At 39.9% G+C, this 72089-nt stretch overlaps 1 protein-coding gene across 1 annotated transcript; it reads left to right on the top strand.

The window, feature by feature from the left end:
* Positions 1 to 61021: 61021 nt before the first annotated feature.
* NDP (norrin cystine knot growth factor NDP) lies at positions 61022 to 70021 on the top strand (the record flags this gene model as incomplete). The annotated part of the gene is made up of 2 exons (XM_084259175.1): positions 61022 to 61195; positions 69794 to 70021. The coding sequence occupies 2 exons, from the start codon at positions 61022 to 61024 to the stop codon at positions 70019 to 70021; spliced, it is 402 nt and encodes a 133-aa protein (XP_084115301.1).
* Positions 70022 to 72089: the final 2068 nt, after the last annotated feature.

Below are 72089 nucleotides of genomic sequence, written 5' to 3'. Positions count from 1 at the left end.
GAACCTTTCTCTCTCAAGCGCTCAGTGGCTACTCAAGAGCTTATCATCCCAATGACCTAGGACACAGGAGGCATGCAGACAGGGTGTCTGTGTTATGTGCATAAGTTGGTGTTAGAAAATGTCTATTCTCATTTGCATTTCAGAAGAACACTATTTTCTTGAATTAGCAAATATTTTGTACTATTTACAATACTTCCCTCTTTTGTAATTTTGGACATTTTATGAGGATGTGCAAAGATACTAGAAAGAACATTGGAATTGTGGTTGTGATAACTGTTGCAATAGTGGCCCTGAACAAACCTTGCTCTGTATAGTTCCTTTCACATTGACACAGGCTTCAGCATATAACTTGCTTTGGCCAATAAAAAATCGCCAAGATTGACAAAAAGAGACTTGGTAAACATTAATGCTTTTCTGCTTGAAAACTCACTCTAAGAGTCATTCGATCACACCATGTAAGGTACTATGGCTGTGTTAAACAGCATAACAGCCCCTGAAGATGCTCACAACCTAGTCCTTGGAATCTGAAATATGCTATATTGTATGTAATATTACATGTCATGTATACATTAACTTTGCACAGCATTTTCACTGGTCCAGTTAGAATAACAACATATATAAGTGTATATATATAATACATATAGAACAAGTTGAAAAAACATGAGTAACATAGGTGATTTCATATCTGAGTTACCCTTCTATGTGCATTGAAAACTGGTATTGCCCAGTAAAAAATAAATGGTAAAATTCATACTAATAATTCAATCTTTTTCATTTTACTAACAGCTTTTTATTGCAAGTAATAGAAACTTAGACGAGCTAAGTTCAAAACAAAAATGTACAGGGAGGATTTATCAAAATAAATGAGAAGTGATTCAGAAAATGAAGGTAAAATACAGGAGGGCCTTGAACTAGGACCTGAAAAGTCATCAGAATCACAGCAAGGATTCTCGTCCCTCCAGGGCTACCTACCTGCTCTGTTCTGTTCATTCATATGCTCGCTCACTCTCTCTCTCTCTTTCTCTCTCCCGCCCCCTCCCCGCCCATGATGTCCTCAGCTTCTTAACAAATTCCTAATTAAAAAGAATATTCTTAGCCCAACCTTTCCTTCCTTAGAACTCTAAGCTGTCAGTACACTCACCAGTACCTCTGAGCCTCAATTCTATTGATAAATTCCCTGGAGAAAGAAAAATGATCTAGATGGGATGGCGCTGGAAGGGATCATGCTCAGCGAAATAAGCCAAAAAGAAAAAGAAAAATACCGGATGGTCTCACTCATAGCAGGAATCTAGAAAACTTAAATAAGGGACCGGGAAAATGAATAACTATAAGAAAGTGAAAATCAAAATCAACAAAAAACTATGAACCAAAGACACTTTTTGGGGGGTGGGGGCCGGGAGGGGAGGGATTGGGGTCAGAATGGGGCATGTGCAGTTGTATGGGGGAATATAAAAATAAAATTTATTATTTAAAAAATAAATAAATAAAAAATAAATAGAAAAATAATTTAAAAAAAGAAATAAAGGTAGTCTTATTTAAAAAAAAAATTATGCAACCCTAATTCAATCAACAGTGACCAGGAGGGCAGGGTCAGCTAGTCAATCAACAGACCGTGTGCGTGCATATGGGTGTGTTTGTGTGTGTATGAGGGGGGGAGAAGGAGGGGGAGGAGAGAGAGAGAGAGCACTTGTGCGGATGTGAGCACATGCATGAGCATGAGGGCATTTTGAGACAGGCAAACGCACTAAAGATGCTCTTACAACCCAGCTCATCAAGACAATAGTAATCTATTTAGTCCTGGTGCTATGCCTTTGAGGAAAGGCAGAAGCACAGAGCAGGTGGGTTCAGATGCCAAAGGCAGGAATTCTGGGAATACAGAGCCAGATGCTTTTCCAGGAAAAACTGAGTCGGAGCATGAGCTCCTGAGAGGGGCTTCCCGGAACTCTCATGCCACACCCACCCACACATGGATCGGGGAAGTCCAGACTAATAGGACATTAGGAGCATGGGCACTGAGGAAGCTGAATGTGTGGCTTGGTCGGTGAAGAAATAAAATGCCTCTACGTGTTTAATCTGTCTGTAGACATTAACCTTTTTTATGTTCGTCCACCTTTCCTAACTTAGGTCTCCATTTGAGGAATTGTAACTCCTACACCCTCTTAAGTTGCACCCTAAAGTGAATTAATAGTCACCCTAAAGTGACTAAAATAAAATCTGCGATTATAAAATTGATAATTCATTTTTAAATACATCATTTTTTTCACTTTTTTTAAATTTAAATTTTATTTTCATATTCCCCATACAATTTCAACTCCCTTATTTTGACCCCAAGCCCTCCTTTCCCCACCCCCACCCCCCATAGAGTGTCTCTGGTTCATAGTTGTTTATTGATTTTGATATTTTCTTTCTTATGGTTATTCTTTTTCCTGGTCCCTTATTTAAGTTTTCTAGATTCCTGCTATGAGTGAGACCATCCGGTATTTTTCTTTTTCTTTCTGGCTTATTTCGCTGAGCATGATCCCTTCCAGCGCCATCCATGTTGCTGCAAATTGCATGTGTTTATCTTTTTTGATTGCTGAGTAATATTCCATGGTGTATATGGACCACATCTTCTTGATCCAGTCATCTATTTTTGGGCATTTGGGTTGTTTCCAAAGCTTAGCTATTGTAAATAGTGCTGCTATAAACACAGGGGTGCAGGTGCTCTTTGGAATTGATGTTTCTGTGTCCTTTGGGTAAATACCTAGGAGTGGAATTGCTGGATCATATGGAAGCTCTATGTTTAGTAGGTCAAGAAATCTCCACACAGTTCTCCATAGTGGTTGGACCAGTTTGCACTCCCACCAACAGTGCAGAAGAGTTCCTTTTTCTCCACAACCTCACCAACATTTGTTGTTGCTAGTTTTTTTAATACGTGCCATTCTCACTGGTGTTAGATGGTATCTCATGGTAGTTTTGATTTGCATTTCCCTGATTACAGTGATGCTGAACATTTTTTCATATGCCTGTTGGCCATTTGCATTTCCTCTTCTGAGAAGTTTCTTTTTCGCTCTTCTGCCCATTTTTGGACTGGATTATTTTCTTTGTTGTTGTTGAGTCTCATCAGCTCTTTATAGATTTTTGTGATCAGTCCTTTACCATTAGTGTTGTGTGCAAAAATGTTCTCCCAGTCGGTGGGGTTTCTCTTTGTGTTTGCTACTGTCTCTTTTGCTGTGCAGAAGCTCTTCAATTTGATGTAGTTCCAGCTCTTTATCTTTGCCTTCACTATCACTGCTTTGGGTGATGTGTCTGTAAAGATGTCTTTGATGTGCATATTATGTAGTGTTTCGCCTATATTTCCTTCTACGTATTTTATGGTTTCAGGTCTTATATCTAGTTCTTTAATCCATTTTGAGTTGGGTTTGTGCATGGTGTTATGTAGTAGTCAAGCTTCATTGTTTTGCATGTAGCAACCCAGTTTTCCCAGCACCATTTATTGAACAAACTTTCTTTGCTCCAATACATATTCTTTGCTCCTTTGTCAAAGATTAGTTGACCATAAATCCGTGGATATATTTCTGGATTTTCTATTCAATTCCATTGGTCTGTGTGTCTCTTCTTGTTCCAATACCATGCAGTTTTGATGATTATGGCTTTGTAGTATAGTTTGAGGTCTGGGAGTGTGATGCCTCCATTCCCTTCTTTTTTTTTCAGGAGAGCTTCGGCTATTCGGGGTTTTTGGTGATTCCATATGAATTTCATCAATAATTGTTCTATTTCTTTGAAGAATGACATTGAAATTTTTATTGGAATAGCATTCAATCTGTGTATTGCTTTTGGTAGGATGGCCATTTTAATAATGTTTATTCTTCCAATCCATGAGCAGGGGATGTCTTTCCATTTCTTTGTGTCTTCATCTATTTCTTTTAACAGTGTTTTATAGTTTTCTTTGTATAGGTCCTTTACCTCTCTTGTTAGATTTATTCCCAAGTGTTTGATTTTTTTTTGTTTCGATAATAAAAGGGATTTTTTTTTATTTCCTCTTCTTCAGATTTATTGTTTGTGTATAGGAAGGCTACTGATTTTTGTGTGTTGATTTTGTATCCTGCCACTTTACTGAACTGATTGATGAGTTGAATTAGTTTTTCTGTGGAGTTTTTGGGGTTCTTTATGTATATTATCATATCATCTGCAAATAGTAATAGTTTGACTTCTTCTTTTCCTATTTGGATTCCTTGTATGTCTTTCTCTTGTCTTATTACTCTGGCTAGGACTTCCAGTATTATATTGAAAAGCAGTGGTGAGAGTGGACATCCTTGTCTTGTTCCAGATCTTAATGGGAATGCTTTCAGCTTTTTGCCATTGAGAATGATACTGGTTGTTGGCTTGTCATATATGGCCTTTATGATGTTGAGGTATGTTCCTTGTATCCCAAGAATTTCAAGGGCTTTTATCATGAATGGGTGTTGCACTTTGTCGAAAGCTTTCTCGGCATCTATTAATATTATCATATGGTTTTTATATTTCTTTTTGTTGATGTGTTGGATAACGATGATTGATTTTTGGATGTTGTACCATCCTTGTGTTCCTGGCATGCATCCTACTTGGTCGTGGTGAATTATCTTATGGATACATTGTTGGATTCTGATAGCTAAAATTTTATTGAGGATTTTTGCATCAGTGTTCATTAGGGACATTGGCCTCCCTAGTTTTCTTTTTTTGTGTTGTCCTTGTTCGTTTTTGGTATTAGTGTAATGTTCGCTTCATAGAACGTATTTGGTATTATCCCTTCCTTCTCAATTTTTGGAAGAGTTTGTGAAGGATAGACACTAATTCGTTTCTGAATGTTTGGTAGAATTCATTTGTAAATCCATCTGGTCCTGGGCTTTTGTTTTTGGGGAGGATTTTGATTACCATTTCAATTTTGCTGCTTGTAATTGGTCTGTTTAGGTGTTCTATTTCTTCTTTATCTAGCTTTGGGTGATTGTAGAGTTGTAGGAATTTGTCCATCTCCTCTAGATTGTTGAACTTGTTTCCATATAACTGTTCGTAGTAGTTTCTGATTATTCTTTTGATTTCTGCTGTGTCCGTTGTGATTTCTCCTCTTTCATTTGTGATCCTGTTTGTTTGTGCTTTCTCCCTTTTGTCCTTTGTTAGCCTGGCTAGGGGTTTATCTATTTTATTTATTTTTTCAAAGAACCAGCTCTTGGTTTCATTGATCTTTTGGATTGTTTTTTTAGTTTCAATTTCATTTATTTCTGCTTTGGTTTTTATTATTTCTTTTCTTCTACTGGTTTTGGTTTTTTTTGTTGTTCTTTTTCTAGATCTTTGAGCTTCGAGATTAGGTTGTTTCTTTGTGTTCTTTCTTGTTTCTTGATGTGAGCCTCTATTGCTATATATTTTCCTCTTATTACTGTTTTTGCTGCATCCCATACATTTAGGAAATTGGCGTCCTACTTGTCATTCAATTCAAAGAATTTTTTAATATCTTCTTTATATCCTCATTAGTCCAGTGGTCTTCCAGTAGTGTGGGTTTCAATCTCCATGAGGTAGGAGAGTTCCTTGCCTTCTTTTTATGGTTTATTTCTAGTTTGATGCCTTCATGGTCAGAAAAGATGGTTGGTATGATTTCAATCTTGGTGTATCTGTTGATGTTTGCTTGGGTCCCAGGATGTGATCGATCCTGGAGAATGATCCGTGTGCGCTTGAGAAAAATGTGTACTCAGATTTTTTTTTTTAGTGTTCTATAGATGTCTGTTAAGCCCAAGCGCTCTAGATCCTTATTTAGAACTTTAGTGTCTTTACTTATTTTTTGTCTCATTGATCTATCCATTGTTGATAGTGGTGTGTTGAAGTCTCCCACTACATATGTGTTTTCTCTGATGTCTGTTTTCAAAGATGATAATAGTTGTCTGATATATTTTTGTGCTCCTTTGTTTGGTGAATATGTTAATGAGTATCATTTCTTCTTGAAGTATTATCCCCTTGATCATAATGTAGTGACCATTGGGGTCTCTTTTTACTTTTTTGAGTTTGAAATCTGATTTGTCTAATATAAGTATAGCTGTTCCTGCTTTCTTTTTTCGTCCATTTGCTTGTAGGATTATTTTCCATCCTTTAACTTTGAGTCTATTTTTATCTTTTGTAGCTAAATGTGTTTCCTGGAGACAGCAAAAGGTTGGGTTTTGTTTCTTAATCCAGCCTGCGACTCTGTGTCTTTTTATTGAAGAGTTTAGTCCATTTACATTTAGAGTTAATATTGATATGTTAGCATCTGTATTGGCCATTGTGTTTGTCTTTCCTTTGATTTTATTTATTTATTCTTTTAATGACTTTTTTTTTATTTGGTCTTCTTTCGTTGTTATTCGTCCCTCTGAGGTTCTGGCTTTAGGACTCCTTTTAGTATTTTTCAGAGTGGGGGTTTAGTCTTAATGAAATTCCAGAGTTTCTGTTTGTCTGGGAAGGTCCTTATTTTTTCTTCATAGAGGAAGGAGAGCTTTGCGGGATAGAGTATTCTTGGTTGGCATCTGTTTTCTTGGAATCTGTTGACTATGTCCCTCAACTCTCTCCTTGCCCGTAGTGTTTCTTCGGAGAAGTCTGATGTCAATCTGATTGGTTTTCCTTTGAATGTTATCTGTTTCTTTCCTCTTGTCAGCTTCATTATTTTTTCCTTGTCCTGGATTCTTCGGAGCTTTACTATTATGTGTCTTGCTGTATTTTTCCTTTTGTCATGGAAGTTTGATGTTCTTCTTGCTTCTTGTATATCAATTTTCAGCTTCTTCTTCATGTTTGGGTAGTTCTCTTCAATTATTTCCTTGAATATTTTCTCTGTTCCTACATCTCTCTCCTCTCCTTCTTGGATTCCTATAGCTCTTATATTTCCTTTCCTCATGGAGTCAGATAGTTCCTGAAGTCTTTCTTTGGTCTTTTTCCTTCATACTTCTCTTTCTTTTTCTGTTTTGGTTCTTTTTATTTCTGTGTCTTCAAGAGTACTTATTCGTTCTTCCATTTCATCTATTCTGCTTTCATTGCTTTTCCCAGAGTTCTTTAGTGCCTCCATTAATTCTTTGATCTCCTGCATTTCTTTTACTTCCCTCTTTAGGGACTCAATTTCATTCTTCTGAGCGTTGTTTTCCTTAATGACTTCCATCAGTTTTTTCATCACGGCAATTTTAAATTCTTTTTCTGGAAGGCTCAGAAGTTCTTCCAAGTCACTGTAGTTGCAAGCTAGTGGGTGGGTTTTTTTTTTTTTTTTTTGTGGTGTGTCTTTTTTTCTGAGGCATTGCTACTTTGCTTGTAGTTTTTCTTTTCCCTGCTGCCTGTCTTCTCATTTGCCTTATGCATTGGGACACTGTGCCACTGGTACTGGCTGGCATCTTTTTGGTGTGTTCTTTCAGAAGTTTCAGAAACTGGCAATCCAAATGAGTCAAAAACTGTTATGCCAGAAGTCTAGTGCGGCAGTGGTACTTTGAGTATGTTAATGGCTACTGTCACAGAATCTCTCCTCCTTCTGTGTTTAGTTACAAATGTGCATCTTGAAGTCCCACAGACTTCCCTGGAGGTGGGGCAGCTGGATTGCACTCTGAGTTCCAAATCTCTGGATCCTCCTCTGGGCTCTGACTTCCTGCCAGGTGGGACCGGGCTTGTGGGAGCCTTCAGCTCACCTCTGACTCCGAAGGGAACCTTTTCTCTCTGGCTCCACAGGGAGCCTTCTGCCAGATTCAAGCAGTCTTTATTGAAGAAAGGTCCCTGTTCTAAAATGGTGCTTTGGAGACAGGTACACTCTTCCACGCGCCCGGTCTGCCCCAGCCATGGGTGCCTGCTCCCCCTCTGGGTTCGGACTGCTGGCCTGAAGGGGCCTGGCATGGGGAAACTTCCCAGCTTACCTCTGGCTCCTCCGGGAGCCTTCTGCCGGTTTCAAGCAGTCTTTACTGAAGAAAGGTCCCTATTCTAAAATGGAAATTCGGATACAGGCACACTCTTCTGCACACCCGGTCTGCCCCGGCCCTGGGTGCCCACTCCCCCTGTGGGTTCAGACTGCTGGCCAGAAGGGGCCTGGCCTGGGCGAACTTCCCAGCTCACCTCTGGCTCCTCCAGGAGCCTTCTGCCGGTTTCAAGCAGTCTTTATTGAAGAAAGGTCCCTGTTCTAAAAAGGCAATGCAGGTACACACTTCCCTGCATGCCCAGTCTGCCCTGGCCTTGGGTGCCCGCTCCCCCTCTGGGCTCGGACTGCTGGCCCGAAGGGGCCTGGCTTGGGCAAACTTCCCAGCTCATCTCTGGCTTCTCTGGGAGCCTTCTGCTGGTTTCAAGCAGTCTTTATTGAAGAATGGTCCCTATTCTAAAATGGCGATTCAGAGACAGGCACACTCTTCCGCGCGGCCGGACTGACCCAGCCGTGGGTGCCCCCTCCCCCTCTGGGCTTGGACTGCTGGTCAGAAGGGGCCTGGCTTGGGCAAACTTCCCAGCTCACCTCTGACTCCTCTGGGAGCCTTCTGCCGGTTTCAAGCAGTCTTTACTGAAGAAAGGTACCTATTCTATGGGGTGTTGGTGATTTTTTTTCTGGTCACTAGGTGGCGCCGGAGATCTCTCCTAGTGTCCTTGGGGAGATGTTTTTTTTACCCCGTGGGACAGGGGAACAGAGTGGGAGTGGTGGGGAAAGCCTCAACGGTTTTGGGGTGCTGTGTCTGCCTTGTGCTCCACTGTCTTGGGGATCCCACGCCCCAAATATCGTGCCCCGGGTCTAAGTTCCAAAGCCCTCAGGTCCAGGACGCGGGCTGTAGCCCAGTTCAGTGTCCGCAGAAATGATGCCTTTTGCACCCCACTCTCATGTCCAGGCGCCTAGTTTCTGATTACTCAGTGAGGGACATTCACCTCAGTGAGGTCCCCCGCGCTTCTCCCCGCAAGACTAGGTCGCAGGCGCGGGGACCTGGGCAGCCGCTCAGCGTTTGCTTTTCAAGCACACCGCTTTTCCGCACAAGCTTACCGGCTGGCCTGGGGCTGTGTGTAGGTCTCCTGGAGTCTTTGTTTTTCTCTAATGGCACCTGGAGCCATTCGCTCACCTCCACGGCGAATCCTACAGGGTTCTCCACAGCTCCAGTTCACGGGGTGTGGTGGCTGAACTAGTTCCTTTCCACTCACAGTCCTGCTTGATGCGTAGATTGTTCTTGTTGGTTGTTTTGGTTTTTTTGTTTTCTCCTCCTTTCTGTTGGTCGGAGAGTGCCGACTTTGTGGGTGGGGGAGGGTAGCAGGGTTCTGAGCTTTCCTCCCTTCTGGTCCTCTTTTATGTCAACTTTCTTCTTCGGGCAGTTTGCTGGAGTCGCCCATTTATCTTCCGTGTCCCAGTTCTCACTGGGACCTGCCACTTTTCCTCCCTATTAACTTTTTTTGAATGGGAGATCTTACTCGCAGCGTTTCCTCGCTGCCATGTTGATCCACCCCTCCAAATACATCATTTTCAATACATTTCTGATACATCTTTCTGGGAGAAGGAAGTAATCCTTTTCCTCCCCCACACCAATTGCTTCCCACCCCTTGTTGAGAATAACTGATCTCAATCTTACAACTGTCAATTCCATTCCAAAAATATTCTAATTGGTGGTAATTATTATTAAATTGACTCTTTTGGAATCTATGAAATGGTCTTATAGTGAACATTCATGCGTGTGCAATTGTTAGGGGGAAAGGATGTTCTGAGCTAATCCCATACAGGCTCTGTGAACTCCACCCCCACTCCAGACCAAAGCCATCAGGACATTGGGAAAGACAAATCCTGTCACCACCAAAGGGAAGGTGGCTGGGACCTGAGGGTGGAGTTAAGCAGCCAAGGTTGGTATAAAAAACCAAACACGTGGGCCTTGGAGGGCTCGCTCTCTCACTGGCCTCCTGGCTTCACGGCTCCTGGCTGGCGGCCAGCTCTCAGAGTAACCATTTGGGATTCCAGATCAGCAGATCAGGTAGGACGCATTTAAAACTTTGTCTCCCACTTTTCTCCCTGAGTTGTACGTTTCCTCATTTGCCCTTCCCTTGTAAATAAACCTTTTATTAAACTTTTGCGTGTGCCTGCAGTAGAGTATTGATAAGTCCTTCTAAGCAAGCGGGTGAGGACCCACAGTCAGGCACCCCGTTTTGTATCGGGGCTGCCCTATAACACATTTACTTACAATAAAAAAAAAACCTTGGGTCATTTTGTTTTATTAAATGGCCATTGCATTGGACATTTTTATATCTGCTATTTAAAAGTAAGCTATTTCTGAAGTATATATAAAATGCAGCTTGTGCAAATGAATAAGACCCCCAACTCTATGGCTAGTTGATCTATACATAGTTGGGATCATAAATTTTCCTGCTCTGGCACTCTCACCTACAAACCAAAGGGTAGTCAAAATCACTGTGATGTCTTGATTACTGTAATATTCATCATTCATCTAGAACTGATTTTTTTTAAGATTTATTTATTTATTTATACAAGCACTGGGTACAGTCAGAAGTGCAGGAGGGTGAGAGAATTCACCAGAGCCAGAGCGGGGAACAGAACAGGCAGACTGACAAAATACACTGCTGAGAGGAGCAGTGGGCGCGGCAGGAGAGGTCTGCGTGCCATGTGGGACCCTCGCCGGTGGCCGAGGATCGAACTGGCACTTCAGAGGCCGCGGACAGCTTCGCAGCTCAGTGCTCAACCGCTGTGCCACCAGGAGAGGCCCTAGAACTGGGTTTATTAAGGCCACCTATTGTCTTGTGCATTCTCAAAAGACCTCTTCAGAAATCATGGTATTTTTACTTAAAGGGAAGATCAATTGTTTTCTACAAATATTGAGTACAGGTTGTTATGTTAAAATCATTTTTTCCTAAGATGGGTTATGGTTTTCTTTTCTCAGAAAGGTCTAAATCAGTATTCCCAAAATGCATAATATGCAATGTTATCAGATATGATGCAGAGACTGGAGGATGAGGGTCTTTGCACAACTTAAAGAGTTTTACTCCAGGGCCACTCAGTAATTAGGAGAGAAGGTATAGCCATTAGAGGACACTTGTACACTGTTTCAAAACAAATGGGATCACAGAAGTCCATTTTTTAGAAAAATGTTGCAAGCCTCTAAATTCCATGGAATGTAATTTTGAAGAACTTCATCTATTAAATATGGCTTTTCTAAAAATTAGGGTGAAATTTGCACAACATGAACTATTTTAATGTGAACAATTCAGGAACATTAAGTATATTCACATTGTTGTACAACCACTGCCACTATCTAGTCCCAAAATATTTTCATTACCTCAAGCAAAATCCCATACCTACTTTCTGTTCCTGTATTCCCCAAGACTCTTAAAAACACCAGTCTGCTTTCTGTGTGGATTTAGTATGTTGGCTTTTTAAAAATAGACATTTTTTAAAGCACCTTTATATGAACAGCAAAACTGAGCAAAAGGTGCAGAGTTCACATGCATTCCTGGCCCTCACACATGCACAACCCCCCCCATTATCAACACCTTGTATCAGAGTAGTCCATTATTAACAATCCTATCTTGGCTTTTTAATGGGGCATTTTTAAAGGCTTGTTAAAGGTTTGTTTTCATAAACATATAGCTATGTAAGCAGATAGCTATGGCAAATTTCTTTAGAACTGTTCTATAGTCTGCTACTTACTTCTTTTTATCACTTTTTATTGCAGTAACATTGGTTTACAGCATTGTATGTCATTTAAGGGAATAAGTTCACAACTCTTCAAGTATGTGACCACCCTACCCCACCACCAAAGCACCAACAATTATCCCCCACAGCCTGCTGGGGCCCCTCACCTCTTTGTCCCCTACCCTCACCCTCCCCATCTGGTAGCTTTATTTCTGCAGTCATATTTCTAGGCTTTGCTTTGGTTTAGTTTTGTCTGTTGCTTTGTTTTGTTTCTTTTTAAAAAAATTATTTATTTAAGCATATAAGAGCTGGGGTGCAGGCCAGAGGTGTGGGGGGGCAGTGAGAGGAGTCACCAGAGACAGAGTGGGGAGCAGAACAGGCAAATTGACTGAAATACACTGCAGAGGGGAGCCTCAGGCAAGTCAGGAGAGGTCTGCTACACCATGTGGGTAGCTCCCTGGCGGGGGATCAAACTTGTGCTGCGGATAGTTTCACAGTGCTGCATCTTAACCCCCTGCACCACCAGGAAGACCCCATATTTTGTTTCTTTATATCCACAATTTGTCTTTCTCCTTCTGACTTATTTCACTTAGCATAATCCCCTCCATTTACATCCATGCTGTTGAAAACGGCAATATTTCATCCATTTTTTTTTAATAGCTGAGTAGCATTCCATTATGTAGACATGCCACATCTCTTTATCCACTCATTTCTCCTTGAACACTTAGGTTGTTTCTGAAATTAGCTATTGTAAATACTGATGCAATGAACATTGGAATAATGTTGCACTGACTACCCCTTCAAATTATCATTTTGGCATTATTGGGAGTAGAATTGCTAGATCATGTGGCAAAACTGTTTTTAATATTTTGAGAAACCTCCATACTATTCTCCATAAGGGCTGGGCCCATCTACATTTGCACAGTGTCTGAGAGTTCCTTTTTCTCTACACCCTCACCAACACTTGTGATTTCTGGACTTTTATATATGGGCCATCATCATGGTGCAGGTGGTGTCTCATTGTGATTTTGATTTGCATTTTCCCCACGGTGAGTGATGAGCAATTTTTTCACATGCCTGTTAGTCATCTGTATGTCTTCTTTGGAGAAGTGTCTAGCTTTGTTTTATTGTATGAGTTCTTTTAAATTTTGGATATTAGCCCTTGTTGGATGTATGATGTAAAAATATTTTCTTGCACTCAGTCGGGTGTTTGTTCATTCACTGATAGATTCCCTATGCAGAAGCTTCTAGTTGATGTAGTCCCATTTGTTTAATTTTGCTTTTGATTCAAAGACATCCCTGAAGCCAATGTCATATTGTGTTTTGCCTGTGTTTTCTTTGATTAATTTTATGGTTTTAGGACCCACATCCAAGGCTTTAATCTATTATGAGTTGATTTTTGTGTATGGTGTGAGAGAGGTCTACTTCCATTTTTCTGTAAGAGCCTATCCATTTTTCCCAGCACCATTCTGCTTCATGATGATGAACTGCAAGTTGGGGGGTGGGGGAGTGTTGACTCAAGTTTGTGGCAATGCCAATATCCCTTCTCAGCAGTCTGTACCCTCTCAATGCACCTCACTGCAGTTGCGGGTATGGGAAAAAGGAAGTGTAGACAAGAGCACCTGCTCTGCTGTTGTCTTTACCATGGATCCAACACACGTGGTGCTCCTTTGCATGATTTTCCTTTTATTCAAGAGTGATTGCCTCTGTTACCCTGTCTCCAGGGGCCCTGATTGAGCCAGCAATTCTACTGTCTGAGCTCACCATCCCAGAAGAAAGCCTCCAGGGTCCTCTCTCTATCCACATCCTGTTTGTGAAACATGAATCTCCTCAAAGCCCCCTTTATTGAAGTCTGCACTGATTACTGTGTCCAAAGGGTGCCCAAGTTCTGCTCTTAGCTGCTGCAGGACTTTCTTGGTGCAGTGTCCCATCAATTAAGTGTTAGTTGGCACTCTTGGTAGCCAAGCCAGGAACCTCTTCTAGCACCACTTCTGGTCCACTTAGCTGTTCTAAGAGCTGTAACAAGGGGACCAGGCACTGCCGACACCTCTGTGTCTCTGCTGCTTCTGCTCCATCACCTCTGTGGACCAGGCATTGCTAACCTAACCTCTGCACCACCACCTTTGCAGATCAGCAGCTGCCATTACCACATCTGCATCACATCTGCCTCTAATTTTACTTTTAACCCTGCTGTCCTTTATCTCCAAATGATGTCTTTTTTTCCCAACTATTTTGTATCATACCATTCTTCTTCATGGCTGTGCTGATGAGCTGAAAAGACATTTAAGCTTCTGCTAACCCTTTGGAATTGGGTCCACTCATTTCTGTGTGGTTGGTGTTATGATTTCCATGAAAGTAGAACTAAGCATTCATTACCTCTGCTCACTTCCCTGGAAGCAAGAAGTCTGTTTCTTGAACAGAATAATAAACGAGTGAGAGAAAAAAAAAAGAGGGAGAAAATAAAAGAGGGAGAAAACCTAACATTTAAATATGTTTAAATATAGACCTAATGTCTCAATCTTTGTATGAAATGCAAAACTTCAGGCCATTTGCTACTTTAATCTTAAAATATTTGCTAATTTCAAATTAATTAATTGATTGTTTAGTCATTCAATTATTATTTGTCAGATACCTATTGATCTAGATGCTTTGGAGGAAAATTAAAAATATAAAGAAAGAAAAAGATATTGGTCTTCATGGGGAAGATGATGCATGGTAGCAGGTAAATTTCCTTAGGCTTAAACCCAGGTACTCCAAACATGCAATTTGTATTGATTTTCTGCAATGGTTTTCCAAAACTCTCTTCTATAACTGTTTATCTCTAGCTTCCATCTACTTGGTTAAAGAAACATAACTGTAGTTAGTCAATCCATGGTTTTCTTGGGTCAGTTGAAATCTTTTCCATTCCACCTTTCCATCCTTGTCTCTCTGGGTGGAAGCCAAGGAGCGGCTGCTTATCTCCAGCAGGCTCGGTATGGGGCAAGTTTTGGGGAAAGAGCTTCAGCAGAGGAGTCAGTATAGACCTGCTCTCAATGGTCCATGCACAAAATTGACATTGTGGTCCCTTGCACCTCCCCAGATATTGCCATCTAGTCAACAGTCCCTGCCAGTCACTCATATCAGCCTTGTGTGAACTCAGTATACTCAAGTTCTACAAATGTTCTCTCAGTTATATCTTTGCTTGGGAAGGCCTGGACTGTTTCTTCTGCCATAGTGGGCTACATGGGGGCCCCCAAGTCTCCTTAGGTCCATTTTGGATATCTCCAACCCTCAGGAACTATTGTCACTCATCTGTTCTCAGTCCACAGAGGAAGCATGGGAAGCTGGCTTGCAGTAGTTTACTTCCCATGGAAAGGGGATATAGGTTTCCCCACTGCCTGAAAAAACTCCCCACCTTCACCCCACTCTGGCTATCTTTGCCTTTACCCACCCCAGGTCATATTTATTTCCTCCCAAGCCACCCCTACAAGCCATGCTCTTTGTTTAGCAAAGAATTTTTACCAAATCTCCTTGGCTTTTAATACACTTGCAAAGCAAATCTTTTGCTCTCAAACTACTGTTTCTGCCTCAAGTTTTAAAAGCCTATTTTTAAATTCAAGTGCCAAAAGTGAGCACATGTTTCCCTTTAGCATTTTTCTAACAATTTTTCTTTCCTGAGTTGATAATGCTTGTGACTGGACAGGAACAAGGACAATGCATACAAGAAGACGAGTAAGGGTCCTGAGGTCATAGCTCAAATTATTAACTTCTCTCTTTCCCACTCTATCTATCTCTCAGAATTAACTAAAATATAAGGCTACATTATGAGTGATGTCATGATCACATTGGTAATGGACCTAAGGTGTCAAATACTATACAATCCGTGGCAGGTCAGGCAAATATGGAGTGATATCAGGAATTTTCAAAGAGGAGGAAGGAATTGACATGTTTGTAACATATAAATACATAGAAAGAAACAGCTAGCATTTCCTCTTTGGAGAAGTTCCTTTTTAGCTCTTCTGCCCATTTTTTGACTGGATTATTTACTTTGTTTTTGTTGAGTCTCATCAGCTATTTGTAGATTTTTGTGATCAGTCCTTTATCATTAGTGTTGTGTGCGAAAATTTTCTCCCAGTTGGTGGGGTTTCTCTTTCTTTTGGTTATTGTCTCTTTTGCTGTACAGAAGCGCTTCAGTTTGATGTAGTCCCAGCTCTTTATCTTTGCCTTCGCTATCACTGCTTTGGGTGATGAGTCTTTAAAGATGTTACTGAGGTTTATGTCATGTAGTGTTTCGCCAATATTTCCTTCTATATATTTTATGGTTTCGGGTCTTATGTCTAGTTCTTTAATCCATTTTGAGTTGGTTTTTGTGCATGGTGTGAGGTAGTAGTCAAGCTTCATTCTTTTGCATGTAGCGACCCAGTTTTCCCAGCATCATTTATTGAACAAATTTTCTTTGTTCCATTGCATATTCTTTGCTCCTTTGTCAAAGATATGAAAAAATGTTCAGCATCACTTGCAATCAGGGAAATGCAAATCAAAACTACAATGACCTACCATCTTACACCAGTGAGAATGGCACATATTAAAAAAACTAGCAACAACAATTGTTGGCAAGGATGCCGAGAAAACGGAATTCTCCTGCACTGTTGGTGGGAGTGCAAACTGGTCCAACCACTATGGAAAGCTGTGTGGAGATTCTTTGACCTGCTAAAGATCGAGCTTCCATATGATCCAGCAATTCCACTCCTAGGTATTTACCCAAAGGACACAAAATCATTAATTCAAAAGGGCACCTGCACCCCTGTGTTTATAGCAGCACCATTTACAATAACTAAGCTATGGAAACAACCCAAATGCCCAAAAATAGATGACTAGATCAAGAAGATGTGGTACATATACACAATGGAATATTACTCAGCTATCAAAAAAAACTCATGCAATTTGCTGCAACATGGATGGAGCTAGAAGGGATCATGCTCAGCAAAATAAGCCAGAAAGAAAAAGGAAAAAAAAAAACAGATGGTCTCACTCATAGCAGGAATTTAGAAAACCTAAATAAGGGACCAGGAGAAAGATTAATTATAATAAAGTAAAAATCAAAATCAACAAACAACTATAAGCCAGAGACATATTATGGGGGGAAAGGAGGGCATATGGTCAAAATAAGTGGGGTGGGAATTGCAAGGGGACTATAACCAAGATGAAAAAGCATACATTGTGCAAAAATGCAAAATGATGTAAAAATATATAAAATAATATGTATATATATATATATATGAAAGAAACACCTAGTGTATTGCACATTAAACCACAGTGATGGTCCTATAAGGCTTGGCCATGGAGGAAATGCTCATAGTTGTGGAAGGAATGCTATAGTAATGTGCTATTACAGTAGCTGAAGGAGAAGAGGATTTCAAGCAGGAAATGGTCAACCTCTTTAAAAGCTTTAGGGAAGTAAAATTAAATCCCTATTGAGAAAAGTTTATTGTGTTAGTTTGGAAAGTCCCCATGTGTGGGTGATAGGGAGGCATCCAGTAACACCCTGATATTTCAAAAGTATTGACTTCTCAGCAGTCTGACATATCGAACAATAGAGATTGTAGGAGAGCACAAAAAAATAATAAAACAAGTTGCATTCATGTTGGAAAATGATTACTGACCCAGAAAGTAGCCAGAAGATGTTTCCAGCTCCTATGGTTAATGGTCCCTAGAACTCTGTACCCATAACCACCTACCTGGAAGTAGGGGTTGCTTGGATTTTAGTAAGCATGCAAGTGAAAAGTAAGGAGTAAGAATACTAGCATTCTATCACAAACTGGTAAGGGCAGTAGCAGTATATTAAACACCCAGTCTTACTTTAACCTTTGCTTATAACTGGAATGTCTATCAGCTGTGTCCAACCATTATTTTTTTATTAGTATTTTAGGTAGGTCCTGAAAGCCACATGTCTATAGTAGACATACACAAAAAGATTAGCAGAGAATCAAGCTGCAGTATTAAATTTTAAATTGCATAACATATGCGTAATATTCTTGGATCTCTTTTATTTTTACAGATACCTTTCTGTTCAACTTATTTGAAAAGAAAAATCACTTCCACTAGATTATAAAAAATGAACTTCAGCTTTGCTAGAATGAATGCCTTGAAGCCACTTTAATCTCATATTTATACTGTATATAAAGTGAATACAGTGTTCTGCTCAAAACCACAAGTTAAAAAAATCTGTAGCTTTAAAGCTACATTTTCAGTATATTTTTTACTCTTACCAATCTATTTTAATTTATTTACTGAATGTTTGATATGTGATCAAATCTCAAATAACATAAATTTTGAAGTAATTAGATGGTGGACATTTTCTGCTAAGCAAATAAACATTTTGGGGAATTGATGGCAAGAGTAAAATCGTGCTGTACGACAGAAGAGCTGAACTAAGTGTCTTCCTGCCCAAGGGCTGGTTAGCAATTCCATGTGGTGATTTGATGGGAAGTTAATCCTTATAACAAAAGAAGGTGGAGAGTCCTCAGTGACAGAAAGAGGGCAGGTAATTGAATGAGTGGACTCAGATGATTGATGGGTGAGTGTGAGGGCAGGAAGAAAATGAAATTTATTTAGAGAAGCTCCCAGGTACAAGCCTCCATCCACACACGACTATGGGGCAGCAATCTCTCTGCTAATTGTCCTGACTTAGGTGTTGCCACTCCCAGTCTTTTGCCAAGACTGGGCAGTGAAATAGAAGTTTTAAAGGCACCATGAAACTTTAGGAAGGGGAGAAGAATTTGAAAAGTATAGAGGATGGCTATCATATCATGGAGCATACCCTTACCATTACTAAGAAAGAATTCTGAGAGGGGCCTCCCTGGTGGCGCAAGGGGTTAAGACCCAACCTATGAAGCTATCTGCAGCCTCTGCAGCATGAGCTTGATCCCCAGCCAGGGAGCTACACACACGGCACAGAAGAACTCTGCTGACTTGCCCGCTGATCCCCTCAGCAGTGTATTTCAGTCAATCTGCCTGTTCTGTTCCCCACTCTGTCTCTGGTGAATCATCTCACCCCCCCGCACCTCTGGCTTGTACCCCAGTTCTTGTATGCATAAATAAATAAATCTTTAAAAAAAAACAATTCTGAGAGGCTTTACTTACTTTCATCACAAGACTTTCCAGATTTGTGTGTCTGTAATCAGAGACATTTTTGAACGTGGGGACTCAATCAAGCAGTCTTAGAATATTACTCAGCTATCAAAAAGGACAAACTCAGGCCATTTGCAGCAATATGGATGGAGCTGGAAGGGATTATGTTAGCCGAAGTAAGTCAGAAGCAAAAAGATAAATATCAAATGGGCTCACTTATATGTGGAATATAGAGAAATCAAATAAAAGGTCAAGAGAAAGACAAAACTTACAAATGACCATAGATGTGAGGCATACAGCAAGGGAGGGAGAGGGGTCAAAATAGGGAATGGAAGAGCACAAGGGAATATGGTGATGGTTCACGGGTGATACAGTGGTGAGGGAACTATGGGGACTACAACAATGTAAGAAAATAAACAAAATTAAAAAGGATGTAAGAAAATAAACAAAATTAAAAAGAAATTGAGTTAGTATAAATGACAGGGCCACACTGGGTAAGGAGGATGAATTACATTTCACCACACCTGCTTGAACACAAGTGTCTACCTGTTGCCAGTCCCTCTGTCTAGGACATGTTCAACCTCGTTTGATTCCTGGATTCTGAGACCAGTTCAATTCTTCTCTGCACCTGACCTACATCCTCTGTACTTGGGATGCTTCCCCCATTTGCAAGCCACTTCCTTTTCATCCTGTAGGTTATATAGCTTAAATAGTGCTTCCCCACAGTACTCTTTCCTGCCTACTCCAGCTGGATGGTCCACAGACAGAAATTATATATTTGTTTGCTCTTTATTGGACCCTTGATGGCAGGTATATTCATTTGCTACAACTGCCATTACAAAGTGCCACAGAGCAGATAACTTAAGCAACAGATATGTACTATCTCACAGTTCTGGAAGCTGCAAGTTCCAGATCAAGGTCGCAGCAGGGTTGATTCCTTATGACAGCTGTGTGGGAGGGTCTGTTTCAGGCCTCCTTATTTGGTTTATACCTGTGTCTCCTCACATTGTCTTCCCTCTATTGGTGTCTGTGTTCACATTTCCCCTTTTGATAAGAACACAAGTGTATTGCATGTGGGCCCATATTAAGGATTCTCTTTTAACCTGATCATTTCTGTAAAGGCCATATCTCCAAATAATCACATTCTGAGGTACTAGCGGTTAGGATTTCAACATTTCAATTTGGGGGAAGGAACACAATTCAGCCCCTGACAGCAGGAATTTTGCCATTTTCCCATCATCCCTTGTATGACTGCTCAGCTACTAGACCAGTATCTGGCATATAATAGACCTTCAACTAATGTTAGTTGAGTGAATGGATGATCTAGTTTTCCAGTTGCTTAAAGAATGAACTCTTCCAGGCCTAGCACTGATCCTCTTCCTGCTATACTCCATGGATCTGCATTCTAGAAAATTCTCTATTGCTTCAGGGACATTCGTGGGTATATGTGTTATTTTGCACAGATACTCTGTCTTTCCTGGACAGACTTAAGCGCACTTAATCATAATACACCAAACACAAGAGGACCAGACCCCTAAGAGGAACAACTTCATGTCACCTAGATTTTTAACCCTTGTCTCCAAGCTTCTCCTTTCATGGTTCATATGGTCCATCTGATACAAACAAGTCAACAGTTCAGGAAGAAACAGCTAACATTGACTGGTTATTGGGGTCAACAATAACAAGAATTTCTCTTGGGTGTCCCCCCTGGATAGGGCTTTGATATCATGATGAAAACATTTTCTGTAAGACATACCAAACATGTTCATAAAACCATTTATTTCTCTCTTTTTGACCATCTAGAAGTCAACTAATTGTATTTATAATTTCTGATTATAAAACTGTACCTATTCTATGGAGAAAATATGAAACTTACAGCTAAGCAGAAAAATATATAAATAATATAAAATCCCATCTCCTAGGAAAAATCCATTGCTAACATTCTGGTGTATGTTTTTTCCATCTTACATATGTACAAGTATTATTTTTAACAAAAGTTTCAAAATGCATATTAATTTTCAATTTGCTATAATTTAACTATACATCATACATATTTCCTCATATCATTAAATATTCTTTTAAAATATTTTAATAAATTTCTTTTATTTTAATATGTCACTTTATTTTAAAATATTTTAATAGCTTCTATGTATTTCACTAAATAATGTATTTCATTTATTTATTGAGCTAATTCTTTATCATTGAATAGTTTATTTCCAAAATTAGTTAGTATAAGAAATGGCGCCACAGACACTCAGAGCTAAATCATTACAAAAATTTTAAATAGTTTTCTTAGAAAAATTCTCCAAAGGCCAATGGTCAAAATTTCAAAGCTGTTTATGGAATGACCACTTTTCAGAATGGAATGTTACAATTTACCCTCTGGCCAACTGTGATTGAAGGTAGCAGCTGCTTACACAGTTACCAAAACTTTGGGTAACATTTTATTTAATTCTTGTCAGATTGATACACAAAAAGCAGTGTATCCTCAAGTTATTACTAATAATCTAAACTCCTCTTAAAAATAAAATGATTGACCCTGCAATTTTGTGAATTACAAAATTCATGGCCTTTGCCAAATTCAATTTTATTATTTTTATGATTTGTGAAAATTCCTTATTGTATATATTTGTTTCTGCTTCATATGTTGAGATTATATTTTCCAATTTTTTTTGTGCTCTTCCAATGGAAAACCACAATATGAATAAGTTTTTTTTTTTTCAAGATTTTTTTAGGTATAAAGGAACTGGGGTACAGGCCAGAGATTTGAGGGGTGAGAGGATTCACCAAAGACAGAGTGGGGAACAGAACAGGCAGGCTGACAAAATACACTACTGAGGGGAGCAGCCAGCGAGACAGGAGAGGTCTGCTGCACCATGTGGGTAGCTCCGTGGCTGGCCAGGGATCTAACTCATGCTGCAGAGGCTGTGGATTGGTTCATAATGCTGTGCCCAACCCCCTGCACCACCAGGGAAGCCCTAAAGATTTTATTTATTTATACAAGCACTGGGGTACAGGCCGGAGGCGTGCGAGGGTGAGAGAATTCACCAGAGACTTTGCAGGGAGCAGAACAGGCAGAAGGACTGAAATAAACTGCTGAGGGGAGCAGCGGGTGAGGGGAGCAGTGGGCGTGACAGGAGAGGTCTGCCACGCCATGTGGGAATCTCCCTGGCTGGCCAGGAATTGAACTGGCACTGCAGAGGCTGCAGACAGCTTCACAGTGCTGCGCTCAACCCGCTGAGCCACCAGGGAGGTCCTGTGTAAGTTTTTAATATATACTGTTTTTTCTTTTATATACAGGAGAAATAGCATTTTTATATAGTCAAATGCACTAGTCTTTTTTTATGATGTTGCTTTCTTCTATGTCATGACTAAAAATGTTTACCCCACTCCCACTTGCATCATTGTGTATCTGTATTCTCTTTTGGACTCTTCACGTTTTTCCCTTAAATATCTGCATTTTAGCCAAGCCAAAATGTACTCTAGAATACATTGAAATTAATGTTTCCATTATGTATTATGTCTTTAGTGAAGCTACATAATAAATGTTACTTTAAATCACACAGTTATCAATGTTAAATTCTTAAACACTCCTACATCTGTCTTTCTATTTTTGTTTTTAATTTATATTATTATTTTTTTCTTACATCATTGTTAATTTTTAGACAGTATTTGATTTCTACCCTCAGGTGTAGTTCCTGTAGTTTTCCCACCACCATAACACCTGAGATCCATCACCATAGTCCCTCATGCTCTTCTCTCCCCTGTTTTGATCCCATCTCACTCCCCACCCCCCCTTCTGTATGCCTCTGATTTATGGTCAGCTTGCTAGTTTTGTCTTTTTCCTAACTCTTTGTTTGGTTTCTCTATATTCCACATATAAGTGAAAACATCTGATATTTCTCTTTTTTCTTCTGACTTACTTCACTTAGTAATATCCCTTCCAGCTCCATCCATGTTGCCACAAATGGCATGAGTTTATCTTTTTGATGGCTGAGTAGTATCCCATTATGTATATATACCATGTCCTCTGGAGCCATTCATCTGTTTTGGGGCATTTAGTTTGTTTCCATATCTTGGCTATTGTAAATAGCGCTGCAATAAATATAGAAGTGCAGGTTTCCTTTCAAATTAGTGTTTTGTGTCCTTTTGGTAGATTCCTATTATTGGAATCTCAGAATCATATGGCAGATCTATTTTTAGTGTTTTGAGGAACCTCCACAGAGCTTTCCATAGTGGCTGGACAAGTTTACATTCCCACCAAGTAAGAGGGTTCCTTTGTCTCCACATCCTCACCACTACTGGTTCTTTCTGTTTTTGTGTGTTTGTTTGTTTCTTGTTTGTTTTTAATCGGGCCCTTCTCACAGATGTGAGGTGCTATCTGTTTGTGGTTTTGATTTGCATTTCTCTGAAAGTTAGTGATGTTGAACATTTTTTCATATACCTGTTGGCCATTTGCACTTCTTCTTTGGAGAAGTGCCTATTTAGCTCTTCTGCCCATTTTTGTTTGTTTGTTTTATTGGGTTATTAGTTTTATGTTTGTTGAATTGTGTGAGCTCTTTGTAGGTCTTGATATAAGTCCCTTGTCAGATGTATGGAGTGCAAATATTTTCTCCCATTCAGTAGAGTGTCTCTTTGTTTTCGTTGCTGTCTCTTTTGCTGTACAGAAGCTTTTTAGCTTAGTGTGGGCTATTTTTGTTACCTCGAATTGTTTGTCTAGTCCTGCACCCATGCCACATTGTTCAAATTATTGTGGCTTTATAATATATTTCAACATTTTGTTTCAAGTTCCTTCTCATTTTTCTTTTGAAAATGTTCTTAGTTATTCTTGCGTGTTTATTCTTCTTGATAAATTTTAAAGGCATTTTATCAAGTTGCAAGAATGTTAAGTTGGTATTGGATTGGATTTAGAAAAGTCACATTTAGAAGCAACCTGGGTAGAATTAACACTAATAATAATGAAGTTTGTAATCAAGAAACATAGTGTGTTTTTCCATTTTAAACTCTTTTTAGTATATTTTTTACACAGTATTGCACATTTATGATTTGACTCATTTTTAAACACATTCATTTTGTGAAATAAATAATACTTATTTTTAATATATGAAAGGTATTGATACTTGAATATTTACTTATTATCTACCACATTTTAGTAGTTAAAACATTTTCAAAGATGGTTTTCTTTTAAGGTAGGTAAAAATTGAAAAAGCATCTACATTGTCCCCTTTAAAATATTTATACCTCTCCTTTCTTTTCTTGTTTTCTTGTATTGTCTAGAATTTAGGAGAAATGAGAAAGAGTGATGATTTTATACATCCTATCTTATTCTTGACTTTATTTGAAATGTATATCAGAATGATGCAAATTGTTGGTTTGCAAAATATGCCATTTATTATGTTATGAAAATTTTCTTCTAATGCCAGTTTACTACACATATTTGTAGTTATTTATCATCTGTTAATAAATTTGGGGATATCTACTGAAATTCTGGCTTTTCTCCATTGTTGTGAAAAATTATGTAGATTTTTAAATATTTTAAACCTTTTATACCATTTCTGGTATAAACTCTTTCATTTTATTGTATTGCTTTTTTTGTTTCCATCCTGGATTAGGAGTTTTGCTTCCAAATACTTACTAGGTGATTTAGTAAGCTTTTTCTGAGTGCTTAATCTTTATCAGCTTTTGATATTGTGGTTTTGCTTCCATAAAATAAGTTATAAGTTATCCACTGTTTTCTCTGCTTTGGAATTATTTAAGTAGCTCTGGACTGTTATAAAAATGAAAACAACTCAATAATTCACTTTTGATGAGGTTTAAGATTTCTTTCATGATTTTTGATCTATTCCAATGTCTTACTTCTTTGTGAACAAGTTAATAGAACTCCCTCAGAAAAAAGAACTTTAAAGTGCTCACATATCATCTGGGGATCTCATTGGCTTTGGAAGAGATGGGTATCTCTTAGATCTTCTTCTTCAGAAGCAGATCCTGATTTGAGGACTCTTATACATGTGGTTTATATTAAAAGTGCTTTCAGGAGATACTGACAAAATGTGGGTAAGCAGGATAAAGGAGGGGAAGAAGCCAAGAAAGAGTGTGAGTTCTGGTGATGCCCCAGCATCAGCCTGATCTTGCAGGGAACTCTGGAGGAGAAACTGTAACTCAGAGTTTTCTTGACTTGGTGCAAAAGAACTGAGCTTTGTTCTCTTGCACCTATCAGTCATTGACTAAGGGTCATGGGGTCCAGGGATAGGGTGGGGTGATATAAATTCCTAGGTACTTCCTGCTCTTGTGCCTGCAGGCCAAGTAGCTCCAGTGACCTGAGGTCAGTCATCCCAAAAAGAGTTGCAGAGGTTAGGGTGGGGTATCCATTCCTAAAAGGGATCCAAGGGAATCAGGGTAGAGGAATAACTGTTGGCTACAGGGTGGATTCTGTATCCCTTGAGTAATCTTCCCTAGACTTTGCTTACTTCATACAATTATTAGCTACAATTGGGGCAACAGAGTTTGAAACTGCATTCTCTCTCTTGTAAGTTCTGACAGTAATCCTATTCTATATTGGAATACTTTTGTAGTTGCAGAGGATCTATTGCCTGGGAGTAGGGTTGACATCCTTTTGTGAAAAGTGAGGAACTATCTATAAGTATGGTACATGGCTGAATAGCCAAGCCATATTACCTTTGCCTTAAAGAGACATGGGGAAACCATGAGCAAGACCAAGATTCTCCCAGAAAATTGTTTTTCATTTGCTAAAGTGCATAGACGTATGAAACAAAGCCTGAAGCTCTATTTCAGATTCTATAACAAAAATATTTTTAGTATGGAATTTTTCTAAACTTTGACCATTAAATTTATCTCAGTGAAGGACACAAATTAAGTTACTTCTAATTATACCAGTTAACTAGATAAAATGCATAATTGTATCTGCATACTCCTATGTAATTTGAGAAATGTCTACCAAGAACAATGTCTTCAATTTTAGAAAAGCTTATCTGATGCATTTCTTCTTTTAACAATTATTAACTAGAATCCCTGTAATCTGTTCAAACCATAATATCTGTATATAAGAAAATATTTGTCTCATCTCGATAGTAGGAGAGCATAAAAGTAGCTTGTCCAAAAGTGGTAATAGATCTTAGAAAGCAAATTGCCCACCCATTTGTACTAGGGAAAATTGTATTTTTGAAAGATGACTACCATACATATCACATCCTCCATGTCTTTCTTATAATTTTACATTGACACTTCTTACTCAATATGTGTCATCCCTGTTCACCCCCTCAAACTTGGATGAACCTTTTTAAGTGTCTTGATCAATAGAATCTGGCAGAAGTGATGCTGTTTGACGTCTGATGTTGAGTCACAAAAGGCACAGTGACTCTCTTTCTTGCTACATTCAGCCTTAAATCTTAGCCACCATATTGGAAAGATGTATAGGCTATGTGGACAGGGTGTTCCAGCTGATAGTCCCAACTAGGCGTCCAGCCAACAGCAAGATTCAGCCCCAGGCTTGTAAGTGAATGAACCTTCAGGAGATTCCAGCCCTCAGATTTGAGCTGCCCCAGCTGAGGCCCTAAGCTCTGTGTGTGGTGTAGAAAACAATCTGTTTCCATGGTGACCTTCCTGAATTTCTGACCCACTGAATTGAGAGATAATAAATGATTGTTGTTGTTTTGAATCACTGAGTTTTGGGTTAATTTATTAACTGAGACATGCACCAGTAATCCATCTTTACCCACTGATTTAAGGCATTGCAATCTTCTAAACCTGAGTCTATTTATGAACCTTTTTATACTTGATTCATCCATTTAGTGGCATGCATTAAGAAAAGTTTCCTTTTGTATCAGTATATACATAACATAGTGTGTGTGTGTGTGTGTATATATATATATATATATATGAGTGTGTTTGTGTGTGTGTGTGTGTGTGTTGCTACAGTAAATCACGAACTTTCAAATCTCTGTAGTTTAGTAAGAACAGAGACTTATTTTATATTCATGAATTCCACAGTGGGCCAGGCAACTCTGCAGGTCAGTTGTCTTTCATGTGGAGATCCAGCAACACAGTCTGTTTCCATGTTGTGATGCTACAATCTTAATGTGTGACCGCCAGGTAGTTTACACATGGGAAGAGAGAACTGGATAGTTTGTACTTGGGATCTAAATGGTTTGACCCAGAAGTGACTCCTTTTCTGCCCACTGGCCAGAAGTAGTCACATCCTATCAATGACAAGGGGGGACTGAGAAACGTGCACAGGTTCGTAGATATTGGGTAAGCAGTTAATTCTTTTGCCACACCCTTCAGTACTCTTTGTTTATTTTTCCAGACATTTCGGCTATTCTCACATGTATTCTGTTTCTGACAAATTTTGAAATCTATTAAATTCCAATTTTGTATTAAAAAAAGATCTTTTTATTAGGGGAGGAAGAAATACGCTAAAACAAAGAGAGACCTGAATGGTTCCCTATTTTATATTGTTGAGTATTTTGATTTGTTGCTCCATTCTTAGCAACCAAAACTCTTTCAGTTCCTGATTAAATATTACTAATCATGATTTAATGCCTAGTATATTTCGCTTAAGCCATAACCAATTCCTGGCTCTAAATCCAAAAATTGAGGAAACGTCAGTGGCATTTTTAAATCAAGAATAAGAAAGAGGGCCTCCTCAGTGGCGCAGCAGGTTGAGCACAGCTCTGTGAAGCTGCCTGCAGCCTCTGCAGTGCGGGTTTGATTCCCAGCCAGCCAGGGAGCTACCCATATGGTGCGGAGGACCTCTCCTGACTCGCCCGCTGCTCCCCTCAGCAGTGTATTTTGGTCCATCTGCCTGTTCTGCTCCCTGCTCTGTCTCTGGTGAATCCTCTCACCCTCCCACCTCTGGCCTGTACCCCAGCTCTTTCTTGCATAAATAAATAAATCTTTTTAAAAAAGAGTGAAAAAGAACCTAAGAGTGATTTGTAGTGGAATAAACATATCAGAAGCATTATCATTCTGTAATTCAAGAATTAGTCTGAGAAAATTAGTTTTGAAACAGAAAGTGGGGAATGTTCAGTAATTTAGTAGTTCCATAGTTTCAGATGAGCAGGGAGTAAAATATACCCCTATTAAAGGTAGTATAAATTGTCACATCCAAAAGAAAATCAAGCTCTGCTCAAAAAACCTTGAAATAATTATCTAATTTTAATTGAAATCTCTGTAAGAGTAAACAAAGGATGGTATTTTGTCAATTTTCTGTTGCACAGGCACACAATTTTCCCTTTGCAAAGTAAGGAGATAGCCGTGTTTTTAATATTCATATGTTGATCATGTTTTTATCTATGTTTATAGAAATATTTCTGTTACCTTCAATCATGATACCTCAAGTCTACCTCAGGCTGCCTTATGCAATAAATTACAAGTATGATTTTGAGATAACATTATGTTTGAATGTTCCTTCTTTTCTCAGCATAGGCAAACAAAACTCTATCTGGAGAAGTGGGCATTCGACCTGCTCAGTTTTCTAAATATTAACAAATGCCAGGTAGAGTTCAGTTTGCTGCCATTTTATCTTTTGTATTTGCTCCTAAACTGGTCCAGTTCTATGGCTTTAAAAGACAATTAATATTGATGATTGCAAAATGTATATCCTGTCCAGATCTCTCCATTGAACTGCAAGGATAACCACCTCTCTGTTTGGGACTCCACTAGGCATTACCAAGTCAGAACTCAATTTGACCTCCATCTCCACCACCCACTCCTTCAACTTTTATTTCTATCAATGACAACATGATTAAATCAGACTTTCAGGATCAAAACCTGTGCATACTCCTTGATTTTCTTTCCCCTCTACCCCTTCAAATCACAAAGCCAACAAGTTCTTCGTGAAATCTACATTCGGAGTATTTCCAGAATCCAACCACATTCTATCACTGCCACTATCCACTTAATCCAAAATTTTACTAAGAGGTAAATGTTAATTTGCCCGTAAATTATCCCCTGCAGAGAGGGAATTAGTCTCCTACAAGTCTCCATAGAAACTGGCCAAGCCTAGTACTTAAAACAATCAATCCTGGTCAACCATGAGATCCATGAGGCTTGGATCTCAGCCCTCCCAGCATGCCCAGAAAGGGGCTGGTGTTTCTCCAATCATGAGCACTAATGTGGTAAATCCTGCTGTTAGATTTCTTTGTCATGCAGCTGCAACACTTGGATCCTTCTCTCACTTCCCAAACAGCAGAAGAGGAACTGACAGGATAGAGAGGAAACAAGGTTCCGCTATAGCGTGTTATTATATCCTGGTTCCTGATCACCCCAGAAAAGGGGCTGACAGGATAAAGATGGAACATGGTTCTACTGTACCAAATTGCTATTATATTCAGACCCCTCACCATATGAGAGGAGCAAGCTGGTTCTTCCCTAATCATTCAGCTTAAAATCCCCAAATCCCAAAAATCACATCCCTCTCCCACATGTGACGTGTAGGATGAAGTTACCCCAGAGTGTGAGAGACAATAAGGAACTCCCCTATATGCCCTGATCCCATCTCCACCTTTCCCCCAGTGAGCGCTGTCCCTGCAGGCCTGGTTTACATGCCTGCACAACAGCTGTCCTTGTTGCACAATAGATGTTCTGTTATATTCAAATCAGAACTCTTGATTCTGTCCCTCCCTTCCACAACCACTGTACTCACCCTCTAATCTTGCCTATTTCAATTAATGGGCGTGCCAATGAATCACTGATTGTTCATAGCAAAAACCTAAGGGTCAGCACCAATTCTTCTCCCTCACCTAAACCATAAATGCAGAATATCAGTGAGATCGGCAAGAGATCTACTTTCAAAATATAGTCAGAATTCAATCACATTTCACTGCATTGGCCTCCCAATTGGGTTGCCTATTTCATCAAAGACCCAGGATTATTATTATCAATATCAATTCTATAAACATGAATCAGGGCATGTCACCCTTTAGTTCAAAGCTCAGGGACGTCAGCTCATAGCCAATAATTCTCTTCCTCTGGTTCACTCTGCTTCAGCCAGAAAGGCCTCCTTTCTTCATCTTGATGACTCCAGGCTTGCTCCTACCCTCAGAATTCCCTCTGCCTAAAATGGTCTTCTCTCAGCCCTTGGATTTCTCTTACTTTACCCATATCTCTGTTAAAATACCACTTCCTCCTAGAAGCATTTCTTGGTTACCCAGTCTACACAATTACTTCCTCTTTACTCTGCATCCCCTTATCCTTTTTTATTTTCATCATGGTACCTATCATCGCTTGAAAGTATATCATGCATTTGTCTATGACCTTGTTGTCTGTCTCCCTAATGGAGTTTGAGCTTCATGAGAGCTTGAACCTTGTCTGTCTCATTTACTACTCTTTCTCCAAAGCCTAAAACAGGACTTGGTACTGCTCAAAAAGTATTTGTCAAATAAATGAATGAGTAGGCCTGGGAAAAAAAATTCTGAAAATAATTTCACAGTTATCTGTGAAAATCAGTATATTTCTGAAACTATAATTATTCATCAATTTGGTAAAGAAAGTCAGAGATTTCTGCACTTAACAGGTGTTTAATAAATGCAGATTGAATAAGTAAGTGGATAAAATGAAGTTGCCTTTATTCATCACATAAAACAACCATGCAAACTTCTAAGCCTATTTTTATTTTTTCTTGACCTAAACCACCAAATATGTTTTTTAAACCATCTTAATTGGAAAAAAGTTATACATTTGAAGCATAGAAACTACTCAATCTGTGAAAAAATTCATTTGGGAAAAAATAAAGTGTCAAATAGTATGAGTGGTATCATCTCTGTGTGTGGGGGGACAAGATCAAGAAATAGAACCTTTCCTTGAACATCTAGTCAATGACTATTCATCCCATCAAAAGTGTACATTAATTATAAGCTGTCAGTACAAACTCTCACAATAATACTTTCTGTGTGAAATTGACCTTAAGTGGGATTAAAACTGACCTAACATGAGTTTGTCGAGCTCCTAGTGAAGGTAGTATGTACATGATCACTGAGACCTGCCAACCTCATTAAAAATATATTTCTAAATGAATGTCACATTTTATATTAAAAGAAGTGAATATTTCTTAATCCTGTGAAATTTAAGAATTTGAGAAAATAAGACTTGACAGTGGAGTCTATTCTTTTTATAGCAAGCACATAAGAAATTGAAGTTTAAATATGACTGAAACAGTTCTGTTTCATTCTATGGAGAAAATGATCACTTCCTAGTCTGCCAGTAGTTTTCTAGGTATGATAATATAGGAAACAAAGGCCGCACACCTGTGCAGAGCTGGGGCTGAGTTCACCACTTCCTCAGGTGTTTTAGCAGAGCTCTGACAACACAGAGCAATAATCTTTGAAATTTAAAACAATGTTGATTCAGTGTCTCCAATGACCCTCACACCAAGTCACTTTAATTAGTTTTCTTTACCATAAAGTAGATGAAGTGACTGAGGCTGTAAGACGTTACAAACTTACTCCAAATTGCAAAGCTCATATGATTTCCCAGATTGGGGCAGGTGTGGTATCACTGAGCTATGGATATGCAATGAGAGGTGCCAGTGGGCTATTTAAATAGTGACTTCTGGCCATCCTACCAAAAGCAATTTACAGATTCAATGCTATTCCAATAAAAATCTCAATGACATTCTCAAAGAAATAGAACAAATACTGATGAAATTCATATGGAACCACAAAAAACCATGAATAGCCAAAGCCCTACTGATGAAAACAAAGGAGAATGGAGGTATCATACTTCCAAACTTCAAGCTATACTACAAAGCTATAATAATTAAAACAGTTTAGTATTGGAATAAAAACAGACACAGACCAATGGAACTGAATAGAAAGCCCAGAAGTAAAGCCACACTTATATGGACAACTAATCATTGACAAAGAAACAAAGCATATACAATGGAACATAGACAGTTTGTTCAATAAATGGTGCTAGAAAAACTGGACCACCATAGGCAAAAGAATGAAACTAGACCACAACCCCTCACTGTGCACAAAAATCAACTCAAAATGGATAAAAGAACTGGACATAAGACCTGAAACCATAAAATATGTAAAAGGATATATAGGTAAAACACTATAAGACATACATCTCAGTAACTTTTTTTATAATAAATTTTATTTTTATATTCCCCATACAATTGCAACCCCCTTATTTTGACCCCAATCCCTCCCCTCCCCGCACCTCACCCCCCATAGAGTGTCTCTGGTTCATAGTTTTTGTTAATTTTGATTTCCACTTTCTTATAGTTATTCATTTTCCTGGTCCCTTATTTAAGTTTTCTAGATTCCTGCTATGAGTGAGACCATCCGGTATTTTTCTTTTTCTTTCTGGCTTATTTCACTGAGCATGATCCCTTCCAGTGCCATCCATGTTGCTGCAAATTGCATGTGTTTATCTTTTTTGAATGCTGAATAATATTCCATGGTGTATATGGACCACATCTTCTTGATCCAGTCATCTATTTTTGGGCATTTGGGTTGTTTCCAAAGCTTAGCTATTGTAAACAGTGCTGCTATAAACATAGGGGTGCAGGTGCTCTTTGGAATTCATGTTTCTGTGTCCTTTGGGTAAATACCTAGGAGTGGAATTGCTGGATCATATGGAAGCTTTATGTTTAGTAGGTCCAGAAATCTCCACACAGCTCTCCATAGTGGTTGGACCAGTTTGCACTCCCACCAACAGTGCAGGAGAGTTCCTTTTTCTCCATATCCTCACTAACATTTGTTGTTGCTAGTTTTTTTTTTTAATAAAACACTGCTAAAAGAAATAGAAGACGACACAAAGAAATGGAAAGACATCCCCTGCTCATGGATTGGAAGAATAAACATTATTAAAATGGCCATCCTACCAAAAGCAATATACAGATTCAATGCTATTCCAATCAAAATTTCAATGTCATTCTTCAAAGAAATAGAACAATTATTGATGAAATTCATATGGAATCACTAAAAACCCCGAATAGCCAAAGCTCTCCTGAAAAAAAAAGAAGGGAATGGAGGCATCACACTCCCAGACTTCAAACTATACTACAAAGCCATAATCATCAAAACTGCATGGTGTTGGAACAAGAACAGACACACAGACCAATGGAATCGAATAGAAAAAACTCACTAACATTTTTAAAGACTCATCACCTGAAGCAAAGAAAGTCAAGGAAAAGATAAACACCTGGGATTACATTAAACTGAAAAGATTCTGTACAGCAAAAGAGACATTAACAAAAGCAAAGAGACACCCCACTGATTGAGAAAAAATTTTTGCACTCCATACAGCTGATAAGGGTTTGATCACAAAGACATACAAAGAACTCATAAGACTCAATAAAATCAAAGTAAACAATCCAGTCAAGAAATGGGCAGAAGTACTTAAAAGACACTTCTCCAAAGAGGAAATGAAAATGGCCAGCGGGCATATGAAGAAATGTTCAACAACCCTTATCATCAGGAAAATGCAAATCAAAACCACTTTGAGATACCACCGTCACCAGTAAGAATGGCACATATCAAAAAATCAAGCAACAACAAATGATGGCGAGGATGAGGTGAAAAAGGAACTCTCCTACATTGCTGGTGGGAGGGCAAACTGGTCCAACCACTATGGAAAGCTGTCTGGAGTTTCCTCAGTCTACTAAAAATGGAGCTACCATATGACCCAGCAATTCCATTCCTAGGGCTCTACCCAAAGGACACAAAAACACTGATTCAAAAGAACACCTGTACCCCTATGTTTATAGCAGCACTATTTACAATAGGTAAAACATGGAAACAACCCAAATGCCCCCAAAATAGATGAGTGGATCAAGAAGATGTGGCATATATACACAATGGGATATTATTCAACAATCAAGAAAGATAAACTCATGCCATTCGCAGCAACATGGATGGAGCTAGATCGAATTATGCTCAGTGAAATAAGTGAGAAAGAAAAAGAAAAATATCGGATGGTTTTACTTATAGCAGGAATATAGGGAAACCAAATAAGACATCAGTGTAAAAAAATAATAACAATATAAAACATAACAGCAAAACCAGACAATTATATATCAGAGACATCCTGCAGGGGAGGAGGAGGGAGAGGGATCAGAGGGAGGGACGAAGGAGGACAGGGGACTGGGGTGACAGTGCATGGGTGCATTGGTGATGGAAACTCTATGGGGACTACACCTGAGGGGGTGGGGGAAGCAAATATTGTTTAAAAATGAACAATGATGTGAAAAAAAAATTAAGAAAAAAAGAGTAGTGTTTCATCCCAGATTCCTAATAAAAAGTTCCTTTAGGGGAAAAAAATGGCGATTTCTTGGGAATAAGTGAAAATTCTTTTTTAAAAAAGATTGATTTATTTATGCATACAAGAACTGACGTACATGTTAAAAGTGTGGGGGTATTGGTGAGAGGATTCACCAAAAGAAGAGTGGGGAACAAAACAGGCAGATTGACTGAAATACACTGCTGAGGGGAGCAGCAGATGAGACAATTCTTGCCTTGAAGTTCAGAAAGAAAGCTGAGAACAGAAATTGACCTCAAGGTAACATTTGAGTCGTGATTTAGATAATCACTTAGGTAGATGTTAGTGGAGAAAAGAATCGAGGTCATGAAGGAAAGGGATGCCAGGCTGAGAGTAGATCCTCTAACGTGAGGAACATAAAGGGAAGAAATAATTTTAAGGGGGAGTTGTTCCTTTGTGTCAGATAGTATTGAGGGGTCCTGTGGAATGAGGAGTAAGACCTTTGACATAAAATAGACTTTGGGGTCCTTACCTTTAGCATGGAGTCCCCTTATCGGTTTGGCATAGTACTAAGTGATGATTTTAATAGCTTTATTTCTCACCTAAACAAGGAAGTGTTATTTTTAGAACCATAATGAAGCAAGATTAGACATTTTGCTAGAAGATATGTTTCCTCACTAAATATAAGTTCTCTTTTCTCAAATTTTCTTTCTTTTCTTTCGAAGCCGTACATTTTTAATTCTGGATATAAAATAATTTTATTACCTTTATGAAATAACTCATGGATAGTAGAATTAACTTAAAAGAAAAGAGCTAGATAAAAATCTTAAATTTTCTATTACACCAGTAAACTTACTCTTCAAGTGATTTTTAAGAAGTTCAAAAGGTGCTTAAATTTAGAGCCAAGTCTTTATTGTTTTGTCATCTTTTTACACACCAAAAATTATCCTTGATTTATGCCTTTGATGAGATTTTCAGTATGGTGTAAGGAAAAAGATGTCTTCTCAATGCTTTGAAGATTCTCATAAAATGCTGGAAAAGATGCCAAAAAAGATTATTCAATAAAAATAGCACATATATAGTAGTTCGTTAGCTTCAATTTACATTCTGAAATTGTTAATTGGATTGATTTACTGGGTTCAGTTATGACTAGAGGTTTTTAATTCTAACTGCACTTTTAGAATTGCCTGGGAAGTTTTGTTTTTGTTCCCTTTTTTCTGTGAGTCTATCTTCTTAATCAGGTAATATTTTGTGGGGGCAAAGGGGGGATGTCAGTTTGTTGTTTTTAAATACTTTATTTTTGACAGCAATTTTAAGTTCACAGCAAAATCAAGAGGAAAATAAAGAGTTCCCATATTTCCCCTGTCTTCACACACACATAACCTCCCTCCTTATCAACATCCTCCACCAGGATGGTACACTTATTGCTATTGATGAACAGACATTGACACAGCATTATCACCTGAAACCTTAGTCTGCATTAGGGTCCACTTTGGGTCTTACATATTCTATGGGGTTGGACAAATGTATAATGATGTGTATTTATCATTATAATACCATGAAGAATATTTTCACTGCCTTAAAAATCTTCTGTGTTCCACACCTATTCTTCCTTCCGTTACCCCAACCACTGAACTTTTTAAGTCTCCATACTCTTGCTTTTCCAATATGTCATATAGGTGGAATCATACAATATGTAGCTTTTTCAGATTAGCTTCTTTCACTTAATAACATCATTTTTAGAAATTCAACTTTATTGAGGTATAATTTGCATATAAAATTGTAAGGTAATATGCATTTCAGATTCTTCCATGTCTTTTCATGACTTGATAGATCACTGAACAATATTCCATTGTCAGATGTGCCACAGTTTATTTATCCACTCAACGACCTTGAGCTCATCTTGCTTGTTTCCAACTTTGGGCAAACGTGATTAAAGTTGTTATAAATATCTGTTTGCAGGTTTTTGTGTGGACAGAACTTTTCAGTTTCTTTGGGAAAATACTGAGGAGTGCAATTGTTGGGTCTTTTTTTTTTTTTTTTAACAGAGGCATGCTTTTTTTATTATTTATTTATTTGTTTGTTTTTTTTGTTTATACATGCACTGGGTACAGTCAGAAGCGTGGGAGGGTGAGAGAATTCACCAGAGCCAGAGCGGGGAGCAGAGCAGGCAGAAGGACCGAAGTACACTGCTGAGGGGAGCAGCCGGCGGCAGGAGAGGTCTGCGCGCCATGTGGGACCCTCCTCCGGTGGCCGGGGAGCAGCTGGGGATCGAACCGGCGCTGCAGAGGCTGCGGTCAGCTTCGCAACCCAGCGCTCAACCGCTGCGCCACCGGGGAGGCCCGCAATTGTTGGGTCTTGTGGTTAGAGTATGTTTTGTTTTATAAGAAACTGCCAGATTGCCTCCAAAATGACTATGAATGATTGTGCATGACCACCTGCAATGAATGAGAGTTCCTAGTGGTCATCCTAATGCATGTGTAGTGGTATCTCTTTGAACTTGCGTTTTCCTGATGACATATGATATGGATCATCTTTTCCTATGCTTTGTCGCAATGTATATATTGTCTTTAGTGAAGTATCTGTTCAAATCTTTTGTCCAGATTTTAATCTGGGTGTTCCTTTTCTTTCCTTTTTTAAAATTACCTTTATCAGGGCCTCCCTGGTGGCACAAGGGGTTAAGCACAGCACTATGAGGCAATCCGCAGCCTCTGCAACATGAATTCAATCCCTGGCTGGCCAGGGAGCAACCCACATGGTGCAGCAGACTTCCCCTCTCTTGCCTGCTGCTCCCCTCAGCAGTATATTTCAGTCAATCTGCCTGTTCTGTTCCCCATTCTGTCTCTGGTGGATCCTCTCACCCACCTACCCCCTCATCTCTGGCCTGTACCCCAGCTCTTGTATGCATAGGTGGATAAATCTTTAAAAAAATAAAAATTAAAAATTACCTTTATCAAGGTAGCATTAATTTGCAATGCTATATGTTTTAGGCATACAGGTTCACACTTCTACAAATACATGTTACTGCAACACAACACACCAAACCACAAAAGCACCAATAACCCTCCACCATAGTTCATTGGATTGGCTCCCATCATTGCTGTCAAACTCCCCACACCTTCCATCTCTGGTAGCCGCAGTTCGGTGGTCAGCTCACTCACGTTTGTTTTGCTTCATTTTGGTTTTGTCTGTTCTTTTGCTTTATTTGTTATATTTTCTATATGAGTGAAGTCAAGCAGTATTTATCTGTCTCCTTATGACTTATGTTATTTAGCATAATGTTCTCCAGTTCCATCCATGTAGTCACAAAAAACATGGGTTCACCTTTTTTATAGCTGAGTAATATTCCACTGTGTGTATAGACCACCAGCTTCTTTATCTATTCATCTGTTGTTGGACACTTAGATTTGTTTCAATAAATTGGCTATTGTGAATAGTGCTGCAATAGACATAAGAGTGCATATTTCCCTTAAACTTAGAGTTATTGCCTTCTTTGAGCTAGGAGTGGAATTACTGGATCATATGGTACATCGATGTTTAATATTTTTGAGAAGCCTCCATAGTGCTTCCCATAGGGACTAGACCAGTATACATACCCACCAACAATGTGCTAGGGTTCTTTTTTCTCCACACCCTTTCCAGTACTTGCTTTTTCTCACAGGTATGAGGTGGTATTTCATTATGGTTTCAATCTTCATTTCCCTGATAGTAAGTGATAACAAGAATTTTTCATGTGACTGTTGTCCATCTGCATATCTTCTTTGGAGAAGTATTTATTTAGCTCTTCTGCCCATTTTTTAATTGGGTCATATGTTTTCTTTTCGTTGAGTTGTATGAGGACTTTGTAAATTTTGGATATTTGCCCCCTCTCATATATATGATATACAAATATTTTCTCCCATTCAGTAAGGTGTCTTATGTTTTAATGTAGCCTTAGTTGTGCAGAAGCTTTTTGATTTCATGTCATCCCATTTGCTTATTTTTGCTTCTGTTTCCCTTGTCATTGTAGTTGAGTCCCCAAACACATCACTAAAGCCACTAAAGTCATTTAGTGTTTTGCCTTTGTTTTTTTTTTCCTATGTATTTTTATGATTTCAGGCCTTGCATCCAAGTATTTAATCCATTTTGAGGTAAATTTTGTGTATGGTGTACATGTCAATGATCTAGTTTCATTCTTTTCCAAGTGGCTGTCCATTTTGTCAACAAATTTTTTTTTTACTTTCCTTTCTCTAGTGTATGTTCTTGACTCTTGTCATAAATTAATTGCCAATATAAATATGGGTTTATACCTGGGCTTTCAGTTCTATTCCACTGGTCTGTGTGTATATTTTTATTCCAGTGCCACACTGCTTTGATTGCTATTGCTTTGTAGTATATGTTGAAGTCTAGTCGCTTAATAGTACCATTCTTGTTTTCTCAGTTCTGACAATTTGAGGTCATTGTGGTTACATACAAATTTCTCTATTTCCTTGAAAAAAACTATTGGAATTTTTATAGGGATTGAATTAAATCTGTGTATTGCTTTGGGCCATTTTAACAATGTTAATTCTTCCAATCCATGAGCATGGGCTGTCTTTCCATCTCCTTGTGACTTCTTTAATCTCTTTTAACAATGTCTTATAGTTTTCATTGTATAGCTCCTTCACCTGCTTCATTAAGTTTATTCCTAGGTACATGGTGTAAATACATGGGGTGCTTTCTTGATTTCTTTCTCTTCTGATTTGCTGTTTGAATATAGGTATGCAGCAAACTTTTGCATATTGATTTTGTAGCCTGCTACTTAAGTGTGCTGATTTATTGTTTCTAATAATTTTTAGTTTCTTTTTTGTTGTTGCATTTAAGACTTCTTTGTAAAAAGAAAGTTCTTGCAATTATTGAATGGATCATGCCTTTGATGTTGTAAGGAGAGATTTTATTTGTTTGTTTGTTTCTATTCTTCATTTTCTTATTCTTTACCCAGTTTTATTGGGATATAATTGACATATAACACTATACAATTTTAACATACATGTTGATTTGATATATTTATATATTGAAACCTGATTACTACCAAAGCTAGCTGACACTTCTAACATGTCACATAGTTACCATTTCTTTTATGTGTGTTGAAAATATTTAAGATACATTCTCTGTGCAACTTTCAAGTATACAATACAGTATTATTTGCTATAATCAGCATGCCATACATAAGACATCTAGAAATCATTCATTTCCAACTGAATGTACATTTTGACCAACATCTTCCCAATTATCCTGCCCAAGGATGTTTTTCAGAGTCAGCATTTTAATATTCCATATATAAGTGATATTATACAGTATTTACTTTTCCCTGTCTGACTATTTAACTTAGCATAATGCCCTCAGGACTCATTTATGTTGTCCTACATGACAGGATTTCCTGCTTTCTCATGACTGAATAATATTCCTAGATACCTTCTTTATTCATTCATCCACTGATGGAAACTTAGTTTGTTTCCCTAGCTTAGCTATTGTAAATAATGCTGCAGTGAACATGGGGTGCAGATACATCTTCAAGATCTAGTTTTCATTTCATCTGGATATATAACTAAGAGTGATATTGCTGGATCATATGGTAGTTCTATTTTTAATTTTTTGAGCTTTTGAAAAGGGAGTTTTTAAAAATGCCAAATGCCCAGTCCCCCCCCCACTAAAAACTGCTTTAATTGGCCTAAATGAGGCCTGGGCAGCAGTATTTTTAAAGCTCTTTAGTAAGTTTTAGAACTGAAAAGCAGAAACTGAGTGCCAAAGTGCCTTTTCTTTCATCTTAGGCAACAGATTTCTATGATTAAAAAGCAAAAACATAACTTTTCTTTTTTGGTGGCAACTTTTTTTTTTTTTTTTTTTTTTTTGGTGACAAGGCACTCCTCTGGTTTTCTCCTGCCTCTCTGACCACTTCTTTTCGATCTCACTCCGGGGCTCATCTTACTCCCTCAACCTTAGCTACAGTCTCGCTCTTGGTGATCTCAATCAGTTACCAAACTTTAAATACCTTTCATAGTTTGACAACCCCCAAGTGTATAACTCCAGCTTTGAAATTGCCCCTGAAATCCAGACTTTCCTATCACAACTATTTCTCTGCTTTTCAACTTGTATGTCTTAAAAGAGTGTCAAATTGAGCTTGTTCCAAATGGAATTTAATGATTCTAGCCCAATCTCTTATGAAACCTGTTTCCCTCAGTCCACCATGGTGCAGAAATCATTATGGATTTTTATTTTTGTCACCTCTCACATCTAACTTGGAAAAAAAATCTTATATCTTTTTATCCTCAAAATGTATCCAAAGTCTGTTCACCTCACCCCACCTGCTCTACTCACCTTAGTGCAAGCCACTACTTTCTCTTACCTGGAAGAGTACAGTGACCTCTCTCCTTCTACTCTTTGTCCATTCACATCTCCTCATCAGTCTGTGATCCATCTCTACATATGATGCAGAGTGAGCTTCTAAAAATTGGAATAATTGCTTTGAATTCACCACTGATTTCATCTAATTGTGAACAAAACTGTATATTTGTTTCCTAGGGCTGCCGTATCAAAGTACCAAAAATTAGTGGTTTAAAACAACAGAAATTTCTCATCTTACATTTCTGGAGCTGGAAATATGAAATCAAGGTGTCAACTGGGCTGTTTTCTCAGATGGCTTTAGGAAAAAATTCTTCCTTGTGTCTTCTAGCTTCTGCTTGCGGTCAGTAATCCTTGACATTCCTTGGCATATGGATGCATCATTCCAGTCACAGGTCTTCTTCTTCCTGTGCATCTTCACATTATCATCCTTCTGTGCCATGTCTGTCTCTCTGTCTAAAATTCGCCTTTTTATAGGAATACCAGCTATATGGGATGAAAGCCCATCCTAATGATCTCATTTTAATTTGGTTATCTCTGTGAAGCCTCCATTTCCAAATAAGGTTGTATTCTGAGTTACTGGAGGTTAGGATTTTAGCATATCTTTTAGCACAATTCAACCAGTAACAAAACCCCAAACTCCCTACACTGTCCAATAAAACTTATGTGCTTTTATCTCTGACCAACATCTCCTACCGCTCTTCCCATTCGCTCTGTTCCAGTCCCCTTGGCATTTCTACTACCAAGTTAGTTCTTAACATTTAAATCAAAGGTTACTTCCACAGAGACCAACTCTGGTCATCTTATTAACTCACTCTTCTTCCTAAATTACCTCAGTTATTCTCTATCTCATTATTATTTCATTTTCCTCAGAGCATTTCTCATACACTGAGGTCACCTAATATTTATATATATAGTCTCTCTCCCTGTGGAAGATATTACTGGTTTTCTACCCAACTACTATTCATCCTTTTTCATTACTAAAGTCTATGTCCAGTTTGCCATGGACCCAGGCCCAGGGCATGAATCATGACCACTCCAAGCCAGGCATGGCTATTGTTTTTCCCTTGCAGAGATCACTGTTGGGCTAGAAATGTGGCTAGGTTGTGGTCAATGGAATATAAGGGGAAGCCTGGGGGCTTCTGGAAAGATTTTCCTCCTGATTACAAACGAAACAAACAAAGAGAAAGCTCTTTCTTCCCTCCATCTGGACTCCTGAATTTAGATATGATTTCTGGAATTCTAGTAGCCATTTGTGTCCATGACCTGCTAGAGAAGAACAGAAGCAAACAATGTTGAGCATGATGAAAATGAAAAGGTCTTGAGTTTTTCATGGTACTATAGTTACTATACCAACTCTACCACATTCTGCTTCATGACTGAGCACCATATTTTTTCCTGAAATTTTATGAATTTTCCGATCGCTTACATAGCTAAATAACTTTGGGAGTACAACTGCATACCTCAATATGTGCACATGCTTCATTCACCCTTCACCAAAGCTCCAGTGCCAGTGCCCAATCTCTTTCCCCCCATTCCCTGAGCTAAGCAGTGTATTTTTCACAGAGTCTAAGAATTAATTTTGTTGTGTTTTGCCAGTTTGTTTCCTTCAGTAAATAACTGCAAATCAGGGAAACTATCCAGTAACTGTCCTTCAGTAGACTGAGCACATAGATGCCCTTATGTTTTAAGTCATTCACACGCAAACATTTTGTTATTTGTCTTGAAAGTGTTCTTATTGACATACTCTTCCACCATTACCACAGAAACTTTGTCTGTCTCATTCAATGCTGGAGCCTCCAGAATGAGAACAACATCTGACAGGTAGGAGGCATTCAAAGAATATTTGTTGAATGAGTGTACGGATGAATGAAAGTCCGGTATGCATGTCTGCTTTGCAATTTTTTTAGGTTCTTTTGCCTCAGTCTTCTATTTAACATAAGTTCTTTTGTCTCAGATGCATTTCCACTCCATTCTTTTTTATAACTTCACCTACCCCCACTTCCTAGTCTGCTCTTCCTCTACTCTCCACATCCTTCTGGCTCACCATAGTGTAGGCTCAGACTCAGCAAAACACCTGACTGTGTGTCATTCCACAAACTCCATTTTGTCCTCTGGTTTGCACTCTGTACCTTCGAAGCCCACATCCAATGGCATTTTCCTGGACGAACCAACTCTGATCTTACTATAACTCTTGCTTTTCTCGTGGCCTTGGTCACATTCTCCCTTGCATTTTTTTCATAAGCCAACTTTTGTCTCTTTCCTGCAGTATTATAAACACATTAAGAACTGGATCCAGGTCCTTCTTTTATTAATGCCCCTGCAAAGTATCAGATCATTACTATAAAAGCACAGCTAAGTGAATTTCTGGTGAATGGGTAGTGACTAAGCCATGGCCTTTTGGAAACAGACAAACCAGAGCACATGTCTGCCAGTTGCTTTCTGTATTTACCGCAGGGAAGTCGCCTAACTTCTCAAGGCCTTAACTTCTCTATTTACAAAATAAAGAATAATAGTATTTACCTTATCAGATTGTTGAGTATCAGAAAGAAATATATGCTTGTAGAATATTTGACACAGAGCCCAGCAGAGAGTAAATACTCATTTAATAGTTGCTATTATTATTACTAGGTACTTTTAAATGAATGTTTATATTCATGAGGACAGTCAAGATTAGTATTCTCACAGGTAATTAGAAACCATGTCTAACAGACTATGCTGGCATGTTAGGATTTTACACACAACATACACCACACACACACACTTCTATCTGGATCCATACAGCTATGATGTCAAGAGTTATTGCTTTCAGTGGGTGTAAGGTACTTGCATATATGAGCTATGGATCTTGTTATATACATACATAGGAATTTTCTACTTTCAAAATGTTATAGCAGGGACTCTAGCAGACTGATAATAACCCTGAAGCCAGTTGTTTGTTTGGAAAAGTAGCTAAGAGGAAGTAGAGTCCACATTTCCACTTGTATATTAATGATGTTAGCGTGCCTAAATTTGGAAAATGTAATGTTCAGGTCAGGACTCCTGGTCACTAACCTCAAAAATGGTCTCTAGTTAATTAAAGCAGACAGGAATGTATTGGCAGGATACTGGTGGGTGTGGTGAGGGGGGTGGGACAGCTCACGGAATCATCAGGAAAGTTGGGGATCCAGACTCAAAATGGTGGTAAAGATGGGTTCAGTCAACAAGACCAGACTGCTAAGGATTCCATTATGGAAGGCCCCTGTGCCCCTAGAACAACCACCATCGTGTGGCTGGACACTGCTGTCCCCATACTGGTGGCTGTGACCTCCAGACTCCCCAGTGCCACCAGGGGGACTGATCCCTGAGTGTCTGTGGGCCTTGGCCTCTCTCCTGTATGGACATATGCTGAGCCAGGCCTCATCACAACTGTCTCTCCAGCTTCCCTGAGTAGGGGAGAGGAAGCACCTGGTCCCTTCAGGGCCTACAGTGAGGAGGCAGGTCCTGTCTCCCACCTGCCTTGGGATTACCCATCCCTCTAAGGATGTTTGGATGCTGGAAAAGTTCTATAAATACCCACTAGAGCTACCAAGAAAGAGAGAATGTGAAAATGGGACTAGAAATAAAGGGCTCAGGGATGGTCCTTTGAAAGATTTCCCACACAGCTGACAGACACCTTCTTTTCCAAACTCTTCCCACCCTGAGTGCACATAAAATACCAGCAGGGATATTTTCATCTCTTTCTGTCTAGATAGGGATTTAAAGGAGCCCCTTTTTTTTTCTCAGCAGCTTAATGATGGCCAGTAAAGTCACCACATGTGGCACAGTGACCTTCTAAAGAGCCGGGTGATGTGATGAAAAGAGTCGTTGTTGCCAGATACCTATTGGGAGGCTCAGGAATGGTCTCTCTGGAGCCCAATGGGCGGAGGCAAAGCCTTCTTCTTGAAAGGGGCAGCAGATGGTATTCTTCGCTACCCCTGACAGAATAACGGCTGGAGGAAGCAGTGGGGCTCCATCTGGGAGACAGCCTATCTTCTGTGGCCAAGCAGTCAATGTGTTTGCAATCTTTACACTTTTCTGTGGTGCTCTTTCAGAAGGGCAGATTGTAGAAGGCTGGAAAATTCCGTCCAGGAAGCACCGCACCTTTTCGTGTTACTTCAGAGCCGATAGAGTGACGATGAGAACCCGAAGGCAAAAGATAGCAGGGTGGAGTGGTGAGCATATGTGGGGAAAGCCACACGTCATTGATTGGGAGAAATGAAAAGGTGGATGGACACCAAGTTCTGCTATTTGAAATGTTGGTGGCCAAAGCGTTTATCCTCCCTCCTCCTGATCTGGCCCACAAAACTGAGCCAGAAAATGTGTTCATGACTATTTCCATAGCCCTTACTCAGCTACAAGTCATTTCCCCTCTCAGATTATTTCCATTTTAAGACTGAATTTCTATTTGATCTTCTGCTTTTAAGATATTTAGCCAATATCTTCATCGACCAAGTGCCAGATTCTCTTTCAAGGCTTTTGAACTTGTCATTTATGCTTTATCCTTGTAGGTGAATTCTGTTTGCAACTGCTGGTTCCAGATAGACAGGGTTTTCCTGAGAGAGAAGAGAAAAAGAACTTCCTAGTAAAGGTGGAGGTTAAACTGCACATTTTAAGACAGCCTCTTGTAAACATCTGTGACTGGAGTAACGATTCTGTGGAAAAGTTGTAATGTGATTATCAATATCATTTAATAAATGATGTGATACAGCTGAACATGACTGTCTCAGCATCACAAATTATGTGGAGCGCCCACGAAAACTTTCTTCTAAGCTTTAAGATGAATTTACTCTTCTGTGAAATACCATTTTTTTTTAATGTTCTCAGTTTATTCTTTATCGATGTTGATAAAAAATTATTCTGGGCGTGGATTTAGCTGACATAAAAAAGTCTAAATGGCTCAATGGTTCCTGGTATATTCTAGAAAATGTGCTGATGCTTTTCTACCTTAATTTAAAAATTTTTAAGGACAAGGATTAAGAAATACTTCCCTTTGTAGTGCCACAGTATTATCCAACTAGCAAGCACTGAGCCCACACACAAAGCTACATTTACCATTTTTTTTTACTAACTGTAAAGTGGTAGGTTGGCCTTACCTGTTAGTCTCCCTCTCCCATATCTCCAGGAGTCAAGGACTACACATTTTTGTTTCTAAATCCGATCTAAAGTTTTCTTCTAAATGATGCAGATGAAAGCACTTATTAAAGTGCCATTGTGGAGTTAATCATGTATATGCTGCTAAAAATCATTTAATGGATGAACAACTCAGAAAAGAAGAATTCTCACCACCCACACGCATCGTGATAAAATAGGGCAGCATTTTGCACTTGCTTTAACAGCACTGCCTGAGAAGTAATTCTGATTCCCATCTTTCTCCTCTCTCTTACTTAGAATTTCAACTTCATCCCAGTCAGCTGCCAAATCGTGAAACAGAATGCCACTCTGTCTTTGTATTTCCAAAACTGTGTCATTATTGCGGACCACATCTTTGTGGCAGCCACATGCTTTGCAAAAGAATTAAATCCAGAGTATTCACTTAGCCCCTTATTATTTCCATAATACGAAAGGAAAAAAAAAAAACCCTCCTTGTCCTTGTGCTGCTGTGTTTTCCCATCGTTAAGATGCTCCGTGGAAGGGAGCCGAGCGGTGGGCAGCGGCTGAGTCCCTGATAAGAAGCGCCTCACATTTCCGTGGCATTCCCATTTGCTGGTGCGCTGCTGCGGCCGCACGCCTGATTGATATATGACTGCAATGGCACTTTTCCATTTGACATTCTCTCTCTCTCTTCCTCTCTCCCTGCCTCTCTCTCTCTCTCTCTCCCTGTGTCGCTTAAACAACAGTCCTAACTTTTGTGTGTTGCAAATATAAAAGGCAAGCCATGTGACAGAGGGACAGAAGAACAAAAGCATTTGGAAGTAACAGGACCTCTTTCTAGCTCTCAGAAAAGTCTGAGAAGAAAGGAGCCTTGCGTTTCCCCCAAGGTAAGCAGGAAAACAAGCGCTGACGACTTGCCTAGGAAATTGCTTCTTTCCAAACCTAGCATTTCCTCCTCCTCTCAGACAAAGAGACAACCTTTAAATACCACTTAAATTTGCATTCATTTAATTTGCATTAATCTGTAGCATGCTAGCATTGTGTGTTTTAAATGAACGGGTCTTTGAAGTCGCTGACAGAGCAGGGGAGCCTCACACAGAGAGGTTGGAAAAATCTCTTTGGGTTTGACTTAAGAGATTTTATTTTCACTCTGCGTAGTTAGATGTAACTTTGTAATGGTTCTTATATTTGACCCTGTGGAAGGAGATTGAGAAGCAGCAACCCCCTTCGCGGACATGGATCCCTGGAGCCCCAGTATCTTCCCCACAGCCCTCATCCCACTTACAATGGGGGCACTATTAACGTGGGCAAGCCTGCGAGTTTAAAAGCGCACTGTTTACTTTTATGACTACTTATGTATGCTGCTGGTCTCCTGCCAGGGCTCTGCCGGAGTGCTGAGAATGACTTCAAACAATAGGCAACATTTATTTCTAGCTTTCTGTGTCACGCTTTGCAGAAATCCTGTTCCCCTGCACTCCTTTCCCAGCGAGCAAGGGCTTTGCTTCCATAGATGCGTCAGGAGCACTGCAGAGAGAGGATGGGTTTACTATATGATTTTGATTGGGCGAAAAGTTCAAGGAAATGCATGCCTTTTGCCTTGGCCTTATTGCAAAGAGTTATTTTTAGTAGTCTGCTTGTCTCTGCAGCACCACTGATGCTACAATATCCAAGCGGAGACTGGGAAAGGATGCTCCCACCAGCTCAGGGACCAGGACCTGTAGGAATGACTCTTAGAAACACCTGAGGAACATTCCAAGGGTTCTTTCAGTGCTCTTGCATATTGTTCTCCCTTGGATGAACAATTGGGCTGTCAGAGGCCTGGGTATAACTCCCGAGGGACGGGAAGTTTGTGCATGAAATGTTAATGACTCGAAACACCCTGTCACTGAGGTTCCTTGTCATTGAAGCACCCAGGTAAACCTGCATGAAAGAGGTAGACTCCTTTCTCTGCTGAGATTAGGCACAGGGATCTGGTAAAATGTATGTCCCATTGTCCCATTCTTTGCAACTGGCCTTGATAGCAGATAGGGACGCTGTGAAACATGTTTCTTTTCATTTCTAATATCAGAGCATTTGCATGACAAGGAGCTGGCATTGGCAAATTGTTCCAACACATAACATTGAATACCAGGTGCATTTGAAAATAGAGAGACGCCTAAGATGCAGTGATAGTTGTGGGTGTCAACCAAATACAGCGGGGACTGCAGAATGCTTCTCAATTGTGCGTTTATTCCAAATGCAAATCTTTGCCGATTTTCTTCTCATCGGTTCTTCTGAAAAGTAAACTTTAGGGGTCCTATTGACCAGTTTTCACTGTGGAACTAGGAGGCAGTTTGTGCAGAGGGCTTTGCTGATTTTCTCTAATAACTGTAACTAGCTTAACATGCATGTTGAATGAAAATCTGGCTTTTGAATGAGTATTTACAACTTTGGGATAGTCACTGGTCAAGAAAAACTGGACCAATACTGTGGATTCTATTGCTATACAATTTTACAGGATTTTAAAAAAACTATCACTGTAAACAATTTAACTGAATCAAAACCATTTTCTGAAAGTATTATTCAGATTGTCATATGAGAGCATCTGAACACAAAATGCAATGCTTGGCAACATTTACTTTAAAATACATTTGGTTCAGGTAAAGGGAGAATAGGCTGAGGCCTTCATGATGACTGTGTCCCAAGCAGCTGACACCCACAGATGGAAACCTGCTTGTGGAGATTTCAATCTTAATTCCAGTGCCAATGACACCGTCAAGGGGAAAATAAATCGTTTTTCAATCCATTCAACAACTTCCAACTCATTTCTTTTCCTGGGCCCTTGCAAAATGTGGCGAGTTTCTTGGGAGTATAGCCACAGTGGTGGCCGGCATTTTTTTCTATACTTTAAGAACTCACAATTCAATCTGTTATTCTTACTGGTTAATTATTCATTCCATTATTCTTTCAATACACTGTGCTAGTTCTGATGGATGCAAAGGTGAATGAAACATTGTCTCATGTCTTCATTCTCAGTCAGTGTGCTATCTTCAGTTAGATTTTGGAACTGAAATGAACTTTGCCAAAGGGTAAACTGGTCAATGACTTCTTTGTTATAAAAAGCCATCTAAAATATTTGCTGATATCCTGATTTACTTGAAAGGATTGTCACTTATCATGGGTTTTATTTCCATTTATGATGAAGGGCTTCCTCTTAGACCTTTGTCACTGAATCCTGGGTCCATGTCACTCACAGCTAATGTGGTCCAGATCTTTTCTGCCTGGGTAGGAGAAGCCTAGCAAAAGGGCAGTTTGTCCTTTCTCCCTTGAGCACCCTTTGGAAAGGATCATGTGCTGTCTCTATTGGGGATGGCTCTGAGTCACCTACTCAGCAGCTGACATCAGGGACAATCGATGAATCATCGAGTTGGAGACCAGCACGGAGGAAGATGTAGTCACCATCTCCCATCATTCACTTGTCTCATCACCAGAATCGACACTCGTGACCTCTGGGTCTGGCCTAAGTTTGAGGCCCCTAGAAAGAAGTTGCCATAAGTCGTTCCCCAAACTCAGGTGCACATGTGTCAGCCACACAGAGCAGGTACGGTTTCAGATCATCCAGTTTCATGACTTTTCATGCTGGCCAGTTACTGGGGAAAACCCTTAGGAGAGCATCACCCGGGTCCTTGACTCATTCCTGATCAGCAGAAAATCCCTGTGGTTGGATTAAAATGCCTCTGACACCCTGAGGTGGCTAACTCACCCTAAACGGCACTCCTGCTTCTTGGCCAGTGACCTTTGAGCCCACTCTCACCTCTTCCTATACTAGTCAGTTACTGCTGCTTTGTCCAGGCCCTCGGCTGAGCCAGTGAGTGCAGAAGGGATGTGGAGGCAGGTGGAAGGACTGAGAAGCACTAAAGCAAAGGGGGAAGCAGAGCCACGTGAGGTTGGTGAGTTCCAGGGTGCAGACTGCCGTGGCCTGCCCTAGCTGTGATCAGCTGTCATTTCCTCTTCGTGTATGACACTGTGGAACATATTAAAATTTCTCTGGGATGGTATGTTTGGAATTCCTCTGATGCCCCACCTCACCAACTTACCCAGACAATAAAAGCAAGGTTGTAAGCCTTTGAACAGCTGGCAGGCTATATATTTCCCCTCTTTCTTTCGCATAATCTAATTCCATAAAGAATCCAGCTAGACTGGCAGTGCCATGTCTGGGTACTAGTTTCCTGCAAGTCCTTTCTCCACTGCCTCCTCCGCCCTCTCTGGAGTCTTCCTGGGTGGCATGTGGCTTTTCTTTTCTTTTGCTCTCCATCATTCCCACCCCGCCCCTTTTCCCCTGCCTGAGCTCCTTCCATTGTGAGCTTGCTCTGTGCTCTGCCTGTTTTCCAGACAGCCTGATTCCTGTTCCATCCTGGGACAACCGCCTCTGAGGTCTCCCCATCTCCATAGTATTCCCAGGATGTCATTGTTGGCAGCAGCTCCTCGGATCCGATAGGATTGGGGGGCTTTTTGGAGCCCCGAGTCTGAACCCACTCGCAGGGAACAGCAGCCACATGGTTCAGCTGCCCTTTAGGCTGCCCAGAGCCGGGCTGCCGCGACCCGGATTGGCAGGCAGCAGCATACCATCACAGTGACCCGCGCATCTCCGGCGGCGGGCTGGGGGCGGGAGCGCTGTGGGAACGCCTGGGTGCACTTCGACCTACATTAAGAGAAACGCGGCTATTCTCTGTTTGGGGGAGAGACCAGCGACTTGAAACAAAGCTCCCTGGATCTTTGGGCCCTGTCCCGCCCCCTCTCTCCATTCTTCCCACAGTCTGCCCTTCCCGAGGAGAGAGACGGGAAGACAGTACTTTTACTTTGGCCGGCACGGGACTGGATGTCTGCAGGAAACCCCCGTGCTAAACGGAAGAGGGGAGACGTGGACCTTGGGTTGAGCTGAACTCAAAATGCACATGACTGGGAAAATGGGGGAGACTTTCCCCTTCCTTCCATCCTTCCTTCCTTCCCTCCTTCCCTCCTTTCTTCAGCTTCCTCCCTGCCTCCCTCGCTCCCTCCCTTCCTTTTTCCCTTTTTCCTTCCTCCCTTTCTTCCTGCTTAACAGAACACCAGATTGTTCTATGAATTTCAAGTGCAAGGAACGGGACTTCTCCTCTAGACATTTCCATTTAAGAGCCTCGCATAACCCCCTCTGTGCAGCATCCTTAAACGATGCTGCTAATGTCCTTGGAACCAAAAGGCATTAAAGAGCAACCTCCAATGCCGCGTCCTATTCCTGTCATTTACCTGGGGGCTTTGCTGGTCTTTTCTGGATTGGGTAAAGTTCATTGAAAGACTCAGAAGGAAAAAAGATGAACACAGCTGAATGAAAATGAGTCTTTTCCTGTTAGCTTGACAAGAGGGGGGAAAAAGAAAGAAAAGAAGGAGAAGAAAGAACCAACTCCTCTCCTCTGCCTCTTCTTGGGTTTTAATATGAATTATTCCATACAAGTCCCTAGGCTAGAGGATCTATTTAAAGACGCCTGGCAGCATGAAGGGAGAGGGTAAAAATACAACTACCCTTTTGTCCATCAAAGGTTTTCTTTGGGAGGACATTAAGTGCATTCCTATTTTCCTCTCTGCCCCTGCCAGTGGCAACCATCCAGCTGGTAGTACCCACTCCTCACCCATCAGATCAGCAACTGTGAACTGTGTTCAAGTGCAGGAGAAGACAAAGGGTGGGGAACCCTTATGAAACGCCAGTGTGTGAGGAGTGGGAGAGGCTGGTTCTGAGAGGCATGCTGGCTTGGCTGGGCAGATCGCATGCTGTGAATTCACATACCCACACGTTTGAGATTTTGAGAAAGATTATGCCGATGGCATTATTTCTGATGCCAGCTGCCTCCACATCTGCACAGCTTTTTCTCATGTCCCAGCAACAGTTTGTTGGCACCGTTCATGCTCACTGTCCCCTTCCTTTGTCAGAGGATCTCAGAGTCTGAAAGGTGAGAATATACCACGGAGAGTCACGCCCCCTGCACCCATTTTCAATGGTCAGAAAATAACACCCTGAATGGGGTTCCCAGTCTGGAACAACTACTTTCTTGTTAGACAGAGTGCTGACTCAGAAAATTCAAAGAATGGGTAACTTCAGTTGGCAATATACCCTCCATGCCTATAATCAGGAATTCAGCCAATTGGGGTCCATTTCACCCTCATGTCAAAATTTGGATATAAACCTTGACTAGTAACTTTAACCTCAGCTCTATGAGATCTGCAGTAGATATATTTTTCTTCATCTTTTTCCACAAAAGCTAAGAATTTTTCAGACAATTTTCTCTCTTCCAAGGCCTGGCTCGATTCCAACATTTCCTTTTAAGCTATGATCCAACCAATTGCAATATGCTTTAAAAATGAAAGGGCAACAGGTTAATACATTCAAGAAAGTTGATAAGCTGTCAGAAAATGATCAGGGGTGACCTTTCAACATTGCCACAAACCAACAATAGCCCTAAACATGGAGTCTGTTCCCACCCGTCCATCAATAAGGAATAAAAATAGGAAGAGAGCAGGTCACGGTAGAAGTAACAAAAGAGAAGAAAGAAAAAGAGGAATGATTATTTTTGGTGTTTAAACTCTACCACTGCAGACTTTCAAATAGCACAATTTCAGAAAGAGAGGTTTTCCTTGATTTCTCCTATTCCATCCCAGGAAGAGGGGTTTGAAGTTCGAAGTTGCCTTCTTTACTTGACTTTAGAAAAGGAGGTCAACTCCTTCAGTGAAAAAATCCCCCATCCTCAACTCTCAATACAGATACACACATTCTTAGTATGTCCAAGAAGAATCAAAGAAATCCAACCTTTTGAAAAAACAAACATGAGACTTTATTTTGGGACTTGGTACATTTCTGTGATGTCTCCAAAATTATGGAATATTACTCTTTGTCAGAATTTAAATTTTTCTTTGGTGGTTGGAAATCCAAAGGTGGCCAAATAGAGTCATTGTAAGAAATCCAGTCATCAAAAGATGTAGCTGTCGCCTGCGTGGTTTAAGCACAGCAGAATTCAAACAGAAAGCCAACAGCCCAATTAAGTTCAGAGTTATTAAAAAAGTAGGAAACCCTATTTTAATTTGATTTCATTTTGATGTTGGTTTGCATCCACAAGTGTTCCAGATTACAGCAGGACTGAATTCAAGGTTCAAATCCCTCCATTGGGCAGAAGAGGTAAATTGAATGGGGAATGGAATGACAAAGTTGCCACTATTGTTTATGCGCCATTTCTAACTAAGGGCCCTACAGCTGTTAAGTGAGATCACTACCCACCATTCCAAAATGTTGTTGCAGGTGAGGAGATTTAAATGCAGTTTTGGAAACACTTCACTGGACACTTTGAAGAAAAGCCAACAAACTCATTTGGCTCCAGGGTGAACGGGAGCTTGTACCCAGAGCTGACATTGCTCACCTCCCTTCTCCTGAGTGCATGCCCAAGCCAGAGTTTCATGGCAGGGCAAGTGTCAAATGACAGGAGCACCTAGGTTCTCAGAACACTTGGCTACCTTTTCTTTCCCACAGGGATGAGATATGTTTTGGTGGGGCTGGTCCCCTGGGTCGGGTATCTCAGAACTTTCCAGCGTTCTTTCCAAAGGGTCTTAGTCTAGGTGACAGGCAAAAAGTGTCTCATTCCTCACATAAAAACCCCCCTTTCTAGGAGGAAATGCGTAAAGAGAAATAAATCTTCTTTTTCTGAAATTTTGCTCTTCAAAATTATTGAAAAGGCAGTGACAGATTTTGAACAGGAAAAATAATCCTTCCATCTCTTCTGTACTTCTGTGACTTCCTCTCTCCCTGTTTTTATTCCCAGTTGATGAAAGGATGGAAAGGAACTTCGTGTTTAGGCCTATTGATTTGTGGTGCCACAGAAAAACCACCCCTAAGCATTTTTTGACAGCTCATCACCACATCAATCACAGCTTTGAGTGGGCTGGCTAGATTTATAGAAATAATCCAAACTGCCAGAGAAAAGGATTCCAACTGTATCTTGGCTTCTTGACACATGGGTAATCAAGACCTGGTCATTTCCAATTTATGCAAGGTTTGTATTCTAAAAGTCAGTTATTCATGTTGACCATTAAGAAAAAAGAATGAATATATAGGAACTCACAGAAGACCAGGAAAGGGTTCAAGAGCTATACCCATTGGGGTGATCCCAGCCTCAGGCTTCCTCCCCTAACACAGAGCTTATATAGATACTTGACCAAGCAGAGTGCCTTGCTCTTGACTACTAGGACTATCTTGATTCTATATCTGAAGAGAAAACAACTCTTCTAACCAACCTTCCTCCTTGATACTAAACCAGACTGCCACAAATGGCGCCACAAAGGCATGAGGGCCTGTGGCTCAAACTCAGCTTAGGAATAAGGGTCATTCACCAAAAAGGGCAGAAGACACAGAATTTGGCCTGTGTCATCATCAAATTAAAGAAACCTAATTCTAATTACTCAGCAATCAAAAAAGATAAACTCATGCAATTTGCAGCAACATGGATGGAGCTTGAAGGGATCATGCTCAGTGAAATAAGCCAGAAAGAAAAAGAAAAATACCGGATGGGCTCACTCATAGGAGGAATTTAGAAAGCCTAAATAAGGGACCAGGAAAAAGACTAATTATAATAAAGTAAAAATCAAAATCAACAAGCAGCTATAAACCAGAAACACACTATGAAGGGTGGGTATAGGAGGGATTAGGGTCAAAATAAGGGGGGTGGGAATTGTAGGAGGAATATAGCCAAGATAAAAATGCATACATTTTGCAAAAATGAAAAATTATGTAAGAATTATATAAAATAAAATAAATAAAAAGAAAACTTAAATAAGAGACCAGGAATAAGACTAATTATAATAAAGTAAAAATCAAAATCAACAAGCAACTATAAACCAGAGACACACTACGGGGAGCGGGAGGAGGAAGTGGCAGCAAAGCAAGGGGGGTTGGGAATTGTATGGGGACTATATCCAAGATGAAAATGCAGACATTGTGCAAAAATGAAAAATGATGTAAAAATATACAAAATTTAAAAAATAATAATAAATAATTTTTTAAATTATAGTTACATTAAAAAAAATCTAATTCTAGCATTATTGGCTACTATTAGCTTTTTTCCCTCCCCATTTGGTGGAGACTGGAAAGGAATCCTATAAATTAAAAGACAGCTTTCAGAGAAATAAGAACTGTTTAAATACCTGTTAACTGCTTCCTATTGTTAACAGCATATTATGAATTTATAAGCCATATTAATATTAGTATATTGTAAGCACTGAGTCAATAGGTTGTTAAGGGCTGTTTTTATTTCAGGCCACCAAGATGGACTCAACACAGAGCAAATTCTTGCAGCTCAGCCTTCTGTGTTGCCTCAAGCACAGCATTAGAACTTGTTTGGAATATTTTTAATAGCTTCTTAGATAAGGAAGGAACTCTTCCTACAGGATTGTATTTGGGAATTTGTAACCCCAAAGCAGGTGCTGTGGTCTAAAAACTTGGATATAGTTAAAGAATATTAGAAATGGATAGAACTAGAGAAGCATGTACATCCACCCATTCATTTGGAAGTGAGGAAATTGAGTCCTAGAAAAGGCAAGTGACTTGCTCAAGATCACACTGCCAATGATGGGAGGGGAAGGCACAGAGTTTTGGGTTCCTCAGACCAGCCTTCATTCTAGCACAGCAAGCAACATTAGAATGTTCTTTTGGTTTGAGAATGTAGTGGAATTGTTATTCAACCTTTATGACAAATGAGTACGAAACACCGGGACATGAGACAGTAACAACAAAGACTAGAAATGGGCTTGGAGATGAAGAGATGAAAGTTATAGGTTAAGTCAGAGTTTGGAGACCAGCGGGAGGTTCCTCTTGGTTTCCTGCATATCAGGATTTTAAGTTTCAGTCAGTCTCAAGGTCAAGTCCTCCCACATCAGTCCTTCCCCAAACAGTAAAACTCTTCAAGTCAAGGAAACACACACAGGTGGAAACCCAGAAATTTACTTCCATTCCTAGTCCTTTTTTGCACCCCTATTTACCCCAATGTTATGATTTATTGTTTCTTTGCTGAGCTATATTGTGCCTTCCCTTCTGTTTCTTCCATCTCTTTTTCTCCATCACCACCACTACTGCTGAGTTAGCCTGCCCTGGATTAGCAAAGCAGGTCAGGAGAATACAGAATCCTATCACAACCTGGAGGACTATTGTCTCATCGCTAGGACGCCATCTTCTTTCTAAGGGAGAGGAGCTAAAGTGGCACTATGGGGGGCAGGCATAGCCTCATTTGCGACCTCCACCTTTGGCTGTAGAATAGATCCCAGGAGGTGACAAGAGTAGAAGCCACTCCCTCCTGATGGACCTTGTGGCTGCCCATCCTGGGAGATACCTGGCACTGGCAAGCTGGCGTCTTGGCAGAGTTATCATCGATAGTGTGGCTTCTGGGTTAGCCCATGTTTGGCTTCTTGGACGTTACTGATGTGCTGCCAGGTAGGGGTAATATTAAAAATCATTCATTGAGTGCACAGAATGCTTTATAAAGTCCAACATGCTGTTTACAGTTTATAAGTTAAGTGCCTTGGGAAAAGGCATCTGACTTATTCTCCAAGGCATCTTGTTGACTAGATTCAATAGGAATCCCTTGAGTTCCTGGGAAGGGACTACTTAGCGCTTCACACTCTCTGATTAGACCTAGGGTTTCATGCTTTTGTAATCCTAGTTTGGAGTGTTATCTAGTGGCAAGCTTTCTTCTTCGTGTAAACCTTTCATTTTACAGGCAATTCCTTTAAGAGAAGCTCTATGTTCTGTCATCTTTACCTCACTCATGCCTAATATGATTGTCTTAAATTATAGCAAATATCAAATAATTCTGTTACACTGACGCCATTCCAATGTCATTATGTTTTATCTGCTTAACTTGATCTTCTTTGAAATGATGCATTGCATGTTGGATACAAATTAGACATTAACGGAGCTTATTATCAACGTGTCCAAAAAATTACCCAGGAAAACAGCAGGTTGAGACTGCTTATGGCTACATGCACTGAAAGAGAGAATTAGAATAGGACCTATTTTTTTTCCCCAACCCTTAACTCTCATTTGTTAGAGCAAAATGAGAAGCGTAGTGGGTCCTCAATTAATAGGTGTTAAATAGATATTTGTTAAAGGAAGCCATGGGAGGCAGTACCTGCATACATTAGTACTAAAAGCAGTCGGGAGGAAATTTGGATACTGAAGCTCGACACCCTCTTGCTTGGCAAGCAGCCGAAGAATAAGACCACTCTTGGCACATGTCATTTTTATTACCCTGTAGCTGCAGTAACTTATATGAAACTAGCACTTTACCTTCTGCCAGGAAGAAGGTCAGCCTGAGAGTCAATTGATCTGTGGACACAACACCATCTCTCCCCTGGACACTGGGTCCTCTGTAAGCTCTGCTATATTATTTCCCTGAGAATGACAGGTGGAGAAATCTGGGCACCAGTTGTTCTTTTCCACTGGTATTGCTTGGAGGGTAGCTCCAAAGTCGGGCTTGACAACCTACGTGCTTCTTCTGCTGGCAGAGGCTCCACACTGGGGCTGTTAGAATGTGGGCTCTGTTCATCGGCCAAGTGCATGTCTCAGAGACTGGACCAGAGCATGGGGCAGCTCCAGGGCAAGACAGTCCCTTTCTCTCTCATTCAATCAATCAGTGGCCAGGTTGTGGTAGCATGGGATTTTATGTTACATGGTTTTAAAAATAGGAAAGCAAATAGGAATTAATTTTGAGAAAATGACAGAAGGTCCTAAAAGACAGGCTGCCATAAAAAGGGGTTCTTAGGTGATGTAAGTGTCTTTCACTCCTGATTTTCCTTTTGAACATGCACGCCGAACATTCTCATCAATGCAAGCTTGTACCAACACGATGTTAATACAGCTCCATTTAACATTAGTCTCTTCTTGAGCATTATGCTTATTTCTTCTTCAACACAACGATGTTGGTTCATTCAATTTGAACACTTAATGGCAAAAAACTCCAATGTTATGTTTTAAGAAATTTCCCTTTTTGTTTTGGATGCTCAGTGAGGTCTATTACATATTTATATTGTTCCTTGAATTCTTATTTCAGAGTTTAATATAAAAACTGAACAAAAATGTCATGCTTTGTGAATGTATTGAAAAACCTTACTATTTAGTGATGAAGCAACATTTCCTCTCATTCTTTATACTTTATTATTACTTCTAGGTGCAGGTTATTATTTTCTTTGGAAAGAATAGCAGATAAAGTTAGATTTTGTGTGACATTAGCTATCTCTTTATCAGTATAAACTTCATAATACTTCCTTGCAAGAGTTTTTATTCACCTTTTAAGGGGGGGGGGGAAATGTAGCTGTGCTTGCAATTCAGCATGAGGCTCATAGGTGGCAGTGGTGTACAAGAATGAAGCTGTCTATCTAGAAGTGTATTTCACTGAGACGAGCATGTCTTCACATATTTATAAGAAATAAAAATATAATACTATTAAATTACTCAAACTTGCACCAAAATTAAGCATCCATTAACTTAATTATTTTTAAGCCACACTGTCAAAAGAGAAAGTATTTTTTGAAAGAATCTATAAAGTACACAGTGAGAAGTCTTTCTCCTGTGCCCGTCCCCCAACTCCCACAAGTAAAATACAATCTTGGGTATCTTTCCAGAGATTTTTTGTGTAAATACAAATGAATAAAATTTATATTCTTATCCTTCCTCATTTTTAACACAAATCAGTACATAAGGTTTTGAACACATCTTTATATAGTTGCATAGTATTCTACTGTGTGAAAGCTGTGTATTTTAACCAGTCCCCCACTGATGGATATAATGTACTGTTTCCAATTCAATGTTATGACATCCAACGCTGCAGTGAATAACCAGATGCTTGTGTGATTTCATATGTAGGAGATTTCTCAGAAATGAATTTGCTGGGTCTAAATTACATACATTTGCAATTTTAATAGATATTGCTAAATTAACCTCTACAGAATTTATACCAATTTATACTGTGCTGTCTCCAAAATAGGAATATTTTCCTACAGCTTTGCCAACAGGGTGCATGATCAAATTGGAATCTTTGTAAATCTTATTGGTTGAACAAAATATCTCAAAGTACTTCAATTTTCATCTCTTTTAAATGAGGGAAGGTGCCCATCTTCCATATTTATATTTCCTTTTCTGTAGAGAAAGTGCAAATGCCAACAAATATAGCTCCACACATACATATATGTAGGGTTTTGTTGTGGATGCCATTGTTTATTTTTACCATCATGCCATACACGTTTTTCGTTCATTTACTTTGCTCTTCTAACCATACCGCCTGGTCGTGGCTCTGAAGGGAAGCTGCTGGCAATAAAGAGGGAAGGACTGGGCTGAAATGTCTACTTTTCCCATCATCCTTTTGTCATGGACTCCTGGGGGAAATAAGTGTAGACTGGAGTGGTGAAAGGAGAAATCTAATAAATCTTTTTCCTGAGACTAATTAAGGCTTCAAAGAGACAGATAACCACTTGGGATAATTTAGTCGAATTGAAAATCAGAAAATGGTCAGTAATATTACAGCCACTAACACTGGAACCTGACCAGACTCTGTCACTTTGAGCTGAAGTAGTGGTGAGTTTCAGTTTAATGTGCATGAGAAAACCTAGCATATGCAGCTGAAAAGAAAACAAAATATGCTCCTCTGCATCCTTTGCCAGTTTGGAGCTTTCAGATTGGGTTTGAACAATTTTAATGAGATACTGCCTTTTATCATGCACAAAAAATAAGCGGTGTGCTGTATGAAAATGTGGTAGCCTTAACTTTAGGATTATCTTCTGCATGTAGAGATGGCAGTAACTAAATCCTTAAGTATCAAGTGGTGGCATTTTAAAGAGAGCGGGCACTGCAGACACCTTCTCTTGCAAGTCTCCGCCTCTATAGTTGAAGAAAAGGAGACTGAAACAATTTAGATGACCCGTGTGAGGTTCCATAGCTAATTAATGGCAACGCTAGAGGCCAGGTAGGTCCCATATTACTGGTCCTGCAACTGATAGGACTTCCTTAAAAAATGCACATGCTGAGGTATTGCCATTGCTGGGGATACGCTGTTCTGAAGCAACCCTTTATCATACATCCCTTCTATTTGGGGTCACTTGCCCCAGACTCATAAGGAGATAAGTGGGTCTGAGGCCACTGTATTAGAGCAAAACCAATTGACTTGTATGGACTTGAATTTCTAACCTTGATCTTATCAACACTGACTTATTTATTCAGACTTTTCGTGAGTAGAAAGTTTTTAAAAAGTTGAATGGTAAACAAAACAATCAAGCTTTTATGTGAAATACCTTTGAAAGTTTTTCAGAAGCTTTAATTATCATGTTTCTTTTGTGTTGAATGCAATGTCAAGTCCCCCTAATTTTCCTAAATCTTTGAAAATATTTTGGATACTCTCTGCCTTCTGGTGTGATAAAAGGCATCAATATTTGGCTATATCTTGGGGTGGGGGGGTTGGTGAGGTGATTTGGGGAGATATTTCAACCCATTCCTCTTTCTAAGAGGAATGATTAAAAGAACAAGCAAAAACATTGTTGTTTAAAAGAATAAATAAATGGACCTTAAAAAAATAAATTAAAAAAAGAACAAGCAAATTTCAGGAAAACTGGTATAGCGTGCTCCCACTTTAATGAGTCTCTGCTCTGATGACTTCTTGCTTTCAAATTCTACCATGTGCTTAAGCTGCAAATACTCTGCCAAAGTATGTGACTGTTGGCAAATACATGTGTGTTGCCTTAACCACCCTGGAGGTCAGCTAGCAAAATGTGCATTTCAGATACAGTTTGTCATTGATGCTGGGTGGCATGGGGCTTAAAACAAAAAAACCAGGATGAGCCAAAGATCAGAATTGGAAAACCAGGTGGGTGGCTATGGACTTGGAAATGGAAAATAAGCTTCCTTGTGGGGCATGAGCTGTGTTCATCAGTGCTGACCTGTCTCCTCCCTAGCCTGTAAGCTAGTGCTGACACGAAATTTTATTGAATAACTGAATAGATACTCCTGTCCCCACCAGCCAGGAATAAGTGTGAGAACACCCAATTCAGTTATGTTGTGGCCAGAACTTCATGTTTAATCTACCATGGGTTCGAACTATTCTTGTTCCTAGGAATATGGTCTCCAGCAATCAAAGTCAATATATGCTTCCATAAAACCATTGTGTCTACCTCCAAATGGTCATAAATATGTAGCATAAGCTATGGGGTGGGTAGAGGTTGGGATGGATGACAGCTTATGCTAATAACACTCTAGAAACCAATATTCTCCACTCAAAATGACATGGAAAAATTATACTCCATACCTCCTGGGTTCCATTAGTGTTTCTGGGTAAATGTTTCTAGGGGAAATAATTTCTGTTTTCATTCCAGCTGTGCAACAGATACTGTGATGATGGATTGCAAGTGCAAAAAGTAAGACAGACTCCGGCATACAAAGGACAATGACAACAAGCAAGCTTCAGTCATATCCTGCCCTTTCCTTGAAAGGAACTGGATCCTAGGTGAAGACATTTCCAATTTTTAGTCCTCTGCCTCCCTCTACTGTTCCTCTTGAGAAGTTTTTTCCTCACAACAATGAGAAATCATGTACTAGCTGCATCTTTTTCTATGCTCTCCCTGCTGGCACTAATGGGAGATACAGGCAGCAAAACGGACAGCTCGTTCATGATGGACTCCGACCCTCGACGCTGCATGAGGCACCATTATGTTGATTCCATCAGTCACCCATTGTACAAGTGTAGCTCAAAGGTAAGACCAAGATGTCTGTGAGGATGGCATTACTTCTTGCAAACGAGAGAAGCCATCATTCTCTGTCAGGGAATGGAGAACAATGATCATATCCCAAACCTGATCTATATAGCTGGACCACCGGGCTTGTGGGAGAATCATGTTTTTAGGGTTTCCCATCATGCTCTACACTTTTGTCAGTAGAATCGCCTCATCAACTCTGTGCACGCTCAGCCACCTTCTCTTTTCAGGCTGCTCAATGCCAATAGGAAAGGCTGGAAGTTTCTCACAATACAGTTGTTGCTAAACATGACGTGGGTGTGTTTTGTCCCAGGATGTGAAATTGATGAGTAGTCGTGTCCTTTTTCAAGAAAGGAAAATGGAGTCTGCAAGTTATCATAACTCTTTCAACCTCCACCAGCAATAAAGAGGAAGAGAATGCAAGAAATATGATTCAGCAATGAAATGTCCTCCTTGGGAAACTCTTTAGACAGTTTCCTGGGTAAATAATTGGTCACTGGATTGGGGTCCAAGCTTTCCTTCACCTGCCATGTTTATGTTAAAATAATTCCAAAAGATAAATGGTGATCTGATCATTTATCATTTTGATATTGATTGTCCAAGTCATTCTTTTTTTTTAAAGATTTTATTTATATATTTATTATTTTTGCATAGAAGAACTGGGGTGCAGGCCAGAGGTGTGGGGAGGGTGAGAGGATTCACCAGAGCCAGAGCGGGAAGCAGAACAGGCAAATTGACTGAAATACATTGCTGAGGGGAGCAGCGGGCAAGACGGGAGAGGTCTGCTGTGCCATGTGGGTAGCTCCCCAGCCGGAAATAGAACTCAGGCTATAATAGTGACAGCGTTGAGACTTAACCCCTAGGTCACCAGGGAGGTCCTCCAAGTCATTCTTATTAGGAGTAGATAGTATGTTTATTGCATAGGTAACCGATACCTGTGAAGCCTCAATGCTGAGATAAGGTATATGAAAGAATACCAAGTTTCTGAGACCACTGAAAGTGTCCAGCCACATGGACCACCCAGAAAGGATCCACACAATAGGGCAGAACAGATTGAGAACAAGAGTTCTCATGACTATCACTGTTCCCAAACATCCCCATGAATGAAATTTGTCCCTGTTAGTAAGAATTGTTTAGTTCAACCTCAGAGACTTTCACTTTTAGTCCTAACACTAAACCCACTTAAATATATTCATCTGGATAATATTTTTTTAATTACCAGTATAATTAAGAATTTTTATAATATCAGCCACCAGAATTAAAACCATATAAGTTCATCTCACCACCCTCTATTTAAACTCTATTTAAAAGCATGACAATGTTAGTCTGCCTTTAAAAATTCCATAAGTTCTCTGGTTATAGCTCAATGACTTGTTTTAGTTTGGGATCATCAGAATTTGAGTTAAATCACTTTAACCATTATATGAATAATATCTAAGACTGTGGGAAAAAATAGAGACTTTCCACTTAAGAAAAACTTTCTGGCTCTTATTTGTATTTATAGAACTAAAAAAAGGAGTAAATAGATAAACTTAAATTTTTGCAAGACTGCACTCCCTTCTTAGGAAGAAAAAAAAAATGAAAACAAGTTGAGAAAAAAATGGGAAGTGTTTTTACAACTGTGATTTCTCAGAAATCGTAAGCCTGAGAGAGGTTGACTGGAGCAATTATTAGCTGCTCCTCCCTTCCCCCCACAGAAGGAGCTAGCACTACTATTTAGTGTGTCATATTCCACGGATGACTTCTCCTTCTGTTGACTTGTCCCTCCATAAGCACATTTTTTGAAAGTGAATTAAAGTAACTTCAAAGAAACGGTGGATGTGATGATGGGGGGAACAGAGAAATAAGAGCATCTCTAAAACCTAGAGAACAATCTGGAAAGGTCTGGCGAAATGATGGAGGAGTGCCTTAGCAATTATCACATTCAAGGGAGGTCAAAGGATATGTCACTAGCTCAAACCTAACAAATTCACAGTACTTGAATGTGAGTGCTAGAAGTGGACTTTAACCTACCTTTCATCATCCTTGGTTCTCCCAGCATGCCACAGTAAATAACAGCACAAGGTTGTGATAGTAAGAGAAATGTTTGTAATTTCATGGGAACAATCTGTTTTCAAACATTCCAAACTATCCCAAATATAGCAATAGTTTTGTGTAAGTGGTGCTTGTAATTATAAACCTTTCTTTCTTGGCCACAAAACATGCCTGGCAGAATCTTAACCACCCAGACCTCTTCTGGATTAGATTTTCTCTATGTATCCAGGAACAAAAACTATTTTTCTTGTTGCAGTATTCTATAATTCTTAATTCTCGCAGACTCAGGCTGATCTTCTCTCTAATGGATCTCATTTAATGAAATTGCTTGCCTTTATAGACTTGGGATAAAACTTGGAGCCTGTATTTAGAAAATAGCAGTATGGGATTTTCCAAAGAGAAGACTAGGGTAGATTCTTCCTCTCTGCAAAAATTTCCCCTGAACATGATGTCCAAAGACTATTATTTACTACAGACATGCTTGCCATTTGCTTGTCAATTGTTACTGCTTCCTGCCTTAAATTTAGCTAACCCCGGGAAGGCAGATAAAGGGAATTACATGATCCAGGCTCCAGGAAGGGAAGCCGTCGTCATGAGTACCTGATATGGTCAGTGATCTGATCACTACCCCCAAATTTGTGATGGAAGACATTATCATTCCTATTTTACCCAGAAGGCAAACTGAAACCTGAGAGAAGTATTAAGTTGGTTGATCCATGTTATTTAGCCTTGGAGAGGCAATATCTGCTTCTGATGAGCATTCAGCTTTTGATGACTTGGATCCTCATATTGGAGGTTTGCAAGTAGAATGTAGGAGCCACTGCTTAGAAGTGCAGGCTCATTCTCCAATCTACTGGATACTAAGATGTAGAATCAGCAATTTTTCTAGAAAAAAGATTTTATAGTGAATGCTTTTCTGGGAGCCTTCCATAAGATTGTCTATTCCCTTTGGCTCTGAACTTGCCGCTGGCCAGATGGCCTATCACCCATCTCCTAGCAATTCAGGAAAAAGTTTAGGTGGTGTCAGGCAGCAAAGATCGACCAGAGTCATCCACCCAGGAGATATTGATAGATTAGGATGCAACTGGTAGCATTTCCATAGGGACAACTTGTAGGATTTACTACAAAAGATCCTGGGGGTGGGAAGTTCGTTTATAATCTTCCCTGCAATTCTGAGTGAGTAAGGGCTGCAAAAAGTCAGTGTTTAGTGGAAATGAGTTGTCTGGGAAATCTTTAGGCAACTGGGGCACCCTGGTCTTTGAAGTTAGAGAGGCCTGGTTTCAAAATCTAGCTCGCCAGTTTGCCGAATGAGTGATTTTGTGGGAAGCGAAGTGATGTTCTGTAGTGCGTCAATTTCGCCCGCGAAAAATGGAGCTAAAGGTGTGGGTATAGGTATTGGTGACAATATAAAGTATCCAACATAGTAGATCACAGACATGAACACATGATATTATGATCTTAATAATGAAGTTATAAATTGGACAGGTGTTTAAATTCACTTTTCTATTTTAGTCACTACCAACACTTCAATAACTCTTGGGATCTCCCATAGCCTTAAAGGATTAAGAAAATGAGCCTGACTCTGGTTCTTGTTAAACATAGAAACTAACAGGGCTGGGAGCAGGCAGTGTGCAGAAGAGCAGAGTAAATGCGAGCCACTGTGCTGAGTGCTAAGAGAGGGGAGGAAAGGGAAAAAAGAACCCGAGCCTGCTGTCTGGCCTCCCTTCCCAGGGGAGTGGAAGAAGGATGGACTAGATAAGGGTGAGTTCTGGATTTAGGCCAGGGGGTGTTTTCAGGAAAGGTCGGTTGGGCCCGTGAAGTCTAATTTGGGCAGGACTGGGAGATGGTGGCCTCCGACAAAGGGCACAGATCCAATGCATATGGTCCTGAACTCTGAAGGGTCCCTGGAGTAGCCACAAAGAAGGAGAATGGGTCTAGGATAAAGCCTAAGAAAATTCCCAAGGAGAGGGGCCTGATGTGCCAAGGACTGAGCCTCCACGTTGGAAAGGAGTGGTAGGATCCCCCAAACCGTTTTTGACTACTATCCACAAAGTTCATCACTCGGTAGGGAAAACAATGGCAGCCGAGAATATTGAGCTTATAACACAGTTACCTACTAGGGAGATATGACTTGATTTTTTTTTTTTTAATAAAAGGAACCTATTTATAAGGAATACCTGCTACATGCAGGCACTGTGTCAGTACTAGGGGCACAAAAGTAGAAAAGAAAAGACAGTCATTGTCCTCATTTTGCTTACAAAAGACTTCTGATGTCTGCGGGAGTGGTGAGGAGATTGAAAGCAGCAGATCCTGGCTGGGATTAGCTGAGCTTCCACCCACCCCTTCAAAGTTTTCCCTCACACCCTACTGTTTCATGCCCCTGCTTGCCATTTTGTTGATCCCCTCAGCCTGGCACAGACCCTTTTGAAGTTGACCTGGGTCCCTGGAGAGGAGCTGAACAGTCTTTTATGGAGAGTGCGGGTGAGAGAAGGAATGGGAGCAGCATGGGTGGGTATTGTTCCTGAGGAGAGAGGGGGTGCTCTGAGAGCGGCCATGAAATTAATTGAGAAAAAGGCAAAGATATCACTCCATTGGGGTAAAAGAGGCAAAACCTTCTCCTATATCAGGACAGGGGGGTCTTTATTCTGGCACTGATGGAGACCTCTAGTCATTGAGTGCTAACCTGAGCCAGAAATTCCCAGGGGCCTTTGGTGATAGTAAGAGTCTTTGGACAAGGAATGAAGAAAAGCATCTCTGTTTGGGTTTTCTCTCTCTCAGAAGATAGTTGTGTATTGCAGCCAGAGACATAACTGTCTAAGAACTGTGGTGGGTCACCAGAGATAAGGGCCTGAAGTCTCTGGGTGCAATCCTTGGTCTGGACCCAGGAATCACAGCTGGCCACAATCCTCAAAATATAGTCTGAACTCACTCGTGACCTACTTGAGCATTTTATGAAATTTGAAGATTTGATAGACTGCCTGCCTTGGTCAAACAATATAGCCCTATCACTGGGAGAGTGGGCTCGGGAATCAGGCTGTCTCGGTTCAGAACCCCCACTCTCCACAGTACAGCTGTCTCACTTTATGCTGGTAACATATCCTTGGCCTCCTAATGTCTTAAATTGTAAAATAGGAAGAGCTTACCTTTTGAAATAGTTGTTAAGGATCAAGCTGCCTATGAAGAGCTTGGCACAGTACTTGCTGCCTCTTAAATGTTCAATATAAGTTGCACATCATCATCATGATTATTCTTTTATTATAGCCCACGAGTCTTTTATTACTCTTAGCCTCAGCACATGGAAATCAGATTAAGGCACAAAGGAGTCTGTCCTTGAGCAAACATTGAACCTGGAAGCTCTTTTCTTATCAGAAGGAACTGGCTTGTACATCCCACTGGAGCCAAATGACTCCAAGGTTGAGGGGATAAAAAGAGGCTGCTGGAGTTTCTTAGCATCAGGCCATTTGTTTGGGGAACACAAGAGAGAAAAAGTTAAACTGGATCAAAGGCGGATAACATGTACCTGTCACTTGCTTGAGCTGAGAAGTCGGTGGAAGGTAATATGAGCAATTACTAACTGTTGTGCCCACTCATCTAACGGTGGCGCCCTCTGTGGATTCTCTGTCAAAAGAAGTCCATTTCCGTTTAGATAATGGAGCATGGTTATGATGTGTCCCAAAAAGCCCATAAGAAAAAGCAGACATGTCTGGCTCTGGTTATGATATGGTTTGAGTCAGATCAAAATAGATTAAAGAAGGGTGTAAATTGACTCATGCCTCAGGAAAACAACTTAATATCAGGAAGCAGGATATTATGGTGGTTTAGACCAGAGGGTGGTTTTCAACAGACTTAGGTTTCATTCCAACTCTGCCATTTACCAGTAATATGGGTTTGGACGAGTTATTTAAACTCTCTAAAACCACAGTTTCCTTGTCTGTAATAATAGTAAGATAATAATAGTGCCTTTCTCATAAGATTGTTATGAGGATTAAATGAGATTACATGCTGTAAGCACTCAATAAATGCTAGCTGTCACTGTTATTACTAGCTCAATGATCACTATCTAGAAATCCATCTAGACCAGAGCCTCTCAAACTTGAACAGGTCCAGAGTCTTTCTATTATAAGGATGGACACTAGCCCATCTGTACAGAGGGCAACTAGAATCTTAAGAGAAAGGCGGAATTTTTGGCCCTACCCTAGAACTACCCAATCACAATATACATAAACAATATCCATTGGGTTTACATGCACATAACAGTTTCAGAAGAATGGTTTGCAAGAAGTCAGGATGTGAAATGTATCACACTTCAGGTGAAACATGGCAGATACGAAAATGTAAGAGATCACAGTTAACCTGGATGGCAGATAATTATCCCTTCCCTTTCTTAATGGCACTCATTTATGGATCTTATCCACCAAATACCTGGTTTACCCTTTTAAAACACACACCAGAACTAGATTTTTATATTTTTTTCCAGTTTTGAGACGAGATCTGTATACTGGGACTCTCCCATAGAGAGTACTCATGTGTGTGTGTGCTGAGATCATCAGGGTCCAATAATTGTTTCACAGTTTTTATTTCGAGAGGTGGGTGTTTGGATCTGGCAGTGGAGTGTAGTTGGAATTTCATTAAGTAGAGTTATGAAAGAGGAAAGACATGAGCAAAGGGAAGAGGCAGGGAAATTTAGGGCAGTTCCAAAGTCATTAAGCTTGATGAAGCAGCAAGTGGGTGATGAAACTGAGAACAGTTGTAAGACTGAAAAGATACATCAAATCCAGATAAGGGAAGGCCTTAATCAAATACATCAAATCCAGATGAGGGTTGGGGATGGGCACCAGGGACTGGTCCATATGCTTCTGACCTCTGGTATAATCTTTTAAAATCTATTTCAGATCATGTTTGTTTGCCTATCACTGTGAAGAGCAGGCAAGATAGAACGGAAAAGCTTTAATAAAACTGTTTTATAAAAAAAAAAACAACAGTTTACAGCTGCCATTTTCCTTCTGCCTCTGTGATCTTTCAGTGAAAATAAATCAGTTGGAAGGTCCAACTTATTCTCACCAAGGCCCGCTGGTTGTTTCCTAGTATCTCGTATTCTCTTGCTGGTTGCTAAGAGATTGTTGGATTCATCCCAGCATCATCTCAGATAATGATGCTAATGATCTATAATTATCAGAAGTCAACCTCTCTTCCATTTGGAAAGATGGGCAGGCCATTTCCTCCTTAGTTGTTGGGTGTTTAATTCTGTCCTATAAGATGATGTCAGAGATAGTGGATGATTTTTTAATAATAACTGCTAATTCCTAAAATATCATGAGGTAAACAAACAAATAAATAAAAATACATGCCTCTAAAAAAAATGTCAAATTGGTTTATACATATATATGTATCTTCTAAATGGAATAGTTCCACTTTTGATGTGCTCATAGGTTCCAGATCGACAGGACAACTTTGTCTCCATTACTTAATATGAAACTCACCAAGAAAGACCCTCTCACATACACATGGGCCAATAATCTCAGGTTGCCCCCACCCTCTGTGCCCTAATATATACAGGGTTTTATAACCCAATGTATCAAGCTGCCCACTCTACCCCACCCATGACTGCCACTCCCAGAATGCCAAGATTTATGTATGGGATATGTTAACAAACTCTGGTCCATTACCTTAAGCCCTATGCAAAATATTTAGTGTGTGCTTATGTCCATTGTTCTGGGGATAACCTTGGTAATTTACATAATATTCTTAAATGAGTCTGTTGACTAAAGCCACATTAAAAGCCAATATAAAGAACATAGCCTCTGTTACTCCAGCCCAAACATTATTATCATCCTAACCTATCTTTGGAAAGGGAGATAGTGAGAATGAGTGTGTCCTAATATTTGTCCTAGAGGACTCTGAAGATTCAGTTCAACAAATCTCAGACTTTTCTACGTATAAGCCTCAGAGTGTGATTCCAAGGCCCAAACCATACCCAGTTCTGATATCATTCTCTTGCCTCAAATTGTAGTGCCCAGAGCATCTCTTCCTAGGCATCACTCAGGTGGTCCTGTTTTTCTTCTTCAGAAACCATATTCCTTTTCTCCAGCAACTGCCTACACAAAACCAAGTCCTTTTTTTCTGTATTCATTCTTTACTTATTCTGATTTCAATTTGGCATGATTTTCTGCATTTTCAGACTAGTAGAATTGGCAGTAGGCCATGGTAGACTACCACCCGTCGGAAGAAAATTTGCTTGTTCTTTGACTTTTGTTTGCACATCATGGTGCTGCTCCTTGTCCGGTGGTTCTAAAACACTCAGTGCACTTCTGACTGATCTAAGAGCTTTGAAACCACAAAAGTCTGGGCTCTATCCCCAAGGATTTTAATTCAAACTGAGACGGGGCAAGGTTGTTGACATTTTAAAGACAAGATCGCCATGTGATTCCCATGTACAACCTGGGTTGAGAGTCACTGGCCTAAACGGGCAGGAATTGGAAGACTATTGGGATTTTAATGTACTCTCCGGTACCTGGTTGAGACCTTGGCATCCCCACAGGGTAACTGCTTCTCTTCTCTCCCCAGATGGTGCTCTTGGCCAGATGTGAGGGCCATTGCAGCCAGGCATCACGCTCAGAGCCCTTGGTGTCCTTCAGCACTGTCCTCAAGCAACCCTTCCGCTCTTCCTGTCACTGCTGCCGGCCCCAGACCTCCAAGCTGAAGGCACTGCGGCTGCGCTGCTCAGGGGGCATGAGGCTCACCGCCACCTACCGGTACATCCTCTCCTGTCACTGTGAGGAGTGCAGCTCTTGAGACCAGCTGTTGAGTGACTTCTGGATGGCACGACCTCCCCACTCCCCCAGGCGGTCCAACCGACCAGAGAAGGACTGGCAAAACAACAGTTAAGGCAAAAAAAAGATGCAGCAATTCCCACTGGATTCTGCATATTCTAGTAATAAAGACTTTACATGCTTGTTGACAGAGAGAGAAACTCTGGGAACTTGTTTTCCATTCCCATTTCTGTTCCCTGATACAATTTCTTTTGGTTCCTTTTCAGATTCAAACTTTTTTCCCCTTGGTGCTGAATGCTGTTTGCATTTCCAACAACTCAGCATTAGTGGAAAAGTGGGCCCCCACGCAAGAGTGGGCAGGCTGGCACTGTTTGGAGAAGACTAGGAAAGCACTCAGTTTGGAAAGCAGGAAAGCCCAACTCTTTTGGGGACATCACTTTTTTTTCTTTCAGTTTTGTCATTTGGTCTAAGGTCACCATTGCTGCTGAAGGTTAGCAATTTCAAATTCCAGGCACCAAGCATGTGGATATGTTTAACTGGGTTCACTCACAGCCAGCTAACAAACATTAAAATAACTAACAGGAAGATTCTCTCATGTGACGCTGAAACTCCTGATAGCTGTAATTATTATTCAGAAATGCCTTTGGGGAAGTAAAAGCAGCATAAAGGACTTGTCACCCGAAGCCTTTCTCAGATAAATTATGGTAAAACTTTGTTAAGAGAGTAGACATTTAGAGACAGACACAAACACAGATCCTACACCAACTTTGGAAAAGGCATATATGTATTTGTGGCATGGAGAATGCACTATACTCATGCATGCAAATTAGACAACAAAGTATGAATTTATTTGTGGGTGTGCTATAGCTTTAGCCATGTTGCTGACGTCATTCTTTAACACCCACTTGTCCATGTGAAACTTGCTGCCAAAATGGTGGCTTGGCTCACATTCTGAACATTTGGTTCAAATATATTTTGGTCCTTGAACCTCAAAATATGAATTATTTCCATGTTTTGAAATAAAAAGAGACTATCTTCAAAATTTTGTTGTGTAAGTATTGTATTTTCCTACTCATTGTAGGGTTCATCTTAGAATGATGCATCCCTTTAATGTGGGAGAGGGTCCAGAAAAAGAGGGAGGTCGTGTTCTAGAAAGCATGGCGGGAACATTTTTTTTTTTTTTTTGCAATCAATATACTAGGTTGGTGGGGGGGTCTATAAAATTTGCCTTTTAGTCTCAGAATTTAATTTGTGGAGTGAGCCCAAAATCTGATGCAGTCTGGCTTCCTTACTGTGGAATGAAATAAAGAAGTCACCTCCTTTTTAATCTCTTCACTTTTCTCAGAAAAGAATAAGTGTCCGTAAATGAAGTTTGGAGAATCAGAGGGAGAGAATGAATAGTTCACCAACAATGGCATCTGGGCTATTGACTGTTCAGTGCTCTAGGTCCAGGGACACTCCTCAGCATTCTGAGGATATTCATGGTGCTAGCACAGTGCTTTGTCCATATTAAGCATCTCAATGCTAACCCAGACTTGGCAGCTCTGTTTCCAGGGCAACCTCAACACAATGTTATCTGGGTTCACCAGAGATGACCGTGCACCCCACTGTTATTACAGTCAACCTGTGAATTACTTTTCCTTTAGAGATGATGATTTTGTATACTCTTTGGCACAGCTTTCACACATTTTTTAGAAAGTCAGCAGGGTTAAATTTGTATTTGTGGCTTTGGAACAGAATGAAACTAATGCTATTAAGCCTTGACCTTGATCTTAACTTTCATGGTGACAGAGTCAACTAGTCCACTAAATTGGAGGCTCTCCCCCTTCTGAATGCAAATTAGAAAATGGTAATTTGAGCCATTACATGAAGAGAAATTTTGTTTAAAAATTTTAAATTTAATACCTAAAGTTAAATGGTTATACTTCTTACTGATAATGAAAGTATTAACTGTTGGTCACATTTATAGCTATTCTTTCATGTCACTAATCAAGAAGTGGGAATAATACTTCCCACTCTAAAATAGCTCTTCCTAGTTTCAGGAACTCAATTAGCTTTGAGAACTATATGCCCTGAGCTCCAGTCTTTAT

Source organism: Talpa europaea, assembly GCF_964194135.1.
Source record: "Talpa europaea genome assembly, chromosome: X".
Classification (NCBI taxonomy): Eukaryota; Metazoa; Chordata; class Mammalia; order Eulipotyphla; family Talpidae; genus Talpa; species Talpa europaea.
This window is presented reverse-complemented; position numbering and strand designations above follow the sequence as displayed.